This window comes from Triticum dicoccoides, chromosome 5A, assembly GCF_002162155.2.
Source record: "Triticum dicoccoides isolate Atlit2015 ecotype Zavitan chromosome 5A, WEW_v2.0, whole genome shotgun sequence".
Taxonomy (NCBI): domain Eukaryota; kingdom Viridiplantae; phylum Streptophyta; class Magnoliopsida; order Poales; family Poaceae; genus Triticum; species Triticum dicoccoides.
In genome coordinates this window covers 32,559,417-32,614,423 of record NC_041388.1, presented here as the reverse complement: position 1 = coordinate 32,614,423, position 55,007 = coordinate 32,559,417, and the positions used below count along the sequence as shown (strand labels likewise).

General features: G+C 46.1%; 3 protein-coding genes and 1 long non-coding RNA gene across 7 annotated transcripts; 2 read left to right on the top strand and 2 right to left on the bottom strand.

Moving 5' to 3' along the window:
- The first annotated feature begins 9,994 nt into the window (after positions 1 to 9,994).
- LOC119298929 lies at positions 9,995 to 12,443 on the top strand. 4 transcript variants are annotated; one of them, XR_005146031.1, is made up of 5 exons: positions 9,995 to 10,469; positions 10,564 to 10,616; positions 10,767 to 10,894; positions 11,351 to 11,493; positions 12,113 to 12,443. It is a non-coding gene; the product is annotated as an uncharacterized LOC119298929 (long non-coding RNA). The 4 variants fall into 4 exon arrangements; XR_005146032.1 differs by having other exon boundaries at positions 10,549 to 10,616; XR_005146030.1 differs by lacking the exon at positions 10,564 to 10,616 and having other exon boundaries at positions 10,781 to 10,894.
- A 23,301-nt stretch (positions 12,444 to 35,744) lies between these two features.
- LOC119298928 (tRNA modification GTPase MnmE-like) lies at positions 35,745 to 39,861 on the top strand. Its single transcript, XM_037576231.1, has 9 exons — positions 35,745 to 36,190; positions 36,273 to 36,411; positions 36,662 to 36,783; positions 37,320 to 37,523; positions 37,604 to 37,663; positions 38,393 to 38,531; positions 38,738 to 38,856; positions 39,012 to 39,236; positions 39,354 to 39,861. The coding sequence occupies exons 1-9, from the start codon at positions 35,768 to 35,770 to the stop codon at positions 39,546 to 39,548; spliced, it is 1,626 nt and encodes a 541-aa protein (XP_037432128.1). The 5' UTR covers positions 35,745 to 35,767; the 3' UTR covers positions 39,549 to 39,861.
- Positions 39,862 to 40,600: 739 nt separating this feature from the next.
- LOC119299103 (pentatricopeptide repeat-containing protein At2g33680-like) lies at positions 40,601 to 45,097 on the bottom strand. Its single transcript, XM_037576386.1, has 3 exons — positions 42,864 to 45,097; positions 41,478 to 41,517; positions 40,601 to 41,234 (listed from the first exon to the last, which is right to left on the bottom strand). The coding sequence occupies exon 1, from the start codon at positions 45,095 to 45,097 to the stop codon at positions 42,884 to 42,886; it is 2,214 nt and encodes a 737-aa protein (XP_037432283.1). The 3' UTR covers positions 40,601 to 41,234; positions 41,478 to 41,517; positions 42,864 to 42,883.
- A 3,236-nt stretch (positions 45,098 to 48,333) lies between these two features.
- Positions 48,334 to 53,246, bottom strand: LOC119298927 (kinesin-like protein KIN-14R). Its single transcript, XM_037576230.1, has 14 exons — positions 52,904 to 53,246; positions 52,509 to 52,825; positions 52,221 to 52,416; positions 51,806 to 51,882; positions 51,609 to 51,708; positions 51,385 to 51,492; positions 51,122 to 51,298; positions 50,754 to 51,039; positions 50,516 to 50,677; positions 50,201 to 50,416; positions 50,076 to 50,113; positions 49,826 to 49,989; positions 49,606 to 49,731; positions 48,334 to 49,457 (listed from the first exon to the last, which is right to left on the bottom strand). Exons 1-14 carry the CDS (start codon positions 53,052 to 53,054, stop codon positions 48,663 to 48,665), a joined length of 2,913 nt encoding a protein of 970 aa, XP_037432127.1. The 5' UTR covers positions 53,055 to 53,246; the 3' UTR covers positions 48,334 to 48,662.
- Between the last annotated feature and the right edge of the window lie 1,761 nt (positions 53,247 to 55,007).

Sequence of the window (55,007 nt, the reverse complement as noted above, 5' to 3'; positions counted from 1 at the left end):
GTCCGAATTGGACTAGGAGAGGGGGGGCGGCGCCCCCCTTTCCCTCTCCCTCCCCACTTCTTTCCCCCTCCTAGTAGGAGTCCTACTCCTACTAGGAGGAGGACTCCTCCTTGGCGCGCCATAGAGGGCCGGCCGGCCTCCTCCCCTTGATCCTTTATATACGGGGGCAGGGGGCACCCCTTGACACACAAGTTGATCCACGTGATCATATTCTTAGCCGTGTGCGGTGCCCCCTTCCACCATAGTCCTCGATAATATTGTAGCGGTGCTTAGGCGATGCCCTGCGATGGTAGTACATCAAGATCGTCACCACGCCGTCGTGCTGACGGAACTCTTCCCCGACACTTTGCTGGATCGGAGTCCGGGGATCGTCATCGAGCTAAACGTGTGCTAGAACTCGGAGGTGTCGTAGTTTCGGTGCTTGATCGGTCGGGCCGTGGAGACGTACGACTACATCAACCAAACGCTTCCGTTGTCGATCTACAAGGGTACGTAGATCACACTCTTCCCCTCTGGTTGCTATGCATCACCATGATCTTGCGTGTGCGTAGGAATTTTTTTGAAATTACTACGTTCCCCAACAATTGTTGCACTTAATGGCATACTATGACACCAGTTATTTTCAATTTAAGTTGAACCTAATAATAATACAACTTGAATATATCGTTGACCGGGCCATGGTGCCACTGAATCAAGTTTTTCCCAGTGCAACCACATTTTCCTTTATGGGAAGGCCTTTATTCGGTCTGTTGTCATGCCTCTGGTCGGTGCCTCCAACTAGGGAAGGTTATGGGCGTGCGGTACCCTGGCCCGGTAAGCAGACATAACCTTCTGTGCCCGTTGTTGAGATTTTTGGTACCGGTCCCCGTGAGGGACGTTTATGTTTTGGCCACGACAGTGGTCGTTGTGTCTTTGGTAGACACGGGGCCACCCAGGACTAGCCCAGTTGGGAGTGACTCGGAGTGGCCGAGAGAGTGTCATGGCAATGGAGGGGTTTCGTCGGAATGTCGTTGGTCCACCCGAATAGGAGTACGAGGCCATGGGTTCCGTGGTGTGGGTACAATGCGCTACCTCTGCAGAGTGTATTAATCTATCGATAGCCGAGTCGACGATTACGGACACGCTCGAAAGTAGGTCACACCATGGGTCAACATTTAATAAAACTTGCACACTAAGTTATGAACTTTGCACTATTGATGATGGCGAGAAGGCCATCGGGTTGAATAAGACCAAATGTTGGTCGTGGTTGTGATCGCCGGAAGGATCATGGTTTTAGACCAAGTATGGGTCATGGTTGTGATCGCTGGAAAGATCACGAGATATTCATAGTTAAGATTTTGAGGTTGGTACGGTGGTGATCCAAGAAGTGATCGCCGTTGGTAAGAGGGATTTTTCTCACAAGAGTATGATCACAGCATGTTGGTTATATTGTTGCATTGTCAATAATTGGTTAATTATCATGATATTGTTTGTCATTATGTTTATGTCTGTTGTGAGCTTGCAAGTACATTCCATGTACTGACCGGGCGTGTCATGCCAGATTTCAGGAAAGCCTTGTTGGAAAGGAGTGTTGTCCGAGTCTAGATTGTGCCCACATCGGTGTCCCTGTGCTATGGAGTTCCGCTACGACGTTGTTCCGTTGCCGCGTAGTTGTTATGATCGAGGCCTTTATGTTCACTAAATAATGTACATATTGTTCAGCCGCACCGTGTGTGCCGCTTGGCCTCGCTACCTGTTGTAATGTAAACCTTGATCCGCTAGCATCAATAAAGCGGTTGTTTTCTGTACCAAGATGTTGTGTGTTGCCAGAAGACATGGTCTCTGGGCTGGCAATGCATGGTCAACCGGTTGCTCATAGCCGGGGTGCCACAGGCAGGGACCACCACGACTTCGGCATCGCCGCTGTAGAAGGAGGGGCTTGAAGAGATAGAGGATGGCCTTGGAGAGGAGGAGGCAATCAAAGAGAAGGACATGCTGATGTGCACCGCCGGAGCACGACTTATATAGTCGCGGCCAAGCCAGACAAACGGGCGGTCATTTCACTTCAATACGGCGCAGCGGCCGGAGTTGGTAGTTGTAGACGGGAAAGTTTGCAATACAATAAACGTTGTATTGATGGGGTGCTGGTGCACGTTTATATAATACAAGGGAAGGCCTCTACCGCAATTATACAAGACTAGGAGGTGGGCCACAACTCCAATACACGTGCAATACAAAACACATACTCAACACCCCCCCCCCCCCGCCGCAGTCGAAGCGTCGCCGGAGACACAGAGACTGGACCGAAACTCCTCGAAGACGGGAGTAGGCAATCCCTTAGTCATCACATCGGCAAACTGTTGCGTCGTCGGCACGTGGAGAACCCGAACACGACCAAGGGCAACCTGCTCGCGCACGAAGTGAATATCAAGCTCAATATGCTTCGTCCGTCGATGGTGCACCGGGTTGGCGGAGGGTAGACCGTGCTGACGTTATCGCAGTAGACAAGAGTGGCCTTGTGAACATCACAAAGCAACCCCTGGAGCAGCTAATGTATCCAAGGGCACTCGGCCACGGCGTTGGCCATGGCGCGATACTCTGCCTCGGCGCTGGAGCGGGAGACTGTGGGATGCCGCTTCGATGACCAAGAGATCAACAAGGGTCCAAGGTAGACGCAGTAGCCTGACGTAGAGCGTCGCGTGTCGGGGCAGCCAGCCCAGTCAGCATCCGAGTAGGCCATGAGGTCAGTGGAGGCGGAGGCCGTCAGGATGAGTCCCAAGGACATGGTGTCGTGTATGTAACGGAGAATACGCTTCACCAGAGTCCAGTGAGAGTCACGCGGGGTGTGCATATGGAGGCACACCTGCTGAACAGCGTACTGCAGGTCGGGGCCAGTCAGCGTCAAGTACTGTAAAGCACCGACAATAGAGCGATAACATGCTCCATCGGACGTGAGAGACCCCTCCAGAGCAGAGACCTTCGCCTTCGTGTCGACGGGGGTGGGTACTGGCTTGTAGTTAATTAAGCATACCGGCACACTCAAGGAGCTCGTGGGCGTACTTCTACTGATGCAGAAAGAAACCGTCAGCCCGGCGGATCACCTCGATGCCGAGAAAGTAGTGCAGGGGCCCCAAGTCCTTGAGGGCGAACTCATCACGAAGAAGAGCAGTCAGCCGCTGAAGGAGATCGGGGGTGGACACCGTGAGGATGATGTTGTCGACGTAGAGCAGTAGATATGCAGTGTCAGCTCCCTGATGATACACAAAGAGTGAGGCATTGGAGCGAGTGGACCGAAAACCCAGAGATTGCGGGAAGGCTGCGATACACTGGTACCAAGCCCGAGGCACCTGCTTCAGCCCGTACAGAGAGCGGGAGAGCAAGCACACAAGTCGGGGTGCTCGGCGTCGACGAAACCAGTAGGCTGCTCACAGAACACCTGCTCGGCGAGATGACCGTGCAAGAAGGCGTTGGAAACATCCAACTAATGCACAGGCCAGGCGCGCGAGACGGCCAGCTGAAGGACGGCGCGGATCGTGCCCGGTTTCACAACCGGGGCGAAGGTGTCGGTGAAGTCCACGCCCGCGCGCTGCCGAAAACCACGAACCACCCATCGAGCCTTGTAGCGCTCGAGAGAACCCTCTGGGCGAGTCTTGTGGCGAAACACCCACTTGCCAGAGATGATGTTGGCACGAGGGGGTCACGGAACAAGATGCCACATGCGGTTGCGTTGTAAGGCGTCGAACTCCTCCTGCATCGCAGCTAGCCAGTGGGGATCCCGAAGGGCAGCACGAGCGGAGGTGGGGACTGGTGATGGCGTCGACGTCGAGGCGATGCACACATACTCGTCGGCGGAGTAGCGCGTACTGGGCGGAAGCACTCCTGCTCGGGCACGGGTAGTCACGCCAAGTGACGGGGCAGCAGGGCCGGCGGGTGCTGTGGCGGCAGGGGCCACGGTGGCGAGGGCACCCGGTGCGGCGGTGGGGGCCGTGGTGGGGGGGCACCCGGTGCGGTGGCGGGGGCCGATTCGGCGGCGGAAGAGGCGACGGGCGAGGTTGACGTCGAGCCCGTCGCAGGCGTGGCGGGCGGGGTGCCGGGCTCAACCTCGTATGTGGGAGACGAGGACCCGGGGGCCTGCTCAGACTCGACCTCGGGGGAGGGAGTCACGAAGCCAGGTGGTGGCGACATCGGGCGTCGTGCCGGGGGCGCCGCTGGGGGCTGCCGCTGCGCATCGCTCCACGAAGGGGGCGCGGGGGCCGGTGCTGAAGGGGACGAAGCCGTAGGAACCTGAAAAAAAGGGAACACCGTCTCGACAAAGTACACATGCCTCGAGGTGTACACACTATGAGTGACAGGATCATAGCACCGGTAAACTTTGGTATTAGGAGGGTAGCCAAGGAAGACGCATGGGACGGATCGTGGTGTGAGCTTGTGTGGCGTGGTGGATGCGGTGCTAGGATAACAGAGACACCCGAAGATGCAGAGACCATCATAGGACGGTGGTGTGCCGAAGAGAAGGTGGTGAGGGGCGTAGTTCCACCGAGGGCGACACGGACGGATGTTAACTAAGAGAGTGGCGGTAGCGAGGGCATCGGGCCAAAACCAAGCGGGCACGTTAGAGTGAAAGAGTAACGTGAAAACACAGTCATTAAGAGTGCGGAGAATGCGCTCGGCACGGCCATTCTGCTGGGAAGTGTAGGGGCAAGTCAGACGAAAGATGGTGCCATGAGAGACGAGAAGTGTGCGAAGAGCGACGTTGTCAAACTCTTTTCCGTTATTAGTTTGGAGTGCGAGTATGGGGCGACCGAACTGGGTGGTGACATAGGAATAAAAGGCGGTGAGTGTGGCTAAAGCATCGGATTTACGACGAAGGGGAAAAGTCCACACATAATGAGAGTAATCATCTAAAATCACCAAGTAGTATAGATAGCCCGTGTTACTCGCAACGGGAGATGTCCAAACATGACTATGAAGTAATTGAAACGAAAAAGTGAAAACTGAAGAAGACGCACTAAAGGGGAGACGAACGTGCTTGCATAAGCGACAAGCCTCACAAGAGTGCTCGTCGAGCTTATCACATGAGAAAGAGAAACTCCTAAGGATTTGACGTAAGACGGTGTGGTTGGGGTGACCCAAGCGAGCGTGCCAAAGGTCAATGCTAGCGGCAAGAGCAACGGGTGTGGAGGTGGAGGCGCCAGCGTGCACGGGGTAGAGCTCATCGGGACTGTCACATCGCACTACTAGAGAAAAGCTTACCAGTAGCGCTGGTTTTTGTGCTACCAGTAGCGCGGGCACCAGCGCTACTGCTACGATGCTACAGCTATTTTGTAGCAGTAGCGCGTTTTAGGCCGGCTCTACTGGTAAGTTCAAGTACTAGTAGCGCGTTTTTAGGCCAGCGCTACTGGTAAGTTCAAGTACTAGTAGCGCATTTTTAGGCCAGCGCTACTGCTATCATTTATGTTTTTTAGCATTTTGACGCTGTACATGTTTAAACAGATATATCTTTTATATAATAACAACTCATCATGAACTAGTCCGTTTAAATAGCATATTCATTACCACTTGTCATCACCACCAAACAATGTTCGTCAATAAGACATCATATAACAAGTTGGTCACTAGTCATAATCATAACTCATCATCATCATCAACTCTAACACATTGTAGCACATAATAACACATTCTATATACAACCTACTCCTCTCATAGCACCTACTCTACCCTCTCTTAGGTAAAATATCATAAAGCAAGATAGGCATTGACTCTCCATTAAGAAAAATTGACTCTCCATAATAAAGAATGGAGATCATCCTGTCTCCAAGTCTTGGCCTACACACAATGTTGCTTCCAAGTAGCTCTCTATGATGGTTCAAACATTTTTTAAAATCATTTATTATCATGGCTTCCTCGCTTATAGAAATCCGGTATGGACAGGAGTGATGTGGATACTGCGGCTGACCTGGCCGTGGTGGCCGTAAGCTCATAACATTAATGTGACCTCTCGACAACATCAGATGAGGCACACAATCCATCGGGGTTTTCTGTTCAAAAACATAGTAATAACTTTATAGTTAGCAATGTAGTTTAGTTTTAGAAGAATTTATACAAAAGATGCACGGATGTCGTAATAGTAGAAAATCTTACCATGATATCTCCATTGATGTTACCGTAGTTCAACACGTGCACTAGTGGCGCGTATTGACCATAATGTGGAGGAGTTTGATAATAGCTATTGTAATTCTCAAGATTAGTAAAAAAATGCGATAAGACCATCTTGCTCCTTATAAGTTAATTGTGCTTCATCATTGTAGTAGTAGGTTCTGTCTACCATTTTCCGTACATTTTTTGAAGAATGAAAATAAGCTGTCAATGGAAATAAGCTGTCAAATATTTTGAAATAAACAATATAAATTACTTAGTAAATATGTTTAAGAAACTCACACAGCGGTAGAACTGGAAGCGTGTCAACAAGGACCCAAATGGTCATATCATTTTCATCAACGTCAGGATCACCAAGATCAACGGTGAGAAGCATACTCTCATGAAAATCATACGCCTTGCAAAGGGCTTCCCAATTCAGGCAACCAAAATTGGATGAGTTCACAGAATTGTATAGATTTACAGCAAAATCATAACCATGATGGGTCCTTAGTTGAATTATCTTTGTCTCCATTCTTTCATGATCTTCAAAATCCATCTTCTCCAAGACATAGCGTGTTGCATGGCATGAGATAAGCTAGTCGAATTGTAAAAGACGGAAATTACACGTTGAAGAAGCAGAGAAGTCATGCAAAAAATAACAAAAAACACGTGTCGTTGCGTACTGTTTCAACATCGAAGGTCTCTTGGAGCTTGATGTTGAAGCGCCGACCTTCTACCAGGTGTGTCCTGTCGCACAGACCGCGCTCATCTTCGCAGTACTCGCACATAACAAATTCCCTTTCGTCGTCAGACATTTCCTAATAGGTAATTAATAATCCATCATCGAATACATATATAGTAGTTTGTAGCAAAGATTATCATATAACAACTAAAACACCTAAAATTTGTAGTTTGTAGTAGTTTGTAGCAAAGATCATCATATAATCCATCATGAATACATATATAGTAGTTTGTACCACAAACCGCGCCCATCTTTTGCATTCAATAAGCAAATAACTAATAGGTAGTTAATAATCCATCATCGAATACATATATAGTAGTTTGTAGCAAAGATCATCATATAATATCACTAATACATCTCGAATAATAGCTCATCTAGGTTCAGTGGGCCGTGGTGGACACCCAAAGAGAAGGAACCCTCACCGGATCATAGCTCCGGTGAGATCCCCAAAGAATCTGCCAGGTATTGGAGAACCGGCCGTTCGCCAACACAACCAAGTAGCGCTGGACGTGCACGTTCTCCTCCATGACACGGTGTTGTACCACCTGCGCGGGGGACTCAAGCCTCTCCACCGATGCAGGCCCACATGACCGCCACCAAAGAAGCTCCTGGTCGACAACGGGCTGGCTCCTCACTAAGCTGCGCTCACCAGAAGGTAGCACAACCCAGTACCAGCCCGGCGGAGCCCAGTCCCGGACATGGCCCCTCGGCTCAACCATGAGTCCTCCACCGAGTCGATGGCGAGGATGCGGGATAGGCATCGTCGACGTCGAGAACAAATTGCTTAATTATGAAAACAAAATTAATAAACACTTAGCAAAATTTGGCATGACCTTTGCTAAAAACAGGACGTATCGAGCGCCTGAAATTTGCCAGAACGTAAACGAATCGACATTTCTGGCAAAACATAGGCCACTCAGAAAAATATGACATGTCAAAAATGTGACATGTTCAAAATATGACATGTCCACTGCAAATTTGCATATAACAGGAAAAATTGCTTTAACTAAAAAAATAACAACAATTGCTTTAACTAAAAAAATACCTAGAATTCTGTTAACTACACCTAAAACAACTAAACACCTAAAATTCTCTTAACTACACCTAAAACAACTAAAACACCTAAAACTCTTTTAAATACACTTAAAACACCTAAATTCTATTAACTACACCTAATTAAAAACCTAGCTAAATTTCTATCCTAATTTTAAAACCTAGCTAAATTTAAAAACTTAGGGTTCATACGAATTAACTAGGGTTCATACCTAATCTGTCCTAGCTAAGGTTCGATCATAACCTACATTATTCTAATAACCTACATTTTTTCAACTACATAGGATTCAAAATAACTACTCTAATAACTATAACTATGGAGGGAGGGAGGAGTACCTCTCGGTGGAGGAGGGCCGGCGCGGGGGCCGGGGCGATGGGCGGAGGAGGAGGCCGACGCGGGGGAGCTGGGCAGTCGGCGGGGAGAAGGGCCGGCACGAGCGAGGGTGGCCGACGCAGGGAGGAGGGCCGGTTCGGGGGACGGCAGCGTGCGGGGGTCGACGGTGGCGCGCGAGGGATCGAGGGAGGAGTGTGGAGTGTGAGTGAGAGTGATGAGGCCGGGCCGGGGGGCGCGCGGCAGGGGAGGTCGTGGGCTTAACAGCAGCGCGGGCAATGGGTAAGTGCTACTACTAAGCCCACTAGCTGTAGCGTGGGCACAAATCACACGCTACAGCTAAGTGGCCCGCGTTTGGCCCCGGCGGCCCGCTAAACAGCAGCACGGCCCGCGCCAACCAGCGCTGCTGCTACGCAGTAGCAGTAGCGCCCGTTTTGGCCGGCGCTACTGGTAAATACCAGTAGCGTGGGTGCCCAAACAGGCGCTACTACTAAAATTCTATGTATAAGCATTTTCCTAGTACTGTCGGTGAAGGACCATCCGGGTACGGGCGTCTTTCACAGAAAAGCCAACACCGTCAAATTCAACAGTAAGTGGGTTCTCACGAGTAAGACGACGAACTGAAACTAGGTTTGTGACTAAATCAGGTGAAACAAGAACATTAGACATAGTGATGGGTGTGGAAGTAGAGGGAAAGCTAGTGCTACTGATATGAGTAATAGGTAAGGAGGATCCGTTGCCGACGGTGATACGAGTGTTGTGTGAACGGGAGTGGAGGAGGTTAGGTTACCGGGATGAGCTGCCAAGTGCGCAGTAGCACCTGAGTCCATGTACCAGTCGCCTCCACCAACAGAGCTACTCGGCGATGGTGCGGAGTTCTGGGCGGCGAGGAGGGTGGGGTCCCATGGCACAGGTGCCGGCGGCGGCGGAAGGCCCCCGTAGGGCGGCGCCGGGATGGGCGGGCCATAACCACCGAGGGACGGCAGCGTGGGGAGGGCGCCATAGCCGGCGCCAGTCGGCTGGAAGGGCGCGCCGATGAACACCTGGTGGCCAGCGGGGAGAGCCTGCTGATAGTGCGGCGCCCCCCGACGTCCTGGGCCTGCGGGTGCTGCAGGCGGCGGCGACCGCCACCACACCGGTTGCGTCGTCCCCCGCTCCCTTGCGGGTGTTGCGGGGAAGGACGCGACTGGATTGGCACGGCCGGTGAAGCGGTTCCACCGCAGATGGTGAAGTAGCCTGGAGAGTCCATAGAAGGCGTCAGAGGCGACGGGAAGAGGAAGGGGCGGCGGCGGCACACGGGAGCGCGCGGCGGCGGTGCGGCGCGGCGGGTTAGGGTTGTGGCGCGATGGGGCGGCAGCGGCACGGCAGGGGACGCACGGCGGCGGCAGTACACTACCAGAAACCATACTTTTCCTGTGAGTAGTATATTTTCCTGTGAGGCCCGAAGCCCCTCACAGGAATAATAATATTCCTGTCGGGCAAATTTTCACTCTCAGGAAAATATTGTACTTTCCTGTAGGTTTTGTTGAGCCCCTCAGGAAAATATGCTTTCCTGTGTTGTCCAGCCCACAGGAAAAAGTATTTTGAGCCCAGCCCGCCATCGCACCACCGCGAAACAGGCCTGGGGCTGAAAATTCTTAGTTCACGCCGTTTTTTTCCCTTTTGGCGCCTCAAGCGAAACTTACTCGCGCCAGCTTATATTAACCTGTGTTGTATGGGCCTACATCAAAGTATACAAAGAGAGATAAGGAGAAGACCCTAGAAAAATCCCCCACTTCTCCTCTTTCCCCATCTCGTCTGCTCCATGGCCGCCGCCTTCCTCCGCAGCCGCATTCCTCCGACTTCCTCGCCACAGCCGCCGCCGTCATCAACAGGGAACTCGTTCCAGCGCTGCTAGCCATCAGCTCCTCCAATCTCCACCCTCGCTCATCGCCCAGCTCCTCCACCGCTGCCCGAGTCAACCTTCGTCCACCATCCCCGATCTCCTTCCATCCCGAACCACCACCGTCGCTCTGCCTCCACCTCCCTCTGCCGCCGCATCCCACTAACCTTGGACCACCCCAACAGGGCTGCCCTGTACGCGTTGCCTGCTCCCCGTGCTCCATGATCCAGATCCGGGTCACTCTCCCGTCGCACGAACAGCAAGCCACCCGCTACTCCTCCAACATGACACCAGCAGGCTCCTCCTCTCCCTTTCGTCCAAATCACCTGATCCGTTTTACTGTGGTAAGTCTCAATCTGGGTCATCCAAAAACAGCAGTCAGGATCTTATCTATTCATACAAATTTATGTATAATTAATCTAGGTCTTTGGGCGGCAGGATCTTGATTTACTTTTTTGCGTGGCTTATTGCTTGAAAGATTAGCCGTATGGGTGAGAAAATAAGGACCCTTTGCATTTGTTTGGAGTGTATTGATTTATTCAGTTTTCATTTTGCAAGAAAGAGCTTTGTTTACTCTCGTATCTAAATTTTTAGATGCTACTGTTAAGTGTACTATCAGTAGTCTCATTTATCGTTGCTAGTTATGTGCTTTCAGGAACTCTCCGAGAATTAAGGAACTCTCTACTTTTATCGGAACTCTCGGCCTTGTTGTCTCCTCTGCCTGTTCTCTGCTTTGAGGAACCTGAAGATGCTGTTGGAGAAAAGGAAGGTACATGCTTGTTAAACTGATTTATAGCATAGAAATCTGAATGTTGTGTGTTTATATTCGCTTGCTAGTGTCTTGTAGTTGACCCAGGCAGATGCCACAACCTGAGGCTTGATTGCTTGCTTTTTAATTATTATCCGAAAAAAGAGAGGCACTTTTCAACTTGAGATGGTTGCACCCTCCAAACGAATTAACTTCATGCAATTTGCTTGTTTCAAAAGAACACAAGCCGATTTTGCTTCTGGAACTCAGCACACTAACTTACTCCATAGGTTATTATTGTTGTAGATTAGAACTAAAAACTGAAAATAATATCCTTGATGGAAGTGATGACTGTTTTGCATTTTTTTTTCTTAATTACTTGCTGTCTATGTCTTTCGGCTATCTACCAATGATTACACTATCAGACTGATGGTTCATGAGTGTGTATATGAAGTAATTCTTTCCTGCTTGTTTTAGGCGTAAAAAGGGTAAGGCGTCATGGACTAGTGGTAAAACAAGCTTTCTGGTACCAATGATGAAAGGGTGTGGATGCAGCAAAGTTATGTGGTCAAAATTGATGAACAAAGAAGTTGCAGCATGCAAATCAAAACCTATCTCAGGTACCTCTCACACTAAGGCGGTGTATATGCTTGTCTTGCTGTGGTGATTATCTCACAAATACTTAGGTGTGTTGGTTCTTACCTTATTATTTGCTATTCTCATCATTTATTCAATGCATTACTTATTGACGATGAGGGGAGTACAAAGAAGGCCGAAACCTCATTATGAATGCCTCCTAATGGATGCAAGGTCGAACTTAAAGCGACTGGTGCATTTTTAGTGTTAATTACTCATATTCTTTTCCCCTAAAAGCACTACACTAGCTATAGTATAACATCCAATGATTATTGTGTTGCCATATGCCATATCTCAAATTTACAAACAAAATACTGAGTGGGCATTCTTTTTTCTTCCGTATTTCTTGATTGGCCTAAGTGTTTTTCTCAATGAAGTGTCATGGTATTTAAATTGTCAACAAGCAGAGCAGATTATGTTCTTAATCACCTTAATACACAATTTCTCATGCTAACAGCAATGAGAGCATCAATGTTGTAGGTAGGGACCATAGTATGCACACTATAATGCAACTTCTGTTGATTCAGATATCTACCTGATGTTGCTCATCTTCTCTTGATTTTTCAATATTAGTTCTCCCTAATGCTGTACCTGAATTCGCAGGGAAACACCTATTCATCTCATGTTAGTTTGGAGGATGGTGCTATGGACAACCACAACAATGGCAACACTGTATGCAACATTGATGGTGGGAACATCGGTGGTAGTCTAGATGACTTAGGAACTTATGAACTGATGAATGTAGGTGATGGATGAAAATTTAGAGTGGTGGTGCCAATGAATTTGTACAACTGTTATGTTATTGCCTTTGAGGAAGTAAACTTTTCACTTGTCAAGTGCAAAATGTCAGATCATCGTTTGCTCTGTATATATGTATATGTGTGTTGTATGTATACTGATCTCGGATGCATGCACATAGGTATGATATGGATAACATGCAAATTCTGTTTTCATTTATCCTGGGTGTTTACCCATAAGGAAAATGCATGTTTCTCTGTCGGCTGGTTGTCACAAAAGGTCTGTTTCTAAACCTGACGAATCAAGATTTTTCTGAGAGTAGCCGATAGGAATAGCCGCCAGGAAAATAATTCCTGTCGGTTAACCGTCAGGCATTAGAGGATTTCCCTGTCGTTTTAATCCTGACGGATTTTGCCTGTCGGCTGACCGACAGGAAATAGTTTCCTGACGGTAATCTGAATTTTCCTGTGGGTTTCTGGCCGTCGGGAAAAAGTGCAGTTTCTGGTAGTGGTAAGTCAGCGCAACGGGTGGGAGCAGAAGCGACGCGGCGGCACGGGGAGCGGCGGCAGCGGCGGCGGCGCGCGAGGGGGCACTACGCGGCGGCGGGGAGTGGCGGCGGCGGCGGCGCACGTGGGGAGGACTTTCAAGATGATACCATGTAGACGGGAAAGTTTGCAATACAATAAACGTTGTATTGATGGAGTGTTGGTGTACATATATATAATATAAAAGAATACATTTACCTTAACTATACAAAACTAAAGATGAACTACAACTCCAATAGACATGCAATACAAAAAACACATAGTCAACACTAGTAAACAATCAGAAATGCAACTTGTGTTGTGCTGCGAGACGCTGATCTCTCCGGCGGCGGCGGGTGGAGCTGCAATGCAATGCGTTGGGTGTCGTGCGCTGCTGATCGCCGGCCACGGAAGCTGCAGTGCAACGGTGCTGTTGCTGCGGGGGAGAGGGTTGTGGCCGGTGCGGCTGCCACGGGACGTGAGGATGACGTCTCTCTTCTCCTACTGTGTTGTTACGATTGCCTCACGTCAGCGGGATAACGTCTCTCTTCTTGGATCTCTATAAATAGAAGATCCAGGGATCGCTCTATCCGACATCCCATCTCTCCATCTACATCTAAGCGTAGCACGCTGCAGCCACATTGCTAATGGCAGCCATGCCTCTGGCTCTAGGTGCACCGAGCCATCAGAGTAAATAACATAAAACTACTACTTTACAGGCTAGGGTTTCAAAAAACTACCGATTTTTAATTTTTCTTAGATAACTACCAAATAGGCGGTCTGCTGTTTCAAAAAACCCAAATCATCGAGTCTTTATCAGTTGATCACGATTATGACAGGTTGGGCCCACGGCTAAACAAACCGTTAGTTTGACCTTAGTTTGACCGTTAACTTACATGTGGGGCCCACATGTAAGTTTCTTCTTCCTCTTCTATTTTTTCTTTCTCTGCCTCCTGTGCCAGACATCTCCTCTCCCGAGCCAGCGACCCCCTCCCCCTCCCAAGCCGGCGACCCCCTCCTCCTCCCACGCCGGCGAACCTCCCCACAAGCCGGTGGCGACGGTTGCAACGAGGCCGGCCTCGTCCGAGACACTCCAGCAGCGGCGCATGCCATCTGCGTCGAGCTTGAGGAGCTCGGTCCAGGGGATGGCGGCAGCCGCGGGCGAGGCACGGCGTGGGGGCGGCGTGGAGACCTGAGCGGAGCCCCATGGCCGGTGGCGCCCCAGGCGGCTCCCGATGGTGCGCGGTGACGCGGCGACCCGAGCCAGAGCCCCATGCCTGCCGGTGCTCCAGGCGGATCCCTATGGCGTGCAGCGGCGCGAGGACCTGAGCCGGAGCCCCACGGCGACGCGCCCGGCGACCACCCCGACCACCCAGGCTGCGGGCGCGGCGACCACGGGCGAAGCCCCATGGTGCAACGGCGACCACGGGCAGAGCCCTTTGGAGGCGTGGCGGCGACAGCCCAAGGACCCGATTGCTTTTTTAAAATGATTCCAGGGACCCGATTGCTTTTTAAAAATATTTGTAGGGGCTAATCTGTAAAAAATCTGTTGATGAGGCGCTGACATGTGGCCCCCACAAGTCAGTTAACGGTCAAACAAACGGTCAACCAAACGATGTGTTTAGTGGCGGGCCCGACGTGTCATAAACATGTTTAATTTTTTAACAAAGAGAATTTGGGGTTTTTTGAAACAGTCAACCCCTGAGAAAAATTAAAAATCGATAGTTTTTTGAAACCCTAGCCTGTAAAATAGTAATTTTATATGCTATTTACTCGAGCCATCATGGTTCATCTTCCTTCTCTTCCACAGTATCATCAGCTCGGCGAGCGGTCCCGGTGCCGGAGGCTTGTCGGACATTGAGCAACGCTCGCCACACAGTCTCCACAGTTGGCTGCACCGTTACCGTCACCGCCACCACCATAACCACCACCACTTTGGCCGAAGTGGACACGGTCGCGCACCGAGCTGCTCCCCGCGGTTTCAACCTCACGTTGTCGAATATCAAGATGAAGGCCACCGTGACGGTGCACATGAAAAGTTTCTGGTCAGGACTTGAAAAAATAACTTCCGTGTCTGAGAAGGCCGCTTGCACAACCAGAAACTGAACGATCTCCTTCACCGAGAGTGGCTACAACTTGAGCTCGTCTCGGAGTTGGATCCAGGTGACAAGGCTCCCTTGTACTGTCCTCTTCACTTCCGCCCCCTTAATCCAGCATGCATATAATTTCTTCTTTTTCTTGTCGTTCAAAGAAACATAATTTGTTTTTTCCAAAGGCAGCCATCTCTATGCTATACGGACTCCCTATGGATGCCTATGAGTACCTGCTTTATCAAAATTCCATGCTAACATGAAAATTAATTTAATTAGGTAATTCAACAACAACAATACTACATAATAGATGGATAACAATAATAAATTCAACAACAGTAGTAATTCTTCTCACAAAAAAAAAGCAACAACAACAATGGTAGTAGGTAATTCTTGAATAACAAAATGAATCATAAAAGTTACATAAATTCTGGATGTAGCTAGATAGAAAATGAACTCCCAAACATATATACCCAAAAATAAGCCGAGAAAAATAACATAGTATACATGCATGGTTTTAAGGGTAATGATACAACCCGACATACAAAAATTCAGAAATCAGAATGAAGGTGGAATGATATAGCCCAAAAGTTGGAATGAAAAAATAGTCACCAAGAATCGGAGCGGGGCCTTAGACCTGAATGTATATATGGTTGTTGGCTGTGGGTGCAGAAGAGCGGGAAGATCCGATCTCCAGTTATTGCAAATACTCGGGTACAGGAGCCGATGAGGAGTTCTACACGTACGAGGCCACCTTCACGGTGCCGGCATCGTTCGCGCCCATCGGCGCCGTGCGCGTGGTGAAGGACCAAAACACCGAGATGTTGCTAGCTAGGAGAGGTAAGCATCTTCCCCGCCGACCAGGGCCCGGAGTCGTCCAGCGCTACGTTATTCCACTGCAACTCGTCTCGTGGATCCACCCCTCGCACAGCAGCCACGACAAGCGTACTTTCTTCCCTGCCACGGTCAGTACCCTACCCTGCATGCCCTAAACTAAACCAACTTCACAACACACTGGCATGCAATTACCTTACCAGCAGCTACCATCGTGCCTGCGTGTGGTGCACTACTCTTACCTCCCGTCGCAGACGCCCGAGGGCATGAAGAGGCTGCGCAGCAGTGAGCTACTGGCCATCCGCGGCGACGGCACCGGCGAGCGCAAGCCACACCAGCGCATCTACGACTATGACGTCTACAACGACCTCGGCAACAAGCGACCTGTCCTCGGGGGTGAAAAGCGCCCCTACCCGCGACGCTGCCGCACGGGCCGCCGTCACTACAAGCAAGGTACGTACCGCGCCGCCGTACTAGCTAGCTACTCCTCTCGCTTGTCTAAAAGAAAACCACTCCTCTCGTGTAGTGTTAAAAACGCTTTTATATTATGGAACGGGAACATATCATTATCAGCACTACACTAGATGAATCTTGTCGTGCAGATGCAGCTTCAGATGCACCTTCGGAAATGAGGGCCACCGACAAGATTTATGTGCCCCGGGATGAGGCGTTCACGGAGATAAAAGACGCGGCGTTCATAAGAGAGTTGGTTTATTTTGTCCGTGGCACACGCGGCCTGCACGCTCAAGTTCAAGGATATGAAAGACCACAGGAGCCACAGGAGCCCTCGCAATCGCAACCGCACACACAAGCGGAGATTGTCGGGGTCATGATAGGTTTTGTTGTGGATGAGCTGGAGCACCTCCTCCATGGAGCGCACCTTTGCGAGGAGATCCGCAGGTTCTTGAAGTTCGAAACGCCGGAAATTCATGATAGTACGTACTCCTACTGTAGTAGTACTACTAGTAGAGATTTGCATGCTTAATATAGCTTCTAGTACTAGTAGCTATAGAGGAGTAGTAGTACTTGTTAATTTATATGCATCCATGCATGTTGAAAAATGATGCAGAGGACAAGTTTGCTTGGTTCAGAGATGAGGAGTTTGCGCGACAAACCCTTGCAGGGATGAACCCACTGAGCATCCAACTAGTCACGGTACACTAACCACTCTATATATGTTCAGTTATATACATAGTATCAGTTCATCACCATTACCATATATAGATGCATGTGCATGGTACCTTGAAAACTGCGCATGAATGCAGGAGTTGCCTATCGTCAGCAAGCTGGACGGGCCATCCCTTATCACTAAAGAGCTGATTGAAGAGCAGATAAACGGTGTCATGACAGCTGAGGAGGTGAGAATTAAACAAGGAAGAAAGAAGCATGATGCATGCATTAGCATAACTAACTTGTCGGTTGAGCATATATATATTTTCTTGTCGTTCAAAGAAACATAATTTGTTTTTTCCAAAGGCAGCCAAGGAGATGCGCGCGTTTCTGGAGGAGCCGGAGAGGGTGCTGCTGGACACCTTCCCATCCCAGTACCAGAGTGTCGTGGTCATGCTGGTACTGAACCTCCTGTCCTCACACTCGCCAGACGAGGAATACATGGGCACGTACCAAGAGCTTGTTTGGAGCAAGGAAGAGAAGATCAAAGAGGCTTTTGACAGGTTCAAATCCAAAATGATAGATATCGGAGAACTAGGCTATAGCCTAGTGGCAAGGAAGCGCAGTGGCGTCTCCAGCAACCAGGGTTCGAGCCACGTCGGGGACGAATTTCTGGTTTCTCACAAGGGATGCTTTCTCCTATATCAATAAACCATGGGTGCTAGTGCCCATGAGTTTCATCAAAATGATAGATATCGCGGCGCAGATCGACACCGGTATTGAGGGTTTCCCCGTGTAACTTTGGGGATGGGCCGGCCCAATACCGGGGTACCGAACGGGCTGTGGGGAATTTCGGGGATTTCTATACCGGGCCGGGAAAATACCCTTTAAAACGTGGAGATACTCTAGTGCCGAACGAGGCCTGATGGGGATGGGCATCCCGTACAGCATCTCCATTTGAGATTGAGATGTGCCGCGCTGCATGGATGAGCTAGCCGTTCATGGAGTAGTACTGTGTATAAATATATATACTACCTTACTAGATGATACTTTGCACGCTGCCACAAAAATTGGCTGATTGAAGCATGAATGTTTTGGATTAATAATATGAGATCTTTGAATATAGAGATGATTTATTGTATTCGATCATTGTCTAGTTATAAAATATATATTAAATATAATACCATAATAGCTTTTCATGCAAGGTTGCCCGTTGAGTGAGTTGTCTTTTCGCATGCATGATTGTATAATGAGAAAACCAACTCTTCATAAATAGTTACATGTTGAGGTGGCATGTTGCATTACTACTGAAATCACCCTGATTGCTGAGTGTCTTTTCTTAGACACTTGTACAAAATTATGAAATGCAAGAAAAATAAAGGCAAACCTACTCTCACCCCCTTCTATATCATAAAGAAAAGATATATTTTTATACTTCCCTAAGAAGAAAGAAGTGCCTCTATATTTACATTATAGATTTATGTATCACAATCCATCTCGAGATATTTGGATCAATACCTATTTTGTGATGCTTTGAAAGAAGCTTGTACAGTTTGGGAAGGGGGGTTTTTTGAGAGAAAAAAAGAATCTACTTCAACCGATGTGCCCTTAGGCATGGCCATGCATTAATCATTTTGTCAATCCTTATTCTTTAATATTTTTCTTTAGTTTTGTTTCACTCATGCAAGAAACTATTGTATTGTAAGAAAGAGCCATTATACCAATTCAGAATTTCTACTAGAAATGACGGATAGTTAAGAAGTTCGCCAAACAATCCCTTTGTCGAGTGCTTCAAAAAATACACTTGGCATACTCACGGTTTCTCTAGTGTTACACTCCGCAAATAAAGAACACCCGGCAAAGACCAAACTATGTCACATGTTTCTCATTACACTCTGCATTTTCCCCTTTTCTATTTTATTTTATTTTTTTGTCATTTCATTCTTTCATTTTGTTTATTCTCTTTTATTTATTTTCTTTCATTTCTTTGTGTAACATGAAAAATTGGTAAAATAGTTTGAAAACTCCCATATGTCTTCTTGTCTCTATGTTTAGGCCCTATCCAAAGAAAGAAAAGGTGTTCCAAACACACAGAATGTTATAGCCATTTCTTTTGCAATGAAAATGCTGAGGAGACTGCTGGAAATATGCCCTAGAGGCAATAATAAAAGTATTATTATTATATTTCCTTGTTCATGATAATTGTCTTTTATTCATGCTATAACTGTATTATCCGGAAATCGTAATACACGTGTGAATACATAGACCACAATATGTTCCTAGTGAGCCTCTAGTTGACTAGCTCGTTGTGATCAACAGATAGTCATGGTTTCCTGGCTATGGACATTGGATGTCGTTGATAACGGGATCACATCATTAGGAGAATGATGTGATGGACAAGACCCAATCCTAAGACTAGCACAAAAGATCGAGTAGTTCATTTGCTAGAGCTTTGCGAATGTCAAGTATCTCTTCCTTTGACCATGAGATCGTATAACTCCTGGATACCGTAGGAGTGCTTTGGGTGTATCAAACGTCACAACGTAACTGGGTGACTATAAAGGTGCACTACAGGTATCTCCGAAAGTATCTATTGTTTTATGCGGATCGAGACTGGGATTTGTCACTCCGTGTAAACGGAGAGGTATCTCTGGGCCCACTCGGTAGGACATCATCATATGCGCAATGTGACCAAGGATTTGATCACGGGATGATGTGTTACGGAACGAGTAAAGTGACTTGCCGATAACGAGATTGAACAAGGTATTTGATACCGACAATCGAATCTCGGGCAAGTAACATACCGATAGACAAAGGGAATTGTATACGGGATCGATTAAGTCCTTGACATCGTGGTTCATCCGATGAGATCATCGTGGAACATGTGGGAGCCATCATGGGTATCCAGATCCCGCTGTTGGTTATTGACCGGAGAACGTCTCGGTCATGTCTGCATGTCTCCCGAACCCGTAGGGTCTACACACTTAAGGTTCGATGACGCTAGGGTTATAAAGGAAGCTTGTATGTGGTTACCGAATGTTGTTCGGAGTCCCGGATGAGATCCCGGACGTCACGAGGAGTTCCGGAATGGTCCGGAGGTAAAGATTTATATATAGGAAGTCCTGTTTCGGCAATCGGGACAAGTTTCGGGGTCATCGGTATTGTACCGGGACCACCGGAAGGGTCCCGGGGGCCCACCGGGTGGGGCCACCTGCCCCGGGGGGCCACATGGGCTGTAGGGGGTGCGCCTTGGCCTACATGGGCCAAGGGCACCAGCCCCAAGAGGCCCATGCGCAAGGAAACTTGGAGAGGGAAGAGTCCTAAAGGGGGAAGGCACCTCCGAGGTGCCTTGGGGAGGATGGACTCCTCCCCATCCTTAGCCGCACCCCCTTCCTTGGAGGAGGGGGCAAGGCTGCGCCCTCCCCCTCTCCCTTGGCCCTATATATAGTGGGGAAAAGGAGGAGCAATCATACCTAAGGCCTTTGGTTGCCTCCCTCTCCCTCCCGTGACACATCTCCTCTCCCGTAGCTGCTCGGTGAAGCCCTGCGGGATTGCCACGCTCCTCCATCACCACCACGCCGTTGTGCTGCTGCTGGATGGAGTCTTCCTCAACCTCTCCCTCTCTCCTTGCTGGATCAAGGCGTGGGAGACGTCACCGGGCTGTACGTGTGTTGAACGCGGAGGTGCCGTCCGTTCGGCACTTGGTCATCGGTGATCTGAATCACGACGAGTACGACTCCATCAACCCCGTTCACTTGAACGCTTCCGCTTAGCGATCTACAAGGGTATGTAGATGCAAACTCTCCTCTCCTTTCTACTCGTTGCTGGTCTCTCCATAGATAGATCTTGGTGTTACGTAGGAAATTTTTTGAATTTCTGCTACGTTCCCCAACAGTGGCATCATGAGCTAGGTCTATTGCGTAGATTCTTTGCACGAGTAGAACACAAAGTAGTTGTGGGCGTTGATGTTGTTCAATATGCTTACCGTTACTAGTCCAATCTTGTTTCGACGGTATTGTGGGATGAAGCGGCCCGGACCGACCTTACACGTACTCTTACGTGAGACAGGTTCCACCGATTGACATGCACTTGGTGCATAAGGTGGCTAGCGGGTGCCTGTCTCTCCTACTTTAGTCGGATCGGATTCGATGAAAAGGGTCCTTATGAAGGGTAAATAGCAATTGGCATATCACGTTGTGGTCTTTGCGTAGGTAAGAAACGTTCTTGCTAGAAACCCATAGCAGCCACGTAAAACATGCAAACAACAATTAGAGGACGTCTAACTTGTTTTTGCAGGGTATGCTATGTGATGTGATATGGCCAAAAGGATGTGATGAATGATATATGTAATGTATGAGATTGATCATGTTCTTGTAATAGGATTCACGACTTGCATGTCGATGAGTATGACAACCGGCAGGAGCCATAGGAGTTGTCTTTATTTTTTGTATGACCTGCGTGTCATTGAAGAACGCCATGTAAATTACTTTACTTTATTGCTAAACGCGTTAGCCATAGAAGTAGAAGTAGTCGTTGGCGTGACAACTTCATGAAGACACGATGATGGAGATCATGATGATGGAGATCATGGTGTCATGCCGGTGACAAGATGATCATGGAGCCCCGAAGATGAAGATCAAAGGAGCTATATGATATTGGCCATATCATGTCACTACTCTATTTGATTGCATGTGATGTTTATCATGTTTATGCATCTTGTTTGCTTAGAACGACGGTAGTAAATAAGATGATCCCTTACAAAATTTCAAGAAGTGTTCTCCCCTAACTGTGCACCATTGCTACAATTCGTCGTTTCGAAGCACCACGTGATGATCGGGTGTGATAGATCCTTACGTTCACATACAACGGGTGTAAGACAGTTTTACACAGCAAAAACACTTAGGGTTAACTTGACGAGCCTAGCATGTACAGACATGGCCTCGGAACACGGAGACCGAAAGGTCGAGCATGAGTCGTATAGTAGATACGATCAACATGAAGATGTTCACCGATGATGACTAGTCCGTCTCACGTGATGATCGGACACGGCCTAGTTTGACTCGGATCATGTAATCACTTAGATGACTAGAGGGATGTCTATCTGAGTGGGAGTTCATAAGATGAACTTAATTATCCTGAACATAGTCAAAAGACCTTTTGCAAATTATGTCGTAGCTCGCGCTTTAGTTCTACTGTTTTAGTTATGTTCCTAGAGAAAATATAGTTGAAAGTTGACAGTAGCGATTATGCGGACACTAGAACGCTTATGTCCTTAATGCACTGCTTAGTGTGCTGAACCCCAAACGTCGTTTGTGGATGTTTCGAACATCGAACATACACGTTTTGATAACTACGTGATAGTTCAGTTAAATGGTTTAAGTAGAGGCACCAAAGACGTTTTCGAAACGTCACGGAACATATGAGATGTTTCGAGGGCTGAAATTGGGATTTCAGGCTCGTGCCCACGTCAAGAGGTATAAGACCTCCGACGATTTTCTTAGCCTGCAAACTAAGGGAGAAAAGCTCAATCGTTGAGCTTGTGCTCAGATTGTCTGAATACAACAATCACTTGAATCAAGTGGGAGTTGATCTTCCAGATGAAATAGTGATAGTTTCTCCGAAGTCATTACCACCAAGCTGCTAGAGCTTCGTGATGAACTATAACATATCAGGGATAGATAAAATGATCCTTGAGGTATTCACGATGTTTGACACCGCGAAAGTAGAAATCAAGAAGGAGCATCAATTGTTGATGGTTGGTGAAACCACTAGTTTCAAGAAGGGCAAGGGAACAAAGGGATACTTCATGAAACGGCAATTCAGCTGCTGCTCAAGTGAAGAAACCCAAGGTTGAACCCAAACCCGAGACTAAGTGCTTCTGTAATAAGGGAACAACCACTGGAGCAGAATTACCCTAGATACTTGGTAGATGAGAAGGCTGGCAAGGTCGATAGAAGTATATTGGATATACATTGTGTTAATGTGTACTTTACTAGTACTCCTAGTAGCACCAGGGTATTGGATACCGGTTCGGTTGCTAAGTATTAGTAACTCGAAATAAAAGCTACGGAATAAACGGAGACTAGCTAAAGGAGAGCTGACGATATGTGTTGGAAGTGTTTCCAAGGTTGATATGATCAAGCATCGCACGCTCCCTCTACCACCGAGATTGGTGTTTGCGTTGAGCATAGACATGATTGGATTATGTCTATCGCAATACGGTTATTCATTTAAGGAGAATAATGGTTACTCTGTTTATTTGAATAATACCTTCAATGGTCTTACACATAAAATGAATGTTTTATTGAATCTCGATCGTAGTGATACACATTTTCATGCCAAAAGATATAAGATAGTAATGATAGTACCACTTACTTGTGGCACTGCCGTGTAAGTCATATTGGTATAAAACGCATGAAGAAGCTCCATGTTGATGGATCTTTGGACTCACTCGTTTTTGAAAAGTTTGAGACATGCGAACCATGTCTATTGGTGTATATGCATGAAGAAACTCCATGCAAATGGACCATTCGGACTCACTTGATTTTGAATCACTTGAGATATGCAAATCATACCACATAGGCAAGATGACTGAAAAGCCCCGGTTTCAATAAGATGGAACAAGATAGCAACTTGTTGGAAGTAACACATTTTGATGTGTGCAGTCCAATAAGTGCTGAGGCATGCAGTGAATATCGTTATGTTCTTACTTCACAGATGATTCGAGTAGATGTTGAGAATATTTACTTGATGAAACACAAGTCTGAATTATTGAATGGTTCAAGTAATTTCAGAGTGAAGTAGAAGATCATTGTGACAAGAGGATAAAATGTCTATGATACGATCATAAAGATGAATATCTGAGTTACGAGTTTTGGCACACAATTAAGACATTGTGGAAATTGTTTCGTAATTAATACCGGCTGGAACACCATAGTGTGATGGTGTGTCCGAACATCATAGTTGCACCCTATTGGATATGGTGCGTACCATGATGTCTCTTATCGAATTACCACTGTCGTTCATGGGTTAGGCATTAGAGACAACCACATTCACTTTAAATAGGGCACCACGTAATTCCGTTGAGATGACACCGTATGAATTATGGTTTAGAGAAACCTAAGTTGTCGTTTCTTAAAAGTTTGGGGCTGCGACGCTTATATGAAAAGTTTCAGGTTGATAAGCTCGAACCCAAAGCGGATAAAATGCATCTTCATAGGAAACCCAAAACAGTTGGGTATACCTCCTAATTCAGATCCGAAAGCAATATGGATTGTTTCTAGAATCGGGTCCTTTCTCGAGGAAAAGTTTCTCTCGAAAGAATTGAGTGGGAGGATGGTGGAGACTTGATGAGGTTATTGAACCGTCTCTTCAACTAGTGTGTGGCAGGGCACAGGAAGTTGTTCCTGTGGCACCTACACCAATTGAAGTGGAAGCTTATGATATTGATCATGAAACTTCGGATCAAGTCACTACCAAGCCTCGTGGGATGACAAGGATGCGTACTACTTCAGAGTGGTACGTAATCCTGTCTTGAAGGTCATGTTGCTAGACAACAATGAACCTACGAGCTATGGAGAAGCGATGGTGGGCCCGAATTCCGACAAATGGTTAGAAGCCATGAAATCCGAGATAGTATCCATATATCAGAACAAAGCATGGACTTTGGTGGACTTGCCCGATGATCGGCAAGCCATTAAGATAAATGGATCTTTCAAAAGGAAGACGGACAATGATGGTAAATGTCACCATTAAGAAAGCTCGACTTGTCGTTAAGATGTTTTCCGACAAGTTCAAGGAGTTGACTATGATGAGATTTTCTCACTCGTAGCGATGCTTAAAGTCCGTCGGAATCATGTTAGCATTAGCTGCATTTATGAAATCTGGCAGATGGATGTCAAGACAAGTTTCCTTACTAGTTTTCGTAAGGAAAGGTTGTAGGTAATACAATCAGAAAGTTTTTGTCGATCCTAAAGGATGCTAAAAGGTATGCTAGCTCCAGCGATCCTTCTAAGGACTGGAGTGAGCATCTCGGAGTTGGAATGTATGCTTTGATGATGATCAAAGATTTTGGGTTTGTACAAAGTTTATGAGAAACTTGTATTTCCAAAGAAGTGAGTGGGAGCACTATAGAATTTCTGATGAGTATATGTTGTTGACATATTGTTGATCAGAAATGACGTAGAATTTCTGGAAAGCATATAGGGTTATTTTGAAAGCATTTTTCAATAGAAAACCTGGATTAAGCTACTTGAGCATTAAGCATCAAGATCTATAAGGATAGATCAAAACGCTTAATGGTACTTTCAAATGAGCACATACCTTGACATGATCTTGAAGGTGTTCAAGATGGATCAGTCAAAGAAGAAGTTCTTGCCTGAATTGTAAGGTACGAAGTTAAGACTTAAAGCTCGACCACGGCAGAATAGAGAGAAAGGACGAAGGTCGTCCCCTATGCTTAAGACGTAGGCTCTTCAGTATGCTATGCTGTGTACCGCACCTGAAGTGTGCCTTGCCATGAGTCAGTCAAGGGGTACAAGAGTGATCCAAGAATGGCTCACAGGACAGCGGTCAAAGTTATCCTTAGTAACTAGTGGACTAAGGAATTTTCTCGATTATGGAGGTGGTAAAAGAGTTCGTCGTAAAGGTTACGTCGATGCAAGCTTAACACCTATCCAGATAGCTCTAAGTAGAGATACCGGATACATATAATGGAGCAACAATTTAGAATAGCTCCAAGTAGAACAGTTATTTGGAACAGCTCCAAATAGAGCGTGGTAGCTGCATCTAGGAGATGACATAGAGATTTGTAAAGCATACACGGATCTGAAAGGTTCAGACCCGTTGACTAAAACCTCTCTCACAAGCAACATGATCAAACATAAAACTCATTGAGTGTGAACTAGACTACTGACTCTAGTAAACTCTTGGGTATTAGTCACATGGCGATGTGACCTGTGAGTGTTAATCACATGGCGATGTGAACTAGATTATTGACTCTAGTGCAAGTGGGAGACTGTTGGAAATATGCCCTAGAGGCAATAATAAAAGTATTATTATTATATTTCCTTGTTCATGATAATTGTCTTTTATTCATGCTATAACTGTATTATCCGGAAATCGTAATACACGTGTGAATACATAGACCACAATATGTCCCTAGTGAGCCTCTAGTTGACTAGCTCGTTGTGATCAACAGATAGTCATGGTTTCCTGGCTATGGACATTGGATGTCGTTGATAACGGGATCACATCATTAGGAGAATGATGTGATGGACAAGACCCAATCCTAAGACTAGCACAAAAGATTGAGTAGTTCATTTGCTAGAGCTTTGCGAATGTCAAGTATCTCTTCCTTTGACCATGAGATCGTATAACTCCTGGATACCGTAGGAGTGCTTTGGGTGTATCAAACGTCACAACGTAACTGGGTGACTATAAAGGTGCACTACAGGTATCTCCGAAAGTATCTATTGTTTTATGCGGATCGAGACTGGGATTTGTCACTCCGTGTAAACGGAGAGGTATCTCTGGGCCCACTCGGTAGGACATCATCATATGCGCAATGTGACCAAGGATTTGATCACGGGATGATGTGTTACGGAACGAGTAAAGTGACTTGCCGATAACGAGATTGAACAAGGTATTTGATACCGACGATCGAATCTCGGGCAAGTAACATACCGATAGACAAAGGGAATTGTATACGGGATCGATTAAGTCCTTGACATCGTGGTTCATCCGATGAGATCATCGTGGAACATGTGGGAGCCATCATGGGTATCCAGATCCCTCTGTTGGTTATTGACCGGAGAACGTCTCGGTCATGTCTGCATGTCTCCCGAACCCGTAGGGTCTACACACTTAAGGTTCGATGACGCTAGGGTTATAAAGGAAGCTTGTATGTGGTTACCGAATGTTGTTCGGAGTCCCGGATGAGATCCCGGACGTCACGAGGAGTTCCGGAATGGTCCGGAGGTAAAGATTTATATATAGGAAGTCCTGTTTCGGCAATCGGGACAAGTTTCGGGGTCATCGGTATTGTACCGGGACCACCGGAAGGGTCCCGGGGGCCCACCGGGTGGGGCCACCTGCCCCGGGGGGCCACATGGGCTGTAGGGGGTGCGCCTTGGCCTACATGGGCCAAGGGCACCAGCCCCAAGAGGCCCATGCGCAAGGAAACTTGGAGAGGGAAGAGTCCTAAAGGGGGAAGGCACCTCCGAGGTGCCTTGGGGAGGATGGACTCCTCCCCATCCTTAGCCGCACCCCCTTCCTTGGAGGAGGGGGCAAGGCTGCGCCCTCCCCCTCTCCCTTGGCCCTATATATAGTGGGGAAAAGGAGGAGCAATCATACCTAAGGCCTTTGGTTGCCTCCCTCTCCCTCCCGTGACACATCTCCTCTCCCGTAGCTGCTCGGTGAAGCCCTGCGGGATTGCCACGCTCCTCCATCACCACCACGCCGTTGTGCTGCTGCTGGATGGAGTCTTCCTCAACCTCTCCCTCTCTCCTTGCTGGATCAAGGCGTGGGAGACGTCACCGGGCTGTACGTGTGTTGAACGCGGAGGTGCCGTCCGTTCGGCACTTGGTCATCGGTGATCTGAATCACGACGAGTACGACTCCATCAACCCCGTTCACTTGAATGCTTCCGCTTAGCGATCTACAAGGGTATGTAGATGCAAACTCTCCTCTCCTTTCTACTCGTTGCTGGTCTCTCCATAGATAGATCTTGGTGATACGCGTAGGAAAATTTTGAATTTCTGCTACGTTCCCCAACAGAGACAACATTGCATCTTTTTGGGAATTGTACCTTTGCTTAAATATGTTGGTTATCCATTCTACCCAACTAGCAGCGAGGAATCTCTGTATATGATGAAATAACCTTAGCTACTGAAGGAGTGAAGGCCTACCTAAAAAAGAGCCGGAGGGGGCAATCCCTCTCCGGTTGCCATCTTCATCATCCCGGTGCTCTCCATGACGAGGAGGGAGTAGTTCTGTCAATCACTATTTTATCTGGAAGATTAACTCCCACTTGATTCAAGCGATTGTAGTACCCAGACAATCTGAGCACATGCTCATTGCTTGAGCTATTCTCCTCCATCTTTTAGCTCTAGAACTTGTTGGAGACTTCATATCTCTCAACTCGGGTATTTGCTTGAAATATTAACTTCAACTCCTGGAACATCTCATATGGTCCATGACGTTCAAAACGTCTTTGAAATCCCGATTATAAGTTGTTAAGCATGGTGCACTAAACTATCAAGTAGTCATCATATTGAGCTAGCCAAACATTCATGACGTCTGCTTCTGCTCCTGCAATAGGCCTGTCACCTAGCGGTGCATCAAGGACATAATTCTTCTGTGCAGCAATGAGGATAATCCTCAGATCACGAATCCAATCCGCATCATTGCTACTAACATTTTTCAATTTAGTTTTCTCTAGGAACATATCAAAAATAAAACTAAGGAGCTAAACGCGAGATATTGATCTACAACATAGATATGCTAATACTACCAGGACTAAGTTCATGATAAATTTAAGTTCAATTAATCATATTACTTAAGAACTCCCACTTAGAAAGGCATCCTTCTAATCTTCTAAGTGATCACGTGATCCAAATCAACTAAACCATAACCGATCATCACGTGAAATGGAGTAGTTTTCAATGATGAACATCACTATGTTAATCATATCTACTATATGATTCACGCTCGACCTTTCGGTCTCAGTGTTCTGAGGCCATATCTGCATATGCTAGGCTCGTCAAGTTTAACCTGAGTATTCTGCGTGTGCAAAACTGGCTTGCACCCGTTGTAGATGGACATAGAGCTTATCACACCCGATCATCACGTGGTGTTTGGGCACGACGAACTTTGGCAACGGTGCATAGTCAGGACGAACACTTTTTATCTTGAAATTTAGTGAGAGATCATCTTATAACGCTACCGTCAATCAAAGCAAGATAAGATGCATAAAAGATAAATATCACATGCAATCAAAATGTGTGACATGATATGGCCATCATCATCTTGTGCCTTTGATCTCCATCTCCAAAGCATCGTCATAATTTCCATCGTCACAGGCATGACACCATGATCTCCATCATCTTGATCTATATCAATGTGTCGTCACATGGTCATCTCACCAACTATTGCTCTTGCAACTATTGCTATCGCATAGCGATAAAGTAAAGCAATTATTTGGCGCTTGCATCTTATGCAATAAAGAGACAACCATAAGGCTTCTGCCAGTTGCCGATAACTTCAACAAAACATGATCATCTTATACAACAACTTATATCTCATCACGTCTTGACCATATCACATCACAACATGCCCTGCAAAAACAAGTTAGACGTCATCTACTTTGTTGTTGCAAGTTTTACGTGGCTGCTACGGGCTTAGCAAGAACCGTTCTTACCTACGCATCAAAACCACAACGTTAGTTTGTCAAGTTGGTGCTGTTTTAACCTTCGCAAGGACCGGGAGTAGCCACACTCGGTTCAACTAAAGTTGGAGAAACTGACACCCGCTAGTCACCTGTGTGCATAGCACGGCGGTAAAACTAGTCTCGCGTAAGCGTACGCGTAATGTCGGTCCGGGCCGCTTCATCCAACAATACCGCCGAACCAAGGTGTGACATGCTGGTAAGCAGTATGACTTATATCGCCCACAACCCACTTGTGTTCTACTCGAACACTTTGAGTACCTGCCCCGAACCATCTATCACATTATCCGGCGGACTCTCTGGCCTATCAAAGGGCACTCTCCAAATGCCAAGATCGAGGGTGCAATGAAGACTCTGATATTCTGTATCCTTCATGGTAAATGCTTCAACGCACAAGACTTTTTCATACGCCAACTTGCTGCATCTGGCTCAGATTTACTTGGTTTGAAGTTCTATGCTCCTTGGGTAATGAGACTGATCAAGCTTCATTCTGCGATCTCATATCAGCCCTCAGCCCGTAACCATTGGATCTTCTTGCCAGATGTGGATACCTCTGCTGAAGCCATCTATGCTGAACCTGCCAAGCAACCTTTGAGTCTTCAGAATGCAGAACACCAAAGCTTCACTCAAAACGTTGAAGGTGTTGAAGCCATCTCTAGGGTGTATCCTTTGGCTGGCACTACACGTGCACCACACTCGGCTTCAATTGAAGCCACTGACAGTGCAACTGCTTCAAGACCCAAGAAGCGCGCTCGTGTTCTCACTGACCGAGAGCTTCTTGTGGCCCTTCATCAAAAACAAGATAGGCATCATGACTGGATAAAGCGACAGATGAAAAGCCTCTTGGTGGATGTTAATCGTCTTCGAAATCTTGCCACCAAGAATGCCTTCGTTACCCATGAAACCTGTCGTCGTACATGGAAAGGGCTATCAATGATGTGCACTGAAGCTGAACTTGAAGAGGATGGCTTCACTGAGCGATTCAAGTTTGACACCACACCTCCTAGAAGGGCTGTGATGCGAAGCACACCATCACTTGAAGACTCTGAGTTTTCTTCATCTGCTGCCACAGTCACTGCCAGAATCATTGATGAAGAAGACGATGCTACCTCACCACCACCTGCTTCAGCACCTCCAAGCTCTTCTGCACCGCCAAACACCTCCAACGACCCTGCTGCTCCTAGGAACGAGTAGACATTCTATGTCTTCAAACCTTTTTGGTCCTTACTGACAAAAGGGGGAGAAGCATATGGGTTGATAGTCTTCAAGCGGGTCCATTTGGGCGGGTGCTTTATGTTTTGTTATATTTTGCTTCGTGCTTACAACTCTTGTTTTACATTTGGTTCTTATGAGTTGTAGCACTTAAACCAGATGGCCGTCTGCTACTTGTTTGCCACTCTGTTTTGCGAAGATAAATTCCGCATGTGCGACAATAAATTCTGCACTTATCTCATTCTGCAGACGTCCATTTTCCATTATGCATGTCATTATCTTCATGTATCTTCACATGCATAGTGGATTGTCATCATAAGCTGAAGTAGATCTCCACAAGTACAACCAGCCATGTGCATTTGCATTTCAAAAGCAAATTAACTTGTATGCACATCTTCAGGGGGAGCCCTTGCAACTTATGAAGACAATTTCTTATCCTTTACAATTTCACAGACTATATTCCTCGTTGAAAACTTCAACTAGTTTGTCATCAATCACCAAAAAGGGGGAGATTGTAAGTGCATCTAGTGCCACCCCTAGTTGGTTTTGGAGTATTGACGACAAACCTAGTTGAGGGACTAATGTGTTTGTGAGAATTACAGGATAACACAGGTAGAAGTCCCTCATTGATTCGGTTTTATTGCCAGAGATGACCCCTAAAAATGTATGAAGACATTGAAGTCAAAGGTGGTATATGAAGATATTCATTGAAGACTATGACAAAAGAAGACACGTTATGAAGCCTATGGAGCTCGAAGACTTAGATCTTTCGTAGTTCTTTTCCTTTGTGTTGAGTCATAGGAACCACTGTACTGTTAAGTGGGGTCCAGGAGAACCAGTTAGAATGACTGAAGTGATGCCTAAACCAAAAACCTATGTCTTCGAGTGAAGACAATGGGAGCGAATCTTGTCCAGAGCCGGACAAGTCAGCTTTGCTTGTAGCCCAAGTAAAGTTGCCATGAGAGTTTGAAATCTGACCGTTGAGACACATGTCAGTTCCTTAGTGACCCAGGGTCATTTCGGACAAATCAGGTCGGGTTGCCAAGTGGCTATAAATAGCCCACCCCCTACAATCATAAACGGTTGGCTGCTCAGATTTTAGTGCACGGCTTTTGTCGTTTGAGAGCAACCCACCTCGAAGCTTTTGAGAGAGAGAATTCCTTGCGAGGATAAAGCCCTAACCACCCAGAGCCAGAGAACATTGGGCATCACTTAAGTCTTCTTGTCTGTGTGATCTGAAGACTTATTGCACTTGAGGACTGTGCATCCTCCAGACGGTTAGGCGTCGCGTTCAGAGCATTCAAGAGACATTGTGGATTGCCAGTGAACGAAGTCTGTGAAGGTTTAGGAGTCTACCTTGAAGACTTACCAGAGTGATTGGGCGAGGACTAAGTGACCTTAGCTCAAGGAGAATACGGTGAGGACTTGGTGTCCTGAGCTGCGTGTTCAGGACTGGGTGTCCGGGACTGTGTGTCCTAAGGTTTAAATACCTAGCCGCTCCAACCAGACGTACAGTTGTCACAACAACTGGAACTGATCCAACACATCATTGTCTTCAACGAGTCACTGGTTTCATCTTCACTTCCTTTTACTTACTGTTACTCATTGTGAAGCCATTGCATGCTTGCTATATCTTTTGTCTTCAGAATGTAACTGTATGATTTGTTTGGCTTCATAACTTCTTCCTACCTGATCCTTATTACACTGCAGCTGCTTGTCATTGTGCTTTCACTCTATTGAATACTTGACCATGGCTTGCCTAGTGTAATTTAACTTCCGCTGCATAGTGATAGGCTTATCTCTACTGTTTGTCTTCATAACTTCCACGTTTTGAAGACTTTCATAAAAATCGCCTATTCACCCCCCCCTAGTCGATATAACGCACTTTCAAGGTGGCATGTTGCATTACTACTGAAATCACCCTGATTGCCGAGTGTCTTTTCTTGGACACTTGTATAAAAATATGAAATGCAAGAAAAATAAAGGCAAACCTACTCTTACCCCCTTCTATATCATAAAGAAAAGATATATTTTTATACTTCCCTAAGAAGAAAGAAGTGCCTCTATATTTACATTATAGATTTATGTATCATAATCCATCTCGAGATATTTGGATCAATACCTATTTTGTGATGCTTTGAAAGAAGCTTGTACAGTTTGGGAAGGGGGGTCTTTTGAGAGAAAAAAAGAATCTACTTCAACCGATGTGCCCTTAGGCATGGCCATGCACTAATCATTTTGTCAATCCTTATTCTTTAATATTTTTCTTTAGTTTTGTTTCACTCATGCAAGAAACTATTGTATTGTAAGAAAGAGACATTATACCAATTCAGAATTTCTACTAGAAATGACGAATGGTTAAAAAGTTCGCCAAACAATCCCTTTGTCGAGTGCTTCAAAAAATACACTTGGCATACTCACGGTTTCTCTAGTGTTACACTCCGCAAATAAAAAACACCCGGAAAAGACCAAACTATGTCATGTGTTTCTTATTACACTCTGCATTTTCCCCTTTTCTATTTTATTTTATTTTTTGTCATTTCATTCTTTCATTTTGTTTATTCTCTTTTATTTATTTTCTTTCATTTCTTTGTGTAACATGAAAAATTGGTAAAATAGTTTGAAAACTCCCATATGTACTCTTGTCTCTATGTTTAGGCCCTATCCAAAGAAAGAAAAGGTGTTCCAAACACGCAGAATGTTATAACCATTTCTTTTGCAATGAAAATGCTGAGGAGACAACATTGCATCTTTTTTGGGATTGTACCTTTGCTTAAATATGTTGGTTATCCATTCTACCCAACTAGCAGAGAGGAATCTCTGTATATGATGAAATAACCTTAGCTACTGAAGGAGTGAAGGCCTACCTAAAAAAGATTACTATTGATATTATCATCCTAGGATGTTGAAATAGTTCTTTATATATCTGCTTTAGATTGGTTTGTTGAAATAATAGGAGTCATAGGAGTGGGATAATACTCAAAATGATGTCTCGGCAATAAGCACATGTTTTTTAAAAGCATGACATTACTCTCCTAGGTCACAAAATCAAGAGCAAAAATGTCGAATGTTTACATGGATGGGCAGTGTCGTGATTTTGTCACGGCAGATGTCCTAGTGTGAGGACTTAGTCGTGAGGCCATCGTTGCTAAGTGGTGGCTTGAGTGGGGCTGATTGGAATCGAGAAGACGTGAGTTTTACCCAGGTCCGGCCCCTCACGGTCGAGGTAAAAGCCTACATCCTGCTTAATTTATATTGATCATCATGGTCTCGATTACAAGGGCGCTCTTTTGCTGCCTCTATCTCGAGAGCTATCAAAACACCTGTCACGAGACTCGTCTGTCTAAAACCTTGTCTATCTTTTCTAACTTGTCCCTCTTGGGGTGCCCTGCCCCTCCTTATATAAGTTGAAGGGGCGGCTTATATGTAGAGTCCTAGTAGGATTAGGATTAATCTATTCTGGCTTTTTATAGCGGGCTTCTTACCGCGGGCAACTTATCGCAACCATCTTATCTTGGGCTTCTTATCTCCGGGACTCATCTTCCGGGCGACTTAAGCCCAAAGATGACTTAATGTCAGGGCGGCTTAAGCCAAGAGATGACTTATCATCAGGGCGGCTTAAGTCCAGAGATGACTTAACGTCAGGGCGGCTGAAGTCCAGAGATGACTTAACGTCAGGGAGACTTAAGCCCAAAGATGACTTATCTTCAGAGAGACTTAAGCCCAGAGATAAGTAATTTTCAGAGAGACTTAAGCCCAGAGATAAGTAATTTTCAGAGAGACTTAAGCCCAGAGATGACTTATCTTCAGAGAGACTTAAGCCCAGAGATGACTTATCTTCAGAGAGACTTAAGCCCAGAGATGACTTATCTTTAGAGAGACTTAAGCCCAGAGATGACTTATCTTTAGAGAGACTTAAGCCCAGAGATGACTTATCTTCAGAGAGACTTAAGCCCAGAGATGACTTATCTTCAGAGAGACTTAAGCCCAGAGATGACTTATCCTCGGGGCGGCTTAAAATCCTAATATGCTAGGTATACAAGATTAGCAAAAACTTTTTTATGAGTGTGTTGAATACTAAGAGAAGTTTGATGCTTGATGATTGTTTTGAGATATGGAGGTAATAATATCAAAGTCATGCTAGTTGAGTAGTTGTGAAATTGAGAAAAACTTGTGTTGAAGTTTGCAAGTCCCGTAGCATGCACGTATGGTAAATGTTATGTAACAAATTTGAAACATGAGGTGTTATTTGATTGTCCTCCTTATGAGTGGCGGTCGGGGACGAACGATGGTCTTTTCCTACCAATCTATCCCCCTAGGAGCATGCGCGTAGTGCCAAGGTTTTTGATGACTTGTAGATTTTTGCAATAAGTATGTGAGTTCTTTATGACTAATGTTGAGTCCATGGATTATACGCACTCTCACCCTTCCATCCTTGCTAGCCTCTTCGATACCGTGCATTGCCCTTTCTCACATTGAGAGTTGGTGCAAACTTCGCCGGTGCATCCAAACCCCGTGATATGATACGGCTGGGTTATGTCAATCGCATCATTCTCTAGTGATGTGATCCCGTTAATCAAATGACAACTCATGTCTATGGTTAGGAAACATAACCATCATTGATTCAACGAGCTAGTCAAGTAGAGGCAAACTAGTGACACTCTGTTTGTCTATGTATTTACACATGTACTAAGTTTCCGTTTAATACAATTCTAGCATGAATAATAAACATTTATCATGATATAAAGAAATAAAATAACAATTTTATTATTGACTCTAGGGCATATTTCCTTCACATCCCGCTACCGATGATAAGAAACGCACATGAGGGCGCCAGCCATGGTCGCCACCGCACCAGCACGTGATCCCGGCCGTCCGGATCCGTCAAGAGCAGAGCATCAACAAAGCCGCCACAACGCCGCCTGCACCCAGCCACGCACGAACCGGAAGTCCACCACGCGGATACAGGATGGCCCTGGAATCCCATCGCCCGTTGCCCCGCACGAACCGGAAGCCCACTCGCCGGAAGACCCCCACCGGGAGGGAAGGGAGTGCATCCATGAGGTGTAAGTTCAAACCCCCCTATTCGCATCTTGCTTCTGAATTTTTGAAAGTGGCTTTACAACGATCGACGGCGGAGAGTCTACATGGGGTTGATCTTGCGCCGAGATCGGTGTGAGAGGCGGAAGAAAGGAATACTTTTTTTCTCTTTTTTCTCCCTCAACAGTTATACCACGTGGCATTCCTAATCAGCTGTCACCCCGCAACGGGTGAACCAGCCGGCTCGCTGCCTCTCCCAATCCAAATGGCTCGTGCCGTCTCTCGCCTCCTCCCCTTTCTCCTATGGCGGCCTCCCCGACCTCTCCTCCTCCGCCGCCGCCCACTAAACCCTAGCCCCCAACCCCTGACCACGCGCGCCAAAGCCCTCGCCTCCTTCAGCTCCCTCGTGCTGCCCGGCGACGAGCGCTCGCCTCCGTCTTCTCCCTCGCGCCGCGCGCCGCCGAGCTATGGGGGCGGCGGATCTCCGGGGACGATCGCCGCCGTCGTCACCGCCCTCGGCGGGGGCCCCGCGGCCGTCGGCATTGTCCGCCTGTCCGGCGCCGACGCCGTCGCCGTCGTCGCCCGCGTGTTCCGGCCGGCCAGGAAGGACCCGGCGCCCTGGAATCCCCGAAGCCACTTCGTGGAGTACGGGGTCGCGCTGGACGGAGATGGGAGCGTCATCGATGAGGTATACTGCTCGCTATCGGTTGGTTAGTGTTCTCTGTCCAAACTAGTGCCTTGATTTCCCATTTTGTTCCCCAAATCTGAAGGTGCTGGTGGTGCCCATGCTGGCTCCGAGGTCCTACACCCGAGAGGATGTGGTGGAGCTCCAGTGCCATGGGAATGACCTTTGCTTGCGTCGTGTGCTGAGGGCCTGCTTGGAGGCTGGTGCCAGGCTCGCCGACCCTGGTTAGTTGCTTGCTCACTCAAGTCCTACTGGTCTAGATTATTTACGCTTGTAAAGAAATATTGTAGTTCAGTTGGTTACGGCTATGGTTGACGTTCCTGTTAGCTACGGATGTAGTTATAGTTATAGGGAAACAGTTTTGTCAGATAGGCAGACACTTTTTGTTTGAAGAATGAATGGTGAAGCTATCTTGGGATGTAGGTGTCTTATCTTGAACAAACTCCTAGCTCAGGTTTCATGTTCGCTTTTCAGGTGAATTCACTCTTCGCGCATTCCTAAATGGGAGGTTGGACTTGGCTCAAGCGGAGAACGTCTCGAGGCTTATTTCAGCCAAGTCCGTAGCTGCAGCAGATTCTGCCTTGGCTGGCATCCAGGCATGTCACAAAATTATGCTGTTGATAAATTAAATCATGTTAGCCTGTTGGGTAGGCCCTGAGAAACGATATACATGTGGTCATGTTGGAGTTTTTTTTTGTGTGTGTTTAACCCTCGAAATACCAGGAACAAATTGTTTCCAGGTCAGGAGTAGCTGAAACAACACTTTATGGAGGGTAGTGACCAGGGGTGGTGCCAGGGGCTGCTCCTGTTACATGCGACCCCCCAAAAGACAAAAAATAGAGATAGCAGTTAGAGTAATATGTCAGTGATTAGTGAAATGTGAAAAGGAAATTGAATATTGTTGTTCTGATCACTAAAATGTGGAGGGGAAATTTGCATTTATGTGCAAGACTTGCTTTTTTCCTTGTGCACGCCGATAACAAATTCCTGACTCAGACACTACTTGAAACCCTTTTGCATTGTGAAGTTTAACTTCATCAGCTCCAGTTTCTTTGGGAAGCACAATGTAGATGTGTTTTTTTTAATAATAAGTAGGTTCTCCAATCTGAATTATATGTGTCCTCTACTGTAGGGAGGCTTTTCTACTCTAGTGAAATCTTTGAGATCAAGGTGCATAGAATTGATCACTGAAATTGAGGCTCGTTTAGATTTTGAAGATGAGATGCCTCCATTGGACCCTATGATGCTGCTCAGCAAAATTAACAGCATGAGGCAAGAGGTTCAGGATGCTCTGGATACTGCAAAGTATGATAAGCTGTTGCTGTCTGGTCTACAGGTACTTTATTCTATGCATTATACTGAATTGTTAAAGAAAACATAATTAAGAATGAAAAATGCTCTTACAATTTTGCACAGATAGCAATAATTGGCCGCCCAAATGTTGGAAAGTCAAGCCTCCTGAATGCATGGAGTAAGGTATACTCGTGGATATCTCTCTGTCATTATTTCTGTTGGATATTTGTCCAGCATATCTTTTTTAGTACTCTATTTTGTTGTTACCATGCTTGTTAATCTATGTTGTTTTCTCTTTTTATATGCGAAGTTACATGAGCTAATCTTATTGTTACGGGTTCAAGGCTAGTTAAGGTATGGGGTCATTAACCGGTACACAAGGCAGCATGAAGGAACTCTCTTAAAAATAGATTAGTTAGGATTAAGATATGGAATTAATTAATATTAGGTAAGTGTGTTGTGTATTCTCCTTTCACATATGTTTGGTTGTTAGCCATCGAGATTAATTAAGCAAGAAAATGCAAGGGATACCATCCATTTTTCATCCTCCCCTCAAGAGCACTGGTCCATCTTTCCCTCCGCAAACCTAGACCCCTAGAACTTTTATGATACCTTTCTGCTGTGACTTTAAATGAGCCGTACCGAAACTCCGGTAGATGCCTAATGCCATGTGATTTAAGGGGATCTTGCTCAACGTACTGTGTCCTGAACTTTATCCTGCTTCTCTGCTGTGCGTCATGCCCAAAGTTTATACATCGAACGTTATCGCCATATAATCTTCTTATATGAATACTAATTGTAATCTATAATTCTGTATACTTTATGTGAATCCCATGTCCAATTGGATAGTTTGATTTATTTCATGTTGCAGCCATAATAGTTGATACTGGAACTTAAATGCTTAGCTTGCAGAGTGAAAGAGCTATTGTTACCGAAATAGCTGGAACTACAAGGGACGTAGTTGAAGCAAATGTCTCAATTCATGGAATCCCTGTTACCCTTCTAGACACGGCTGGTATAAGAGAAACTGATGACATTGTGGAAAAAATTGGTGAGTATTATTATTCTCATAAACATATTGTGAACTATTAAAGCAAGATGATAAAGATGTGAATGTCAAAATACGATCTGACGTTGGGTGGCATAGCCCACCAGGGGTAGGAACATGTTTCCCAATATATATTTGATTTTGTATATGGAATAATGGTAATAGCGTTGTTAGTCGTGATGCTTGTCTTCTGTTCTGCTCTTAACCAGGTGTAGAACGATCAGAGACTGCTGCACTGGGAGCTGATATGGTTATTATGACAATAAGTGCAGTTGATGGGTGGACTGAAGATGACACTAAACTTATCAAACGTGTCATGATTGATAAGGTTCCATCAGTTTCATTTTCTCACAAATTTTGTTGATGTCTGATTGCCTGGTTATTGGTTTGCATGCCTTCTGTTTGAAATCCTCTCTGTCCCTTCCATCATCTGTAAATAAATTGGAGAGTGACTATTCTTTCTTTGTCCTTTTTGATGATCAGAAAAGCTCAGGTTCTGAAGTGCCAATGGTTCTGGTTATCAACAAGGTAGACTGCACACCATTTGTTTCAGGAGAAGAGTTTGAGAAATTCAGTGGAATTTTCAGAAAACATGTGCACACGTGTGCAGTCACTGGTAAAGGCATTTCTGAGTTGGAGAGGGCTGTAATAGAGGTTAGAGGTCTTGAGTCCATACCTTCCGGGGGACGGCGGTGGACTGTAAACCAGGTAAATATTTCCGTATGCCATCAGTAGAAAACCCCAGTAGTTGTTCTCTTAGACTTGTTGCTTCAGTTGTTACATGAAAGATTGTTGACTTTTATCCAATTCCATTGTGTTGTCCAGAGACAATTGGAACAGCTCATGAGGACCCAAGAAGCTTTCACAAGACTAGAGTCGTCGATCAATGAGCAGCTACCCTTAGATTTTTGGACTATAGACTTGAGGGAAGCTGCATTGGCTCTGGCAACAATCAGCGGAGAGGACATATCTGAAGAAGTTCTGAGCAGCATATTCAGCAAATTCTGCATTGGAAAATGATTCGTCCTTCAGAATCATGCTGGTCCTCAGTCATTCCGACAATTTTGACTTTTGAGCAGCGTAGTAACATAGAACGATCTGAACAAGCCCAGTAGCTATCTAAAGGAGCAATGAAATTGAACTATTTTCTGGACGGGGTCAAAGATTTATAGGTCGGGATTACTGCTGTCACTGTTCCAAATTTGTACTCTAGGTCTGAGATGTGTTTGGGCCCAGTTTAACTTCATAATAGGAAATTGTATTTTTAGATCATGCACAAATCGAAAGAATGTAAATACCTATTACGATCATGCAAAAATAGGAAGAATGACTAGCTCGTGTTTGTGATGCTAACGGCTGCATGCCACAACTTCACTAATTTCTCACATAGTATTAGCAGTTGTAAAGCATGGTTGCTCTTATTACAGCCGACAATAAAAAGTTTGAATTTCAATTCATCTGAAGGGGTGTGCCCATTTGCCGGGTTCTGTTGGTTTTGACAATCTTCTCAACCGGTTTAATTTTCTTCTTTTACCCTGTTCTGTCACCTGTTTTTTTCTTGATTATTTATTCCCCTCTTTTTAAGTACTCCTGCTGTAAAGAAATATAAGAGAATTAGATCATTAAAATCTATTTCTTTACAGCGGGAGTACTTCATAATTGCATACATATTAAAACAAAATATGCATGATAATTAAAACTTTGCAGGATCACAGAACACATAATTGACAACGTATCAAATTCAAGTTCAATCATCCATATCAAATTCAAATCCAAACACAATCATTGTGCATCACAAACAAAAACAAAAGCAAAAGTGCATAAAACATGAATGGATAGCCTCTCAAACGTGGCTGGTTCACCCACCCATTGCTGGGTGCCAGACAATCTCTCTTCATCGTCGTAAAAGTAGATGCCCAAAAAGTTTTGAGAAAAATTCTGCAATTTGGTACCCTAAAAATTTGGCCTTCTTCCTTTTTTACTTCGCAATTGCATACATATTGAAACAAACACATGACGGCATGATTAAAACTTTGCAAGATCACAATACATATGATCATCAACATATCAAATTCAAGTTCAATCATCCGTATATCAAATTCAAATTCAAACCACAATCATTGTGCATCGCAAACAAAAACAAAAGTGCATACAAAATGAATGCATAGCCTCTCAAATGGCATTGCCTTCATTGCCATTAGTTGTGCTTGCATCTTCTTCATGGCTTGCTTCCTCTCCATTGATTGCTTCTTCTCCAATGCCACCATTGACATCATTGGCAGTTTGGCACCATTGTTTTTCATTCCCATCCATTGCACCACCCATGCCTCCTCCCATGGCGCCCATGGCTCCTCTCATGCCTCCCATGAATCCTCCCATCATGAAGCCTCCAATAGACCTCACCGCCAACACTTGATCGCGACAAAGCTCCACGTATGCTTTCGCCTTGTCACCAAGACCACTTGTGTCCATGAACATGAACTTTTGCTCTTGTTCAATGCTTTTGATTCTCTCTTCCATGACCACATTCCTTTCCTCAACCTTCGTCTTCTTCTCCTCGGTCGCCGCCCTCCTCTCCTCGGCTGCCGTCCTCCTCTCCTTGCCCTTGATATATGTGATGCATAGTACTTTGATATATATTTTTCTTAGTGGCATTATTATTCCACTTGTCCTGAAATGTTTCCTGAGTTTGTGTTGTTTGTAGTGCTGCACAAAGATAAAATGGTGGATATAATTAATTGGGCCAGGTGCTAAAGCATATATCTCTAGTTACAGTTCACTCTGTTTACCATGAGGGGGATTATGATTATCATAGGGTAAGGTTGTCACACTTATGAGCTCATTAGGCTGAACAAAATGACATGTTAAAAAGATAACTGAGACTGCAAGAATTGACAACATTAAAAAGACATGGGTAGGTGGACGTGTGCAATAAAGTTCGATATTTACCATTCATGTCGGTTGCACTCTTAGTTGTAACACATTTTCCCTGCAAATAAAATATATAAACAGGAAGATTAGCTTGCAATGCTGCAGCTGAAACTGAAACTGACATATCTACAAATGCCTCCAAAGAAACAAAAAACCTGACCAATATATCTGATCCTAAAAAGGGAAAAATATAACCAAATAAAAGTATTGAAAGAAGAACACTAATCAGAGGAGGAATTGTCTATTTCCAGCATGGGTACTCACTGCGCATGCTTGGAAAGAAAAAAAGCATTGCTTAGTAAGCGTGGATCTGGGAGTTAACAAATGACATTAATGGAAATTAATGATTGACGGCAACAACATATTCTATTATTTTGCTGATTACCAAAAAAAGTTAAATAAAACGCACTCTTACTTTGCTGTTACAAACTGAATAGATGGTGTGCATCCATGATTTTCTGTATGAACATTACTGAATTTTTGTCCATCTTTAGTTACAGGTGTCGCTTTACGGTCACATCAGCCTAAGTGAAAAAAAAATGTGCAGCGTCACTTAAATTCACAAGAGACAGAAGAAAAAGAGTGACAATATGGCGTAGAAAATATAGAAGATACACGAGGGGAGAGGAGTGTATCGAGTTACACAGGGAGGGGTAGGGTTCGTGGGGGATTATGGGGACTGAACCCGTGTGAAAACGGCCCACCGAACGGTCCGTTGAGGTTCGACAGGGTTTTTGGGATGGGCCGGGATAATCACGTAAATACTCTCCAAAAACTCTAGTGCCAAACAAGGCCTTGAGAAATTTGTTGGCATTCACCATCACTTGCTGCCTTAGAGTATATCACAAACCTTTCGTTAACAGTGTAACCATGGTGGGTGCATTTACTGCCATGTTTGGGAGATGATGAGTGCTCTCTCCTACCAAGTTGATGTGCTGCAGGCGTCATTTACAAAGTTTAATTATCTATGAGTTGAACTTACTGATACTTTACATTTTATCATCTTGTTACTTGGTTTGCTTAAGAGTGAAAAAGAATGAGGATACTGAACGAAGTACCCAAAAAGAAAAACTCTGGAAAAGGGGATTTACACGTGGTGTAGAGCCAAAAATAATTATACTGGGAAAACAATATCAAGCTAGCACTTCTGCAATTCCACAGCAGGACGATTTTATTCATAAAACTGGGAAGAATTCTAATGGCACTAACACTGAGTTACACAGTAGGAGCATATCAGCTAAGCTAATGAACGCCAACTAAAATGACACTTAACAATGATGCATAGAAACAGTGAATTCGTTTTGCATGGAGTAAGTTCAGCATAAATACTGCCACAAAATTTCACAGCGTAGCTTTTGTTAGTTACATTTTCCAAATTCAAGAAGAAACAATTAAAGTACTCACTGTTCTTGTCATTTGAGAAGTCAGCTAGAAACTGCCGATATCAACTCGAATTGATCTTCTTCATGAGATCCTCTCAATGTATCCAGTTCTTCATCCCATGAAAATTTAGATGTTGGACGGTACCCTTCGTCCTTCATGTGTTTAGCGAGCCTTCTCAACTCTGTATTTATATTTTCCGCCTCAGGATGTTGCTGCTCCCCAACAACAAACACATGAATTCTGCTGTTAAGCTCAACCCAGCTGCATCCTGGATCTTTGCTAACTCCCCGATGTCTCATCAAATGCCTCACCCGCTCAACATCAGTCCATTTTCTCTGGGCAGCATAGATGTTTGACAACAATATATATGCAGAGGAGTCCCCAGTACCTAACTCCATCAGCTGCTCACCAGCATATGCTCCGACATCAAAATCCCGTATACTGCGACATGCTCCCAATAATATACGCCACAAACATGTTCCATGGTCAATACTAATGGACTCTATGAAATCTTTTGCTTCATTTAGCATCCCTGCTCGGCTAAGAATATCAACCATGCAAGCATAATGATCCAGCCGAGGAGTTAAACCATAGTCTTTGGTCATTGACCTAAAGTAAATCCATCCTCTGTCAACTAGGCCCATGTGACTACAAGCACATAACACATTAATGAATGTTATATGATCTGGAGCAGTGCCCTCTAGCTTCATTTCCTCAAACAGGTCAAGTGCTTCATTTCCACGTCCATTTTGAGAGAATCCAGAAATGATCGAGTTCCATGCAATAACATCCTTATGAGGCATCCTTCTGAATACAACCATGCCATCGTCAAGGTTTCCACACTTTGAATACATTGTAGACAAGGCACTTCCGACAGAAGACCCCAAACCAAATCCGAACTTGAGGATTTGCGTGTGCAATTGCTTCCCTGGCTCCAATGCTGCAAGGCCAGCACATGCTCTAAGAACACTGGTTATAGTCAAGTTAGTCGGAATGATGCCCTCCTTGTCCATCCTGGCATACAATCTCAAGGCTTCCTCATGCTCCCCGTTCTGCACATGCCCGGCAACCATGGCCGTCCAAAGGACAATGTCAAGCTCATGAAATTGATCAAAACCTTCCTTTGCATCAGTAATACAGCCGCATTTGGCATACATGTCCACCAGTGCGCTCTTCACATACACCTGCGCCTCAAACCCAAGCTTCACCATCAAACCATGTGTCTGCTTTCCTTCCATCAATGCTCCCACATCACTACACGCATTGAGCACCCCAACCAAAGTGAACTCAGTTGGTGAAAACCCCGCAGAAAGCATCTGCAAGAACATTCTAAATGCGCTTTCTGCATTCCCATTCTGCGCGTAGCCAGTGATCATCGCGGACCAAGTGATGGAGTTCCTCTCCTTAGACGACGCAAACACATGTAATGCTGCATCCATACACCCAGCCTTTGCATACATTGTGACGAGCGAGTTCTCAACCGACACAAACACCACCAACCCATCCTTCACAGCCAACCCATGTAGCTGCACCCCCATCGGCAAGCCCGACGGCACACTGACCGCACTAAGAACAGCCGTGGCCACAAACTCGTTTTTCTGTGACGGGCACTCCGCAAGCATCAGCTGGAAGATCTCAAAGGCCTCCTCGGAGCACTTTGTGGAAGCATAGCCTGCCACCATAGCGGCCCAAGAGAACTCGTTCCGCACCGGCATTTCGTCGAACACTCTCCGGGCATCGGGGACGAGGCCCAGCTTACAGTACATGTTGAGCAGAGAGGTGGACACGAACACGTTGGAGCCAGCCGAGGGGACCTTGCAAGCGAGGGCGTGGGCGGCTGCCCCGGCGGACGCGGAGGGCGCGCGGGCGGCGGCCGTGAAGACGGCGGCGAAGGAATGCGGGGACGGGAGGATGGCGGGCGAGGAGGAGAAGAGCATGGATTGGAAGTGGGAGAGCGCGGCGCGCGGGTGGTGGTGCGAGAGCGGGTTGAGCAGGGAGTTCCAGGAGGCGATGTCGCGGGCGGCGGCGGGGATGCCCGCGAAGACGGCCAGGGCCGCGGCGAGGAGCGGCCGCGGGAGGGAGGCGTAGAAGGTGATGAGGGAGTTGGAGACGGGCGCGTGGGACGCGGCGCCGGACTTGAGCGCCCAGGCGTGGAGCGCCTCGCCGTCGCGGGCGCGGGCGGCGCGGCGGAGCTGCTCGATGAAGTGCGTGTGGGATATCTGGCGCGCGGAGGCGGAGGGCGCCGCGCCTGCCATTCACGTGCGGGCGGGCGGGCGGGGCGGGCGGCGAGCGGGCGGCGACGGCGAGCGGCGAGCGGGTGGCCGGGGCGAGCGGCGACGGCGAGCGGGCGGCCGGGGCAGGCGGCGAGCGGGCTGGTGCCTCGAGCGGCAGCTATAACCTGAAAATAAAACAAATAAAAGAGGTGCAAATGGTGTAGTCTCTCCTTTCTGGTTAAAAAAAAACTCATGGACAATTTGATCAATAAAATACTACAAATTATATATCATTAAAAATGGAATTTTTACATGGGAGCGCCTATACATCAGGCACCTGGAAAAGTTATTCCATCAATCACTTTTATCTTAGACCGCTAGATCTTCATCCAACAGCCCAAAACAGATTGAATATTGTTTATCTTTAACCACTTATCCTTCTTTCTCGCGTAGCACGGGCCTATCCAGACCTACCCACATGCCTATGCCCATCGCGGCCAGCGGCTGTCGTCGCCTCACCACCCCGCCCTTCCCTCGACCTCGCTACATCGCCGTGTTTGCCGCCTCCCCGCCCATCTGTCAGCAGTCCTGCACTGATGAGCAGCCCCCCTGCACCCTCCCTGCCCCCCTCCCTCCCCCCCCCACACACACATTAAGTTTCTTTCTCGCCTTCACATGAGACGTCGCAGCTTGTTGCTGCTCACATCGTTGTCCCCAGCTTCAACGATGTCCTAGCTCGGCCTCATTGTGGCCAATGCTCATCGCTGTTGTTCCTCACGTCATCCCCACCTTTGGGCTAATGTTGCACGGAATTGACTGACGCGCTGAAAAAATTAGGGCGTCACAATTAGCAAAACCGATTTAACATACATAAAGTCTGTTATGTTGGTCAAACTGTCAATTAAGACTAGACATGTGCCTTTTTATAAAACAGGAAATGATGTAGTAGTAATCAAGACATTAACGCCCCGAGTGTCAGTTTTTGAAGGAAAGCTCGAGTATAAATTTTGCGAAACCACATACAAAAAATCAAATTTATCTCATTTCACATCTCTTTAAGACTCATAAACAACCTTACAATGTCACGTGTCGTTCTTCTATGTGAAGGGCTAGCCCTAGCCTGTCGATACGAAGAACCCATTACAGCGAGTGAGTGGACATCAATAATAATCGCAACAAAACCTAAGCAACATGCACACGGGTGGCAACGGATTGGTACGGATCGAATAGTGCTCTTACCACTACCGTTTTCATATTTTCAAAATGACACGACCATGAGTAATTTAACTATGGTGGTGGCAGCTGATGATATGGCGGATGCAAGTGTTGCTGATGTTCACAAAATACTATTGGATGTCAAATGGTTAAAGAAAGAAAAGTCTCTGGACGTGCATGTTTTAAAAGACAATAATTACACGCAAGGTGAAACGCTTAATCAAGACAGGAGGCATGCATGCAATATTGATCAGGCTCGTTTTGGCAAGGAGAAATCAACATGCATTAATGCTTGAAAAGAGATGAGAACCTACGGTGATGCAATGGGCCAAACGATCCGTGATTTATTTAGTCAGGTCAACAACGTAAAGGATAGGGATTTATTTCTATTCTTGCCACTTCCATGTAAAAACAAAGTTTCTCAACGTGGCAAGACTTGGAGATTGATACGTGATATACTATCATTAAAGGACACAGGCTGGGGTCCACCTTCAATATTAGTCGGTTTGTTACATTAGATCTGCCGAGATGTAAAAGGCGGTTTAGATAGATAAGAGTTCTGGTTGCTTTGCACATTGTAGTTTTTATTCCTTGTTGGTCAAGTTAGTAATCAGCTACTATAAAGTCTAGCCGGTTAGTTTTGTAAAAGGGAGGTTATTTTCTACAGGTTAGACAACATGTGTATCGAATATTAATCGGCCCTTTTCGGGTGTCGTTGTTATCTATTTTGTGTGAATTTTCTGTATGAAAGTTGCACTTGGCTCGAGGTCCGTCGTCACCGATGGGTTGCGCGCTGGTTACGTCTACTTTGGCGGAAGGTTCCTCGTGTGTCGAGGGATTGTTCGTTGGTCGTCGTTACCCCATCTTCAGGTTACGTGTACTGCTCACGTAATTGGGAGATTTTATCGGTGGATTTCGAAGGAGTTCTTTGTATCGTGAAAGATCGGGCCAAATTATCGGCACGTCCAAGGTCGTGTCTACATCACAAAACAAATATGAATGTGAATACGGATGTTATTGAATACAAATGCGGATTGGATGTTACTTGAATATAGATACATATCGGATGTTACTCAATTCGAAACGGATACGAATAATAGCGATATATTAGTTAAAGGAAATAAGACAATAGCTATGTGATACAAAATAATCAACTTGCAAGGTATAAAAAGTCAATAAATACTACCGTAATGCATAATAATACCGAAGTTTAATCATACAAAAACTAAAATTTGACAACATATTAGGCTTTGTTGTTGGATAATTGGCATACTGGGGCTAGAATTACTTAATTTAGCGCACAAAATTTTATTCAGATACAAATGTATCCACTTCCATATTCATATTTGTGTCAGAATCCCGTGCTATGTTTGTGTCCAATTCGGTATTCATACTTGTGTGCAAAATTTATTCGTGTCAGTAAAATAAACTCGGATATCTTTCAATTCCATTTCCGTTTTAATTTGGATGCGGATGTTTTGGATTTGAATATGCATTTTCTCAGAGTATTTTTCATTGTCACTTTCCACCCTTACGCCCACCAAACACCTCTCAGACGAACAGATATGCCAAATGCAAACGCACCGAATCAGTACTTGTCATCTGCATCAGGAAATAAAATTGAGGCCTTGTCTGTTGATCCTCTCTCCAAAGAGATTGGAGAGGATTAGAGGGGAGTGAGAGGGATAATCTTGCGCCAAGGACACACGCACATAAAAATCTAGGTTCTGAATTAGTCACCAACACCGCTTTGCTAACATAATGAGATTAAAGATATAAAGGTCTCTAAATCTCACCCCCTTCCTTTTTCTTCGACATGCACATCTTCCATCACGCAAATCAATGCATTTTATTTCCAAGATCATCATCTCCGCACTAAAAGGCAGCCATCTCATTCTGCTATGGCAACTTGAAAACGACTGCCATAATAACTGACCTCAAAATATAAGAGCTGAGTCCCCCGTTGTACACTGAACGCAAGAAAAGAACACAACTCACATGCTTAACTGAGGATGTATAAGACTTCTCAGTTCTCACACTCAAACCGGAAGCACTTGCAAACCTGATGAGAATCAGCAAATTTGTTTCGTGGGCAGATGATGACATTTCATCTGACAGCCAGATCCACCACTCGCCAAATCTCTATAACAAATACTCCCTCCGTCCCATAATATAAGGGCGTTTTTTGCACTATACTAGTATAAAAAACGTTCTTATATTATGGGACGAGGGAGTAACAAATAAAAGAAGAAGAAACCCAGAGCTGTTCTCTCACAATAGGCGAGAACTCAAACTCAAAACTATAAACATCTAACCTTCTTTTTTTCTACCAGATCTACAGATGTCTTTCTTCATCACCAGAGCTCAGCTGACTGACGCCTCTTCATCATCATCAGTGGTTCCAGCCTCTCTCCTTGTCCCTGTTGTGCACGCCCCCCCTGGGCGCACCGCCGCCGGGACCGCCACTCGCCGGCACGCGCCGCGCGGCCGCCCGGCGAGCGCTGTCGATGCCCTGTGCGGCGGCGGCAGCAGCGGCGCCGGCCCTCCTCCCCGCCTGCCCCGACTGTGGCGGCCTGATGACCACCTTCTTCTGCAGGCTGCGCCGCAGGATGCTGTTGATCCTCTTGCTCCTGCTGCCCTTGTCGTTGGACATAACGGGAGGCGAGCTCAATGGCGGCGAGGAGTACTCCTTGATCTTGTCAAGCGGTGACGCTGCTGCAGGCGCCGGCGTCTTGGCACCGCCGGCTGCGGGGAGTGGCATCAGCGAGTTGCGGCGCGGCAGCGGGATGAGCGAGCTGCGGCGGGGCTGGTGCGCCCCTCCGTTGCAGAGCGAGACCCGCCTGGCCTTTGCGGCGTCTGGGTTGGCGTTCTCCTTCTCCTCCGCCAGAGACATGAGCTGGTTGAAGCTGTAGGTGTCGCTGTTGTTGCTGTCCGAGAACGTCTGCTTCGCCATCATCCCGAGGTCCTTTTTGGGTGCTGCTGATAGTGGCGGTCTCTCCATGGTGCTGTTGAGGTTCCTCTCTGACATGGGGCTTCTCATGTAGGTGTTGTTCTCTTCCTTGAGGCCTTGCTGCTGCTGCTGCTGCTGCTGCTGCTGCTTTCGCTCGACGTCTTGGGCGATCTTGTTGTCGACGTGCTGCCTCGCTATCTTCCTCTCGACCAGCAGCTGTGATTCCAACTCTTTGATCTGAAAAGAAAGATGATCAACGATGAACATGATGATTCTTCATGCATAGCAGTGACAAGGCAGCTTGTACTATTTCAGCCATGGTGGTTGCAATGCAACCTGCAGTTAAAATGGGATGCTGAAAGAAGTCGAAGGCGGCGCGAAGTACCTTATCTTGGAGATTCATGGTGAGCAGGTCCTTGGCCTTGTTCTTGGCTTCAAGGGATTGGATTGTTTCTTCCATGCTCTTGATCTGAGCATCTTTGCTCTTGCAGTCCTGTTTGGCTCTGCCAACCTAGCAGAACAACAAGAGCATGCATTCAGATTTTAGACATCCAGAGGTTAAAGTTGTATTAAAATATGGATTAGCAGGAAGGGCAGTAGAGTACCATAAGCTTATATCTTGATAGTTCTCCAACATCAACTTGTTTCCTTGCCTGTCCAAGCTCTATCCCCCTCACCCTGCTCGCAAAGTTAAGCGAGCAGAGAGTTTCGCCCACGTCATTTTCGTTGGGGCTAATTTGAACAAACATCAAAGTTTTGGAGTCTCCACCTGCAGTGCTTACACACATTATCGCCAAAACTAAAGGATAGGTTCAAATCAAACCAGCATAAGGAGAAGAAAACAAAATTGCGTACTCAGTGAGTCTTGCAGCAAGTGCGTTAACTTTGAGTTCCTGCCAGTTTGACAAATAAATATGTTAGTGAGATCTTGTATATAAATCACCAGTGCAAACTATAACCAAGGTTTGAAAGTTTGAAACCTGAAGGGTATATGCTGGCTCTTAGTTGCAAGAGCAGATATGACATCTCCAAGTGCAGAAAGGGACTTGTTAATATTCTGTGCTTCTTTCAGTCGTTCGCCTTGAGCATCTGTCTTTGCCACACGCTCACTTCCGGCTAGGTCAATGAGCCACAGCTTACTGTTTGTGCGTTCTCCATTCATCAAGTTTTCTCCTTTGACCATCACGCAATGTATACTGAATGGAAAATTAGTTAGGACATGATTTTACAATCCACTACTTAGTGCAAGTGAATGGAAAACTGGTGAGCAGCGGTAAGAACATCAAGGTACTGACCAGTGCGATCGGCTGCTGTGCTCGTTAGCATTTGTGGAACCAACAACTCTGGCTTTGCTTCCAGTTTGCAGGACATCCCAGGCCTCATCCATGTTACTGACTCGTGCTTCAACCAGTCCTGGTACATGATGAACTCCTTCTGCAACTTGTCTCACTTCTAGCCTGTGCACAAGGTATCATGATGTACAGTATCTTCACACAATGTTGTATCTGATGATATAACTCACAAGTGACGTACCTTTTTGTTGTTGTGCTTGGTTGGGACCCTGTTAGGAGCAAATCATGAATTTGTTCGTTGTATACTTCCAAGGCACTAACAGTAATCTCGTATTGGAAGAGGTCATGTCTGTCCTTGACTACTCGGAAGAGCTCATCCAGAATTCTGTAGTTAACCCCTCGAGCACCTTCAGTTCCTTCCATTGTAAATGTTTTGCCAGTGCCGGTTTGCCCGTAAGCGAAGATACAAACATTGAATCCATCCAACACCGAAGTTGCAAATGGGGCAGTTTTCTCAAACACTTTCTCTGTATATAAGTTGAAGACGATAAACTGTTAAAAACATGAGGAACGATGCAAGGTGAGTAACTGCATCTACGAGTGAATTACCTTGGTCTTCTTCAGGGTTGAAGACTGAATCGAATTTGAAGACTTTCTTCGATGATACATGGCCTCTAACAATGAGCTCTCCATCTTTTGCAGAATCAAAGTCGATCGCCATTGACGCTCCTTCTGCTGTTTCTTCCGTGTTTAGTGGCCGACAGCGGCAAAATACTCTTATGTTACCTAAGCAATGTGCAAGTCACATTAAGTCCTACTGTCAATTTATCGCAGTAACAACGAATAAACTGATACCAGAATAACCAGCTTACCTTTGAGCTCTATAAGCTTGTTGTAAAGATCCTTGCGTTCCTTTGCTTCCTCACTGAACTTCTCTTTCAGGTCCTTAAATTCAGATTCCAAATTTGCATATTGGCTCACTGTTGAAATGAAAAAAAGAAACCATGTTTGTTTCCTTTAGTGGGAGGTAGATACAGAAAAGAAAACTGAAGAGTACACAACTAGTTCAGTTTGGTTAACCACTCTGCAAACATACCATATTGATGAATTGCTGTAGTCATCTGTGTAGCATCTGACAAACACCTTTTGTATTCCTCTGATTCTTTCAGTAAAATCTGGTGTTCTGTCTTTAACGCCTGCAGATCATCACAATAAAGTGTGTAAGTCCATTCACTCTGCCAAGCTTAAGAGTGTACTGTAAAAACAAACAAAAACTTGAGGTCAAATATACACCTTAAATTTCTCACTCAGGTCTTTCAGTAGTTGGCACCAACGAGTCTTCTCTTTCACTTGCCCTTCCACTGCAAATGCTGCATGAATAGCAAAAGTTTCACAAAAATGTTCCCAATCAGCAAGGGAAAGCCTAAACATGAAAGTTCTAGTTGTAACAATTATCAAGACTAACACCATTGTTTGATTACAGATGATACAACTGATAAAAGTCAGTTTGCTGCAACTACCATGGAACAACTGCTGTGGATTTGTTTTGATCATCACAGAAGAAAGAACTGATAAAATAAGTTTGCTGCAACTCTGTCGTTGATTTGTTTGTTTTAATCGCAGAAGAAGAAGATAGAACTGGTAAAATTCAGTCTGCTCCTACTGTCAGTGAACAAGTGCATCTGCAGTTGAGACAGGTTCTTCTTACCGAGAGAGCCGACGTGCATGGACTTGCGCATCAGCTCCATCTGCAGCTCGCGCAGGGACGTCTGCGCCTCGCGGCACTCCTTGGTCTTGAGCTCATTCTCCCTCATGAGATCCTCCAGCACCCTCCTGCACTCGCCTTTCTCCCTCAGGAGTGAGTCGTACTCCTGCCTCAGCTGGCCACAGCAGTCGCCATTGCCCTGCAACAAAATGCAGAGATTGATTTGTATACTAGCCACCACCAAGGACAACAACAAGAGGAGAATCCTGAGGCGAATCTTGAAGCCGTTACCTTGTCAATGTGCACGATCTGCGCCCCTCCACACGGAACGGCCTCCGGCGCGGCAGCACCGTCGTCAGCGGCGGCTTCGGCGTCGGCGGTTTTGGCGGGGGGACGGGGCACCGCCGGAGAAGACGGGGCCGCGGAGAAGAGCTCGAGCGGCGCGATCCTGAGGCGGCCCACGGCGCCCCTCCGGGTGTAGTCGGGCGTGTGATGCATCTCCGCGTCCGCATCGTCGAGCGGGGCGGCCTCCGAGGAGCCGGTGCAGCTGGCGACGTCCGGCAGGGCCGCCGCCGCCGACGACGACCCCGAGGATCTGGAATAATCCCCTGAAGCCAGAGAGAGAAAAACAAGATAATTAATCCCCCGGAACCAGGCGACCTAGATCCGCTCGCGCAAGAACGTACCCTCGCTGACGGTGGCGCAGGGGATGAAGTCGCGGGCGTCGGACATCTTCACCGTCTTCCTGACCGCCGCCGCCGTGACCGCCTCCGTCCCCACCGACGGGGCGGACAGGGCCCCGCCGTCCTGGACGGCCTCGCTGCTCCCCTCCTCCATCGTCCGGATTCGAACTCGAGCGGAAGCGAAAGCGAGAGGGAAAGGAGGGGAGGAACGGATCGCGAGTTCGTCGGAGATGGGGGGAGGAGGGAGGGTTTTGAATCGAGGATTTGTGGGGGAGGGGAGGCGACCGTTGGGCCGGCCTTGCTTTCCTTCCTCTTTCGAATGTCCAGGCCGGGCTCGGGCTCGGCTGGGGTCCTTGTTAAATGGCGTCGCGTGCTGGCGGCGGGTGGTCGGACGGACGGAGGAGCCTCGGACGGGGACGAAAAGCGGAGGTTTGTCTGGCAATGGCTGTCGCCGGGGTTAATGGTGGAGTAAATCCTCACAATCTCCTTGAATTACCACCGTAAATGTGAGATCTTGCTGGGCTGTCAAAATAATTTTTGTGAGATTTTGCTGTGCTGCCAACAAAATTTATTAGATTTTGCCGTGCTGTCAACACAATTCATGAGATTTTGCTGGGTAGAGCCATGCAGTCCATGCTCTTGTAGCATCTTTACTTGAAAATTTGAACCCCCTAAATCTTTATCGGCAAGTCGGGCCCGCCCCCTGCGTCATCCTCTTTGGCGACACAGTGAAAACCCTAGATCGAGTGCGCCGCCAACCTCTTCTTCACATCGTCTCGCCGTCGCCGGAGGAGCGGACGACGGAGCCCGCACCGGCTCCAAGGAAGGCGATGGTGGGGCCCTTCGTCCGTTTCATGAGTAATGGCGGCCTATGGATTGCACGGTGCCGACGCGGGTCGGCGTGGAGGGGTGGTGCGGGGTGTGGGTCAGGCGCTGGTGAGCAGTGTGCGGCTTGCGGCCGTGCGCGTCCATGCTAAGGTGTGTCTGTTATAGTTGTCGCTGAAATTAATAGGGAATAAACCCTAAGAGCCTCATTGAATTCTTGAATTTGATGAGTTGTCAACTTTTTAATGAGATTTTGTTGTGTTGTCAACTAAATTTTTGAGATGGGATTTTGCTGGGCATAGGCATGCTCTCCACGCTCTTGCATGAATCCAGGTTTTACTCGCAAAAAGTAATATGGGATTTAAGTCTACTTTTTAGGTGAGGTGAGACCATTTGCCGTCCGCGCTGCATTTTGTTTATTCTATTAGTGAACGCTCTGTCGTGTCGTTTTTAGTTGGATAATTAATTTTATTTTTCTCCCAAGAGTTATTATGGCAATTCATATTTCGTAGAGGCGTTCGAGCAAAAGCAGACCACCCCGCGGGCGCTATTGGGCCAGTCATGTAGGATGGCGCCAGTCATGTAGGATGGCGCCAGTCATGTAGGATGGCCCTTCCAATTTTGGGAACATTCTGTGAATACTTTTTTTTACTACTGGGTCTTTCCATCCATTTTTTGTGAATAGTTTTAAAATTTATGAGTATATTTTTTTTAAATGAGAATATATTTTAAATTCATGAGCATTTACTTCGATCGGCAGCTACTGTCTGTAATAGCAAGCAGAGTCCCATTAAATTCATAAATGTGTTCTAAAATTGTTAACATTTCATTAAGTCGTAATTTTTTTCTTCATGTTATTGAATATGCAAATATTTCTTAAATATACGAACATTTTTAAAAATTCGTAACCATTTCTACAGATTTTTGAACAATATGAAAACCCATGAACATTTTTTACAATTCATGAATATATTTATCATCTCCATGGTTTTTGTAATTTACGAAGATTGTATAATTCATTTGTAAAAAACGTGAATATAATTGTAAATTCAAAATACTCTTTAATATTTTTGAAAACATAAAAATGATTTAATAGAAAACCTAACAAAACTATAAAGAAAATCAGCTGAAAAACCAGGCAGAAAATAAATCTCCAATGCAATAAGCACATAGCGCTACATGAGCCACCGCCCTACGTGTTTGCTCGCAATCCTAATTACTTTAAAAAATAAAACTATCTAATGGAACAACTATTTAAAGGAATGGATCGCAAGTTCGTCGG

What these genes read in the sequence shown, in the direction of transcription:
- LOC119298928 (XM_037576231.1), top strand. Translation starts at nt 35,768, where the DNA reads ATGGCTCGTGCCGTCTCTCGCCTCCTCCCCTTTCTCCTATGGCGGCCT. An exon ending in TCCTGAATGCATGGAGTAAG is followed by an intron (nt 37,664 to 38,392) that starts GTATACTCGTGG and finishes CTTAGCTTGCAG; the next exon opens with AGTGAAAGAGCTATTGTTAC. An exon ending in GGCGGTGGACTGTAAACCAG is followed by an intron (nt 39,237 to 39,353) that starts GTAAATATTTCC and finishes TGTGTTGTCCAG; the next exon opens with AGACAATTGGAACAGCTCAT.
- LOC119299103 (XM_037576386.1), bottom strand. Translation starts at nt 45,097, where the DNA reads ATGGCAGGCGCGGCGCCCTCCGCCTCCGCGCGCCAGATATCCCACACG.
- LOC119298927 (XM_037576230.1), bottom strand. Translation starts at nt 53,054, where the DNA reads ATGGAGGAGGGGAGCAGCGAGGCCGTCCAGGACGGCGGGGCCCTGTCC. An exon ending in CAAGCTTATAGAGCTCAAAG is followed by an intron (nt 51,299 to 51,384) that starts GTAAGCTGGTTA and finishes CACATTGCTTAG; the next exon opens with GTAACATAAGAGTATTTTGC. An exon ending in CTTGCTGCAAGACTCACTGA is followed by an intron (nt 49,990 to 50,075) that starts GTACGCAATTTT and finishes TAAGCACTGCAG; the next exon opens with GTGGAGACTCCAAAACTTTG.